This window comes from Dipteris shenzhenensis, chromosome 3, assembly GCF_047967505.1.
Source record: "Dipteris shenzhenensis isolate YYH24624 ecotype China chromosome 3, Dip_SZ_1.0, whole genome shotgun sequence".
NCBI lineage: Eukaryota > Viridiplantae > Streptophyta > Polypodiopsida > Gleicheniales > Dipteridaceae > Dipteris > Dipteris shenzhenensis.
This window is the reverse complement of record NC_141598.1, coordinates 39837482-39909570: the sequence shown is the minus strand read 5'-3', so window position 1 is coordinate 39909570 and position 72089 is coordinate 39837482. Positions and strand designations below refer to the sequence as shown.

Sequence of the window (72089 nt, the reverse complement as noted above, 5' to 3'; positions counted from 1 at the left end):
AGATACAATGGGGACAGTCTCCCCTTTATTCCTGGCAACTAAACGTTGGTTTTTCCCCCTATGCATAAACTCCAGCACTCTTTCAGGAAGAGTCAACTTCATTGCCTTGCGATGAAACCAAGGCATTCCCAAGACTACATCATGATGTTTCAGTGGAGAAATGAAGAAGTCTTCCTGATCCACATAACTCTGTACATGAAGACGGAGCTTCCCTATCAAGGGAGTGACTGGCACAGGATTCCCACAGAACATCTGATCGGCATCCAAAGCCCTGCCCAACTCCTCCGTCTTTATTTCCAACCTCAGGGCTAGGTCCTCTGATATGAAATTATTAGTAGCCCCTGGATCAAATAAAATTAGCGCTTGCTGGTCTCTGACTTTGCCCCATGATAGCAGCAATTCTCGTTCTTCTGGGTTTCAAACATGACCTAGTATGTCAGGAATTCCTCCTGCCATTGGCTTTTGCGGTCCCCGTGGCTTCTCTGCCTCTTTTCCCTTCGAAGTTGAAGGCTTTTCTAGGCACTAGGCAGCCACATGCCCCTCTTTGCCGCACTTGAAGCATTTCCCATCTCTACAGAATTCAGCTATCTGTTCAGGGGTGAATGGAGATTTGCTTTTATATGACTTTGAAAACTAAGTACCCCTCGGCTTCTAAGGCTAAAACCCTTTCTTTTCAACCTTGGGATACTCTTTCTTTTCTGATTTTGAAAAATCGATTTTCTTTCTTTCAGCACGTCCTGCATGCAAGAATAGTACTGTAGATGGATCTTGTAACGGCACAAGACTAGCTACTGAAGCTGAATTCATAAGGTCTTGAATGCTCTTTGCCCCCAAAGCATTCACTACTGCCTGGATTCTTGGACTGAGACCTGCTCTGTACTTTCTCATTTGGGTTCCTTTGGAGATCTTTTTGAAAGGTGCAACCTGCAAATAAGCATCCCAAACCTTTTGGTTGTACACATCCACTGTATCTCCTGCATCCATATGCAAACTGTCCGAATCTTGAAGAACATGGTCTCTAAATTGTTTAGGCATAAACTGCTGGTAAAAGGCTTTCTTGAAGTCCTTCCACTTCTTTGGGGTTGACCCATCTGTGGTCTGTGCACTCCACCATGCAGTAGCTGTTGCTGTCAAGTGCAAACTGACCATTCTTAACTTGGAGGATTCTAAAAACTTTTCTGTGCCAAATGTAGCATCAAACTGCCTGATGAACTGCAATGCTTTGTCTGTATGACCATACTATCCATTGTAGGTCATAAACTTGACAGATTTACCTCCCTCTTTGAATTCCTTAGTCTCTCTAGAAGACTTACTCTTCCTGGACTTCTTGTGTTTCCTTCTTCTCCTGGATGGTTTATCTGATAAAGAAGAAGATACAAAAGTCGAACTCGAGGTAGACAGTGATGGACTAGATCGGTGATGATGCCTCGATCTCTTCCTGCTATGAGACCGTCCCCTATGAGATCTCTCTTTCTCTGGCTGTACACGAGAGTGTGCTTCTGGCATTGGCACGTCATATGCTACATTAGGCATAGCTTCTGCTTGAAACAAATGCTGAGCCCTTGGATCCTTCTGAGATTTTCCATCTCTTGTATACGAGTGCGTACCATCTGCTCAAATTCTTGCTGAGTTTGTTACACACTTCTCTGTTTTGGATGCACATCCCTATCTTGTGAATCCCACTAGATAGGTGATTGAGCCATTTTCTTACAACTCGTCTGAGATCTGCAAATTTCTCACACACTGTGTATGCAACTAATGCACGCTGCCTTCACTTTTCAAAGAGAAAATTTACCTCAACAAGAGGTGTCTTGCATTCACAATCTATGCCACTACTGGCTGTCAGCTCAAGGCATAAACTTAAAGCTGTGCCTCTTTCTTGGCTACTGCAAATGGCTTCAAAAAGCATCTGTTTTTCCCTCTTCATTAGGAAAAAAGGGAGCTCATTTTGGGGCCCTGTAAGAAATTCACTGCCACATGTCAGGTGGCCAAGTCAGGGCCACGTTAGCCACCTGCATGCACTGCCACGTCACCACCGCACGTGTGGATGCCACGTCAGCTGGACCTGCTGGCTGCCACGTCAACTGTCTGTCAGGCCTGCCACATCAACACCACGTCAGCTCTGCAAACTTGCCCAAACCTTGGCAAAGATTTTCGTCAAGAGCATCGCTGCACACGTCACGGGAAAATAAAACCTGACGTAGGCTTTTCCCATCATGAATCTTCCGTCGAGCGTCTCCGTCGATATCTCCGTCCAACGATGGACCTTGTGAGTCTTCTGTCAAGATCTCTGTCGGATGACGAACACGGGCTTGCGTTGCCTCACCATGAGCGTTCAAGTGTAGGCTTTGCTCAACGAGATGATTTCATCGCTAGCTCATCACCTAGCGCAAGATTTATGCATGAAAATCGCCCAAACGCTAGAGCTCCCCGTCGCGTGTCATCGCCTCATTTCGTCACAGCCTCTATCTTCTTCCTTCAACTGACATATCACCCAAGGACTAGCATAAGGAGAATGAACTATGAAGCTTCCCGTACGCCAATCTTATGCGCAGGCTCAAATATCGTGCGCCATCATCACGCATCGGAATACTAATTCCTTGGATCGTCACTATCTAAATAGTTGTGCTCTAATACTAATGTAATCGCTAGTTCTCTCATGGATCCTCACGCTCATAATTTATTGTAGAACTACTCGCAAAGGATAGCCAAAACACTTCTCTTTTGCTCTCCCTCTCTCAACAAAGACACTAGGACCCAGGACAATCGTTGGGCTAAACCCCCCCGAAGGATTTTTTTTTCTTGAAGAGAGAATCTGTTAGAAGAGTTCAACGTAGAGCTGTCTGATACAAAATCCAACGTGAATCCATATTACAAGAGCTTCAAGCTCATTTCAAATTGACAACATGCCACTTGTCTAAAATCTAGACTAAGTCCTATTACATGCCACTCTGGAGTCTTCAAAGCACTTGGTCACGCGAATCGCCTCCTAGATGCTTGTTAGGCTCCCGTAGCGCTTAGAAAAAATAACTCTTCCTAGTACCTGCAACAATTAATGAAAGCGTACCATGGCACCCATTAATTGTTAGCACTTTGCATGCAAATAACACACTGTGGACTAATTCTAGTCACGATGGACGTCCCCACTGAACACATGTGCACACATAACAAATATTAAAAATATATGTTTATTCATTGGTTGACCGAAGTCATCGCTCTTGATCATAATTAAGGAGCTTTGACCAAGGGTCGAGGCGCCGTAATTATAACTAAGTCTCTCCAACCGAAGTTAGCACAACTCTCCAACCTAAGTTGGCACATCTTGATTAACCGTGGTTAATCCTCTTGACGCATGCCAAGTCTCAATGACCGAAGTCAACACTCTCAGACCGTAGTCAACTCTGTAGTCTCTAATTAATCGTAGTTAACCCTCTTGGTAATAAACCAAGTCTCCTTGACCGATGTCAATTTTACTTGACCAGAGTCAAAGTATCTTTGACCGTAGTCAATTCTTTGACCATTAAAAGAACTCTTTGACCATAATTAACACATAAAACTCTTTAATTATGATCAAATAAATGGTCAACTGTACTTTGACTTAGGATATTTACATTGTGGTGACAATTTTACTTAAGGAAACGAAACAGCTGCATGAATTGCCTTCCCGTGCAGAAAAACACTGTTCGAAAACAAACCATCTGCATTCAGGAATTTAAATCCGTGTAATGATTTCTGATATTTCCATACAGTGAGCCAGGACATCACCAGTGCTTCAGCCACCACTGCTGCATGGCACTTGATCTTTTGAAGAACCAGTCATTTCTCCTATTTCCTTCTAAACCTCATCTGCTGGCAGCCGAAACCCAGAGAAGAATGTAGGCCTATCAAAAAATTCAAAGCAAATCACTTTATTGCTAATGTTTTAGATATCATCTTACATGGTAAACTCTCACTTGGGTCTTGAAAGGCCGCCAATTACTTTCCCGAAGCAAGTTTCATTCTGCATATTCGTACATAGTCTAGGAGATATGTTCGAAGGATAATTGAGCAAGATATGTTTGAAGGATAATTCAGCCCATTTATTCTGTGCTTTTCCCAACAGCAAACAGCTGCCCTGATGGAAGCAGGACAGGCCAGCCAAATGACTGTAGCCTCATAAGCACCGCCCATGTATACACTGTTGGGCTACAAAATCTGTTTTAGCCCTGAAGCAGATTGTGATGGAACCATTCAAATTTAATACATTGTGCCTGATGCAAGGGGTCATATTTAATCCACAATTAAAAACTGATGACTTCACAGTGCATGACCACAGGACGCTTCTGCATTTTTTGTGAGCTCTGGATGAGATCTGACAGTTAGATAACTATTCCGCTTGGAATGACAGCATCTTTGATTACTGTCACAATTCCAGACTTTATGAAATAGCCATCAGTTTCCCTTGCTGCCTCTTGGACATCATCTCTATTAATGATCTGAACACACATTCGACAATGCTTTGATCAGAACAGAAGTACAATAGCTTGCAGAACTGACTGCAACATGCACACTTTTGCAATGTATGTTCCAGCAACACTCAAGGCAGGGGAAAAAAGAGTCAAAATATCACACCTTGACATTATCGCCAATGCGGGCATTCTTATCAATGATAGCCCGTTTAATGTGTGAACTCCTGCCAATGCCAACTGGAACACCACCCTTAGCAGTAACTGCATTTCGTTGCTCGTCCGTCTTTCCAAAACAGAATCACAAGATGGTTATGAATCTGAGACCCAGCTAGACATTTACACATCCATCTCATTCAATCCGCAATCCAAAGGAGAACACATTACATAAATCATTCTCAGCTGAATGAGGACTGGTGTACCTCATAGTAGTCAGCACCCATAAGCAAGGCATCCTCAATTATAGCTCCTTCAGCAATCCATGAGCGCAATCCAACCACCGAATGATGTATTTTACAATTCTGCAGGATAACCAATTTCATTCAGTCAATTCAAATTTAAGCCTAGATCCATTAAAGAAAATCAAAAGGATTAACAATTTATGTTATGAGTTTTGTAAACCACCAACGGCATGATACATAGTTGTGCCTCAGAAGTCGTCCAGAAGTGAGGAAAGAAAATTGGGGAATCAGGATGCCGCATATCAAGTCCAATGTAGTTGGGAAAGTCTTACCTTGATAATGCAACCTTCACCAATAACACTGTCAGTAACATCTGCATCAATCATCTTGGAAGGAGGAAGAAATCGAGCTTGTGTATAGATTGGGGCTGATCGATCATAAAAGCTGATAAAAGTGTCTTTGTTAGTAAACTAAATGACAGCAAATTAGCTCAAATGGCATACACTGCTATGGATGTTTATGCAGGACTATCACCAACCATTGGAAGTATAAGAAATCCTTTGCTCTGATACTTGTTTAGCAGCACATTCATTTTTCAAGCTTCTTATACTGAGAAAGCTATGTCCTTTCTTCTCAAACACTGTAAGATACTAAATTAAAATCCTGGAGATTTGAGTTTTAAACATATATCTACATGAATCCAGGAAGATGCCCAAACCCATCCTCTAAAAACACAACACATAGTGCAGTTTCCATCTCATGATGATCACTCATAAGGTTGAGAACGGTAAACTCCATCACGCATAGCAGTTTTAAATACCTGAAATCTGGAATGGGCTTCTTTGTGATGCCTAAATTAGCATTGTAAAAGGCTTCTATTGTTCCAATGTCTTCCCAATATTCATCAAACAAATAGGCTTGAACCTGATCGATATACAAAAGTTAATAATAATTAAATAAATTATATGAAGAGAAATTGAGAATAGCACTTTTAAAATCAAAGCTTTATCATGAGAACGCACCATTAGCAATTGGAAAAAAATAATGTACCTTCATGCCAATTGAAGTTGCACCGGGGATGACCTCACTTCCAAAGTCATTTGCTTGTGGAAAATCATCACGCAAAAGCTTAATCATTGCATCCTTGCTGATAACATATATACCCATGCTGGCAATAAAAGGTAACTCTTTTGCTCTCTCCTCATCCAGACCCAGTACTGTGGTATCTACCTGAGGTAAATAGAAATATAAAACCAAACTGTGCTGCCACTAATTCAATCGGGGCAGGGATTTCAAACATTATATAGAAAATCGTCATCAGAGCCCTCCCTAAGGTCGTTGCATTACCATTTCTTGATTGGCAAATGGTAATTTTGCATTGGCTGCACAACTAAACGAAGCAGACATCTCGCACATTCTTGACAGAGTAGCAACAACACTACGAAAACTACAGACACAACTTGATAGAGGCCTCAATTACAATTTCAAAATCAGCCATAAAACTAAGGCCGGCATTCAAATGGTGCCTCAGCAAGGCGTCAAGGGGTAGTTACCAGACCAATCTGAATCTGCTGAAGGCATGGAACGTCCTAGCGACAACTCTTACCCTCCTATTTAAGGCATCGGGAATCAGCCTGCACTTGCACTATTCTATGTTGTCCGAGCAATATGATCCAATTTTTGTAATTTTGCCAGTTGGCACAGAATCTTAGCAGCCTATTTGCTGTCTTGTCTCCTTCATTTTAGCATGCAGCTAGTTCCAGCACATACTACAATATGTTTCAGATGCTTCTATTCAAGTATTCTGTTTAGTATCCGGACCTAAGTCCTTAAACTTCACATATTTTGCCTGCAGGTTTGAAAGTGGTCAACCTTGGCAGTTTTTTGAGCACTAGGTGGTGTTGAGATCGTGAAAACTAGATTCCAAACCCACAGGTTGGCAACCACACTTCAAACAGATGTTGAAAACAACACATGTAAGGAATAATTTTGTTCGGAAGCTTACTATCGCCAACAAGTTCAGACTCTAAGGTGAAACGAATACACCATACAACTAAGAGGGAGACAATGCCAGATGCACGTCAAGTGGAGGAGTGTGGCATGTCAAGACAACCATCGGTCTTGTAAAAGATGAATCAGACAAAAGACTCATTTGCAAGTAGTAGGTTGTAATCAAGCCAGTGGACACTAAATTGCACACCAACTTTACGGCATTGGTTTGTGAGCCGTTGCTTCCCTAGTTTGCTGCACAACTAGCCTTCCAGCTCCATCTGTAAATTGGTGAGAAAGTCAATGCTACAAGATTTTTTGCTGCTTTTATTCAGCATAGGCCCATCTTTGAGGTAAAAATTTAGGATCAGAATGGAGGAGACAAATGATAAGGTGCGTAATCAAAGAAAAGAATCACAATCAGAACAGGAAAATTGATAAAGCAGTGTGATCTTGGAATAAGGCCAACTCAAAAATTGCTGCCAAGAGCTTCATATCAGTAGCACCAGAAGTCATAATATGAAAGCTCTGGAACCAGCCACGGTAAGACAGGCGATCCAGGGCATAAAGACATAACGGAGTTTCTAGGGTAAAAACATAGGACCTCCAAAGAAGGAAAGACCTTGCACATTTTCTAAGGAAAATGAGAATCAATGTGAAGTTTGTAAATCCTCTAGCTACAGCCTACAACTCAAAATTCTTCCCTTGGAAAAACGCAATCTCTATAGTGTCAACAGAACTCACCTTCATGGCCTTCAAAAATTCCCCTTTCGGTTTCTCTGCAAATTCTACAATACGTCCCTCAGAATCAATCTTCATCAAACCAAATGCGGTTGCTCTCTTCTCGTCCATAGGTAGTGCTGCTACTGTAATGTCTGCATTGGTCTCCCGGTGCACCTGAATAAACTTTTGGTAATCCATACGATACAGGTGATCTCCAGCCAAGATTAAGAACTCCATGACTTGCTGTTCCTCAAAAAGCCACAAGTACTGCCTCACGGCATCTGCAGTTCCCTGTTCAGCATCCACATTGAGCAAGCATAGACATGGCGAAACAGGCTTAAAAAGTGAAAAGAACCTTCCCATCGCAGCTGTGTCAAAAGTGCTAAGTTCCCCCCCCCAAAGAAAGTGCTAAGGTCGTGTTTCATACTGACGCGCAGTTGCGTTCATAATACGAGCAAATATAAGTCACCCTTGACAACGATCAATAAGAAAGCATGGATTCTAGCACAAACGCTTAAGTTCCATCTAACCCCTAAGCCTCCTCCTCCCTCCTACGCCCCCAGGGTCTATCCATGAATGAAAACTAGGTAAAAATCACTGAGAGTACTCTCTACCCCCCCAAAACATAAGAAATAAGTAAAAACGACAAAAACATGAGCTACCTGGAACCAGTTTGGATTTTCAGGACTCTGTTGAGCGGCAAGGACCTCAACAAAACCCTCGTATTTGTAGCCCCCCATGTTGCTTGAATACGCACGGGACAGATGGCGATTCAGTGAGGCAGAATTAAACTGAGTAAGAACATATATCTTCCGAATGTTGCTGTTGATGCAATTGCTCACAGGTATATCAATGAGACGATAGTTTGCACCCAGCGGTACTGCAGGCTTTGCTCGCTTTTTCGTAAGTGGGTATAATCTTGTCCCTGCTCCTCCTCCCAGAATGATGCTCAGCACACTCTGAAAGAAACCAGAGAATTTTGCAGACTTATCCATATAACAGTAAATATATGCATTTGATCATGTAAAAACTATCAAGACATTAACAGATATTTTTCAACCGTAGCACGAATTGTGCCCACGCATCGCAAATGCTGCGTGCGAGCGCAAGCGCTTACGAACACAAAGCTCACTTAATAAAAAGTGGAAGGCCAGAATATAAAGCGACAACGCCCACACTTGGATTTCTTATGTTGGTCCAGAGTAAGCGTAGCTAGCGGCATTGGAGTGATTAAGACAAGTCACAGATGGAACTCAAAACGAAACCGATCAGGAAGATCTCGCAAGCGCGGTCGAAAAGCGCAAGCCGAGGAAGAGAGAGCAGATATACCCGTCCGGCATCGGGGTCGAGGCAAGCCTCCTCGTTGCGGGAGTCGGAGACAGCGCGGGGGGAGACGAGGGAGTGTTTGAAGGGGGAGGGGGAGAAGGAGTGGAATTGGGGAAGGGGGAGGGAGGAGGAGAGGGACGCAGAGGAGGAGAGGGAAGGGGGGGAGGAGCCACGGAGGAAGGAGGGGCGAGGGGAAGGGAGGGAGCTAGGGAAGGAAGCTGAAGCAGAAGCAGAAGCAGAAGCAGAAGCAGAAGCAGGAGGGGAAGAAGCCATAGCCATAGGAGCTCAGAGCTCGCTAGCGAGCTATGGAGCTTCTGAAGAAGATGATGAAAATGAAGCTGATGAAGAAAATGAAGAAGATGAAGATGTAGTAGTACTTACTGGTAGTGGTCATACTAGTGGTTTTGTAAAACCGCCTTTCTAAAAACCGCCCTTCTTAGCCAAAACCGCTCTCTAATATCGCTTTTTATCAAAAAATTAATTTCCCCCTCTACTAATACTTAATAATGTAGTATCTTTTGGGGTTTATTCTGCTTTTGTATAATACTTGCACACTTGTCCTGCTCCTATTGACCCCTTTGCCTCACACACGTGTATGTCAATGGTTTCATAGGATATACATGCTTGTTTGTCTCAACTTCGCCTTTTGCCTCACACGTCTTTTTGCAAGCTTTTTATTATTACAAAAATCAACATCACATATCAGTCACTCCTCGCTCCTCCTCCTCTCCATTGTTTTTTTTTTCCCCTGAAACAAACGATTTATTTATCCGAGGAAAAGATCTCCTTGGCATTGTTGCTAGGAAGTAGTTTTTGTTAAAAAAACCCATGGGTCTTTGGTGGTTGAGGCTCTGCTTTGTGTCATGTGAGTGTGTGCGCGTCTCTAAGCTGTTCACGCAAGGCACCAACTCCAGATGGATTATATTACTACCGTCGTCGGAAAAATACATTAAAAAATATTTTCCGCGGCTTGTTATCACTTTACCTAGGAATATAGCCAACCATATGGATTCTTAGATAATTAAAAAAAAGTTTAAGTCACAAGTGGACTAAGGAGCGAGTGCATGGGTTGAGAAGGGATTAGTGGAGGTATGGAAGGATTAGTGTGCTTGGTGTGTGGGGTGATTAAAAAGAGAGTGTAAAGGGGAGATTTCATGGGGGGTACATAAAGAATAATTCATAGTTGGAGAAGTATACATGTGTGTGTGTATATGTGTGTGTGTGTGTGTGTGTGTGTGTGTGTGTGTGTGTGTGTGTGTGTGAGATGCATTTACTATCAAAATTATTGTGTGTATGTGTGTGTGTCCACACTATCCCTCTATTGTCTTTGGCATCCATATTAGTGCTCACAAGGGTCCAATAGCCAAAGCCACTTTCCACATGCCATATGCTAAATGGCCTCATCATCTCGCCTCTACAATTGCTTCAATAACCAAAGAATAAAGGTAGCCATAAGGGATTTCATAGAAGAACATCTTGAGACTCATCACATGGGCTCTCTAAGTTGAACAATAGCTTGCAAAAGACATCAGCATAACCAAGGAGAAAGAGCAACACTAAGCGAAACATTATACTTGGCTCCTTTCATGACGATGGATGAGGTTCTGCCAAGTTTTAGAAGATGTTGTAGTTGAATCGTTTACCAAAATTATAATGAGCTCAAAACGTTGCATTTATCTTTTTTGTATATTTTTTCACCCGAGTATTCTTATTGTGTAGTTAGTTGCCCAGCTTCCATGTGAAACCACTGTAAATTGTGCATCCTTATACATTGCTCTAATAAATAGACTAAGCAATCCCATCCATGTTGGTTGAAGCACATGTCATTTGAATTATTAAACTTTTGCTCCTCTCTAGATTCTATAAATATCTCGCATCTCTAATTACTATATACAAGCAAGACATCTCATATAGTTGCGTAATTAAGGAGCACTTGACATATACATAGCATCATGGAATTTAGCATCATAAAAGTCCACACACTCTTCAAGCATGATCCTAGAATATTTGTACATGCATACCACATCATAGCCATCCTAGACACTCATGTGCATCTTCAATCTTGTACTTATTACCCCCTCTTTTAATTCAAATTCCTCAAATGCCCTTGCTTTTGATGGATTCTATGTTTGTTTAGGTTAGTCTTGTTATAGGTTCACCTATAAAGCCATCAAAATTTTTCTATAATGAGGACAAAAGACATTCTCTTCTTTGTGATTGAGGCGAATATCTTTCAAATGCTACATGAGAATTTTTACAAGCATCCCACGTAAACCTTTCATGTTTGGACATGCTTCCGTCACATGTGACCTGCACAAAAATGTTGCATCCTTCCTCCACGTGGTATCTTCTTTCTAAATAATCTTGTACCTTGTGCGTTTAAATAAATATTGTGCAACCATCAAAGGCCTTCAACAAGAGTGACATATGACACACAAGTTTTGAACGTGTTTACTAAAATATATTCCTAGCATTGATGGAAACGTTTGTATTATTGTTGAAAACACTAAAAAAGATATGGTCTTTCCACATTTTTGTGACATCACAACAAAATTATGCACGAAGGGTGTGATTATTAATTTACACAGAAGTGACGCATCCTTCCTCCAAGTTATATTTCCCCTCTAAATAATTTTGTATTTTAGGCATTTTAAAATTTATTCAGCATCCATCAAAAGTCTTTTGACGTATGACATACAAAGATTTGAAGTATGCTTACTACAAATATTTTCTTGCATTGATGGTATCATCCATCTAAATAATCTTGTACCTTATGCATTTTAAATTTTATTGTGCAACCATCAAAGTCCTTGAATAAGATTGATTTATGACACACACGGTCTTGAAGCGCGCTTACTAAAAAAATATATTCCTAGCATTGATGTACACATTTTTTATTATTCTTGAAAAAAATAAAGAAGATATGGTTTCTGCAATGTGGAATGTTCCTTTCTTTCTTGAGTGATGTGTATGGTTCATTGATTGTATACAATTCTATTACAAGTCATTGTGCATTAAGGATTGGTGAAAGATGAATATTTGAGTATTCTCCTATGAGGATGTTTGATGAATATGACAATTATTAGACTTTTTCTCATTTTCTTGATGATTATGAAAAAGTGTTGTCTTTTCAAATAATTATTGGCATTGATCAATATTTATTTTCCTAATTTATTAATATGGTAAACTAGCTCTCCTTTGATTGACACTATTTTCAACAATACGCTGCCCCTTCTTATCTTATACCATCAATTTTGAGGCTTTTAAAGTGTGAGGCTGAGTACATCTTGTTCCTTTAGCATTTTTGTATCTTTGAGATGTTGGTGTCAGTCCACTCGAGTTTGTTTGTGACTTCAAGGTTAGCCTTCCCTTCTTATTGATTCTAGATTAGTTTAACTTCTAGATTAACTATTCTACCAATCTCCCCGTGTCTAGATCTCAACTTCATATCACGTCTAAAAGGTGAAAGTAGGTTCCTTTTTTAAGCTTCATATTATGGAAAGGACTTAAGGTTGAGAGGGGTTGAAGCAAGACTATTCAATGCAATATGTACCAATATTTCATTCATGTTTACTTTACTACTTAATCACATATGAAAGAGTTCTCTCTCTCTCTCTCTCTCTCTCTCTCTCTCTCTCTCTCTCGGTAGCAATATTACTTAGTATCCATCATTTTTTCCTCCAAAGCCATGTGGGATCACTACTATAGAGCCTCCTTGGGAGATTCTTGACATATGTTCTCCATCAAAGGGAAGAGAAGTGGTTGGTTTGAGAGCCACTAGATTGTCTAGGGATATCACCGATATACGTAAGTGAAGAACAACACAGCAATCCAATCAAAAACACTGAGCTCAAAAATAGAGATCCAATACTCACATAGATGTCGACATAAAACATAGCATGCAACACATAGAATGATATAAAGTCACACAAGCTAAACAATGTAAGAATGCGCCTTGTGTGCAAAAAGACTTCAGTCTCCTTCACCTTCTAAAACGTGTTCACAATACTCAAATAGCTCCCAAAAGCACAACTTAATAACACAAGTGCACACTCTTCTTTTAATGTCTTCTAGAAGAATTGATACAAAGAGGATGCATTAAGTTAAAGTACACTAACTAAGCACAACAATATTAAGATCTAGAACACACGATGTAAGGAATGAAAAAAAGTATCAACCTTCCAACTCCCAAAAAACCAAATCATAATCAAAGTCTTTCAAAACAAGAGACCACAAAGCAAAACAACAAGAGCATATTGCTTGAAAGGATAGAGGAGCCCAAATGCAAACATAACATTCAAACCATACAAAGGAATGAATGCTCGAAATCTTTAGATCATTGGCATGATAAGTACAAGAATTACGAACAAAAAACCAATTAACAAAATATAAAGCACATGTAAAAACAAAGAGACAAAATCTTAGAGAGATATCTACCTTTGTAACTTGTGGATGCTTGCATGTAGTGCAATGAAAGGATTGAATAGGGCAGCAATGCAAAGTCGTGAAGCAACACTTCATTGGTAATCAATAAAGTGCTCATGCATACACGTGCACATGTGTGTGTGTGTGTGTAGGTGTGTGTGAATTACCCCACAAAAAAAAAGTGTGTGTGTGTGTGTATTTTCACTAAAAAAATGTGTGTGTGCATGCGCGCGTGTGTGTGTGCATGTGTGTGTGTGTGTGTGTGTGTGTGTGTGTGTGTCTGTGTCAGGCTCCTTCAGAGACTGTCCCTCATTTGCTTTGGCAGTGCCCGTGTTCTAGGAACCTCCTTGGGAGAATTTCAGATCATCTTCGACTCCGTTTCCCGAGTCACAGATTTGGGAAACATTTTTGGTTATTTGGCATATTTATGAGGTCTTTGTCTCAATACTCACTATTTCTCTCATGGGTGAGATATTGGGCTCTTTGGACAATCTGGAGTGAGCATAATTTGGCATACTTGGGTCGGCAGATTCACAAGTCATATGAATCTTTCCAAGCCTCATTGCGGCAATCCTTATATGATGCCTGCCATGAGGGTGATATACATGCTTCTTGCATAGAGCTTTTCTTTTTATGTTTCTGATCTTTGGGATACTCTCCATTTTGGAGACTTCCCATCTTGTAAATTTATGAGAATATAAATACACTACACTGGATTTTACTTTAAAAAAAAGTGTGTGTGTGTGTAGGAGCTATGGTGTGCCTCCTTCTTGTTGCTTCCTAGGGTTTGATCCCTCTATAGCAACCTTTGTTAGGGGTTCCCTCAGCCCCCAACTGTCTTCTAATCTCTTTGGAGAGCGTAAAGCCTGCCACAAGTGGCTAACTTAGAGAGCTTGTATGTCAACCTTAGTGGATTGCAAGAATTTGAAGACAATTGAAAAAATCTCTTGATACAATGTTGCCAAACTATTCTTGTTTCCAAATTTGCATAAGCTTTAGATGGCTGCCCCATAATCCATATTGATGAATGATAGTCACTTGTTGATAGAATATTTAAATGAAAGATTCTCAATTGCTGATGAAATGAATCAAAATTATCAACATAATCTTGAACAAGATGGAGAGAGTGAGGGAGGAGTGCACAAGAGATGACTCACTATAGCTTACATTAAAGTGAAAGAAAATGAGAATACATACATGTTCACCCCTTAGGGTTAGGTTTAAGATTTACACTTTGTAGTCCTCTCTAGAAGGTGCAATTTACATCATTCTCAAAATCTCCTCTTATATTTCTCTAGATAAGGGAGGGTGCTTTTTTTTTTTTTTTAATCAATATAAAAAGCCACATAATGGCAACAAAAGTGATATAGAAGAAAATGAGAAGTATGTACAAAGTGTAAAGAGTACAACGAAAAATTTATGTACAACTTAACCGTCACTTCACCAACTAAGTTGAGTTGGTTCTAGAGAATACCAAGTTGTTAACAAAAGTAGCTCAATTTATCAAGGGAGAGGGGCTTGGTGAAGATATCCACAATCTGTTCTTAGATTCAAACATGAACAAGGTCAATCTCACCACCATTGAGGACTTTCTCATAGATGAAGTGATAGTGCACTCCAATATGCTTTGTTCTAGCATGAAACATTGGGTTCTTTGCCAACTTACTACTATCCATGTTGTTGAGTAGAGTGTAGTATGATCACCTGACACTATCTAGAGTAACCTCGTAAACCATACTACTTCACAGGCAACATTGGCAGATCTTTGCTACAATGGATGATATACATACTGTTGGTTGTTTCTTGATTTGCCATGATAAGGCTATTGATCCAAGATTGGAGGAGAAACCTCTTGTACACCTTCTAACATCCACACTACTAGCCCAATTTGCGTCAATAAAACGATAAATGTCTAAGGTTGTGGATCCATCTTATCTGGGTCCATAATTTGGTAGACCATGGAGATACATGAGAGCTCTTCTAGTTGCATATCTATATGAGCTTATTGGGGATTCCGCATAGACTGACTAATAATACTAATGGATTATAGAATGTCGGATCTTGTAATGGTTAAATTAATACTACTTGAATATGAAATATAGGGCCTTGTATTGGTTGCATATCTAATGAGCTTTTTTGGGATTCGGCATGGATTGATTAAGAATACTAATTGAAAATGAAATGTTATTTGTATTGTTGAGGATTTGTATCTGATGACCTATCATACGTTGAAAACTTTATGTTTGATTTTAATACAAGAGTAGGCAAATCATGCATGCAGGATTGTTTCAGAACTTCTGAGTTTAATTGTGCCTTGTGTCAGCAAAATTGCATGTATATCTCTTGAAACACATGCGTGCGCGTGCTTGCCTACTTGCCTGTGCGTGAGTGGGTGCGTGCATATGTGCATGTGTGCGTGTGTGTGCATGTGCTCATGCACACGTGTGTGTGCGTGCACGTGCATGTGTGTGTGTGCACGTGCATGCATGCGTGCCTTGCATGTGCATGTGTGTGTGCGTGTGTGCATGTGTCTGTGTCTCTGTGTGTCAGGAAAATAATGGACTTTCTCCCATCCCTTCATGTTGAACTCAAATGTGAGCACTGAAAATAGCTTGCCATTGGATCTTGTAATATGATTAAATCATCCACGTAAGCAACAAGTATAATGTCATGTGTGATTTTTTCTTGACGTACAAGGAAGGATGTGAATTAGATGGTTAAAAACTCAAACTTATAAAGTGATTATGGATTCTAGCATTCCATGCTCTTGGCGCTTACTTCTATCCATACAAGATTACAAACTTTTATTGTTGACCTTTGACAACATAACCTTCTGGTTATTGCATGTAGATTTCTTCATCTAGAAATTCATTCAAGAAGGTATTTTTCATATCCATTGGCCAATCAATGTGATACTAAGGAGGCAACTATTCTTACCGTTGTCATGTTTGCAACTGGTGCAAAAATTTCTTCATAATCTATTCCTTGTTCTTGTGCCTAACCTTAGGCAACAACTCCGGCTTTATACGTGTCAATAGTATCATTTTGATTCAATTGTGCTTTGTAAAGCTACTTGCATCTAATGGGTGTTGTCATTCAAGTACTTAAACTACTACTTTCAAAGATTCAAGTCCATCAATTTCTATACTTAAGCATGTCATATATTTGATCAATACGTACCATCACTCAATTATCAAAATCAAAGTTCTAATAGGTGGCCAAAGGCGAAGGTGATGGCGGCAAGCTTTTTGGATGGACGATGAACAATCCAAGGGACAATTTTGGTTAAAGAAGCCATGGGATATTAGAATATGGCACCATAAGATGCATTGATGCAAAGGTACAAGCCCCATAACATTGGAACCATGTCCTATGAAAGAGGCATGTTACACGTGAAGAAAGAGGCCATCTTTCTCACCTATGGTAGACAATCATCCAATGCATATTTCCCATCTCTAATGAAAAATGTCCATAACATGTAATATATTCCTTACAATCCTATGAAACGCGTTGAATGTTATATATGTCGATTTATCAAATCCACCTTGTTGTAATGATGGCAATTGATTGGAAGTCCACTAACTCCACGTATATGTGTCTCTGGTTCTCTAACATGACAAATGAAAGAGTTACCTGGTGAATAAGAGTACCCTATGCTCAACATTTCACTTGTCCAAATGAACATTTTATGCATCATCTTTACTTTGGAACTCTTTCAATTCCATTGCATATTCATGTCGGACCTTCCTAGTATACACAACAAGATTAAAGCAACTCCCAATTGCATCATTGCTTCCATTATTTGCAACAATTGCATTGTTACCACTAATCTCGTACTACTAATTGCACAACTAACATATTTTTCTGCTCTCCTTCACCACCAATTTTGGTAGAATTAGCACCTTCTTGACCATGCTAGCGGCACCACTATTTTCTTTCATTCATATCACTATTCCTACAATACAACAAAAATGCACATCAACATTACCTAAATTTCAACTTCAAATATCTCACTCCTAATATACTAATGAGCTTCATTCTACTCCTTTCTACTCTCCTCTTTTATTCTCATATTGATTTGTACAAACCGACAAGCATTTTTCAACAAGTCTTGTTCTCTAGTAGGCCAAAGATTGAACAAAGATTGTACCAAGCCATAGATCAAGATTTGTACCAAACATGGTAGATACCAAGGAATCATTGAGGAAAGGACACCACCACAAACACAAGGTAGGCATCAACAAAGCCAAACACAAGAAGACAAGCAAGTATTTATTATACCACTGACACTTACACTATGTAGAGACTTTGCCAAGCTAGGCTTGGGTCTTTGTACTTACAAAGCAAGCAATGCCGATTCATGCCTTACTTAGGACTTCTATGATCTTGTGTTATGTGAGCCAAAAAAAGCCTCATACATTTGTTGTGAGGTTCTAAGAAGATGAAGATAATCAACAGAACCATACCTTAGCATCCACAACACCTTGTAGGCTTTCTAGTAACACTCCTACATCAACCAAGGCCAACATCGGACAGTTGCAAAAGCGTAAAGTCTTATGCTTGTTGACTAATGTTTTACATTGCTTGTGATGTTTACATATAAAATCAACATGTGCTTGGATTTCCCTCTTTAAGAGGTTTTTCCCCCTAACCGCAGTTAGTTCACTAACTATGGTTAGTGACTACTAAGGTTTTGTCACTAGGACAAAACCTTATCTTTCTTTCAGTGTGTTGTACTCTTACTCTCTTCTATTGCAACTAAGCTTTCAGCTTCCAAGCTTCCAGCTCTCACACTCTCTCTTACTCTCTCACTCACTCTCTACTCACATTTGGTATCAGAGCAGGTTCAAGAGCTTCGGGCTCCCTGCTCCCTTCAAGTTCTAGCCCTTTGCCTCAAGCTTCAGCCAGCTTCAACTCGTCCGTATAGTCCATACGACTGTACGGAATCCCGACGTACTGCATCCGTACAACCTCCGTACAAGTCGCGTGCAGTCACCGTACAGCTTTCGTACCATCTCTGTACAACTCGCGTACAGTCGCCATACAGCTCGTACAGATTCGTCGTACAGCTTTCGTACAGCCTCCGTACAGCGCCGTACATATCGTCGTACCTGCGCTACAACTTTCGTACAGATTCGCCGTACAAATTGCTTCCGTACCTGCGCTGTCATTTCCATACCTACCGTACATTCCGTACTTACTGTACCAACTGTACTTTCCATAGATCTGTGTGCAGTCCTTCAGTACCACACGTGTGGCAACAATCTGTTCATCCATACAATCTGTACTTGCAGATCTGTATTTGCACATTTACACGGGTTTCCTTCAGCCACAGGTGTTCTTTGGCAGGCACATCTTGCAGAAAACCATAGTTTGGTTCAGTTGTCTGGGAGTACATTTGGGGCATTTTGTATATTGCAGACATTGCAATCATTGTGCAGTTTCGGAGCTACATCTGGAGCAAAATTGCAGATTTTGTTTAAAATTTGGGGCTTTTACAGACAGATCTGCAGATCTAATCTGAAATTTGGGGCTTTTGTTCAAAAATTGCATATTTGGGGCTTTTAGTAATTTTGCCCCTTTCTGGTTGCAATTTCAAGCCACAAATTGGGGCTTTTGTGTTGGGAGAGCATTTTTTGGAGTATTCAGTTCATACTGCCTTTGTTGGAGTGTTTGAAGCACTTTTGGCAGATTTTGGAGAGTTTTTGATGCTTGGACAGATTTCTGACAGTACTTGAGGGGGGGTGCAAATCCTCTCACTTTTCATGAGTTGATAGGACTTCTACTTCAGGAAGAGCAGACCAGGAAAATTTTGGCTTCACGTGCAGGTGAACAAGCCATGCTCTCAAAATTTAAATAAAAAACAAAGGGACAGGCAAAGACATCAGTAAATCAGCCTTCCAGTGGGTCAGGACAGCCTTCACAAAAGGCTAAAAATGATGCAAGTAAGCCCAAAAAGAAGGGTTTTTGTCACTACTGCAAAAAGCCAGGTCATCACATAGCAGAATGCAGGAAAAGGCTTGCAAAAGAAAAGAAAAACAGCTCAGGTATGGCTGTTTCAGATTCAGCCCCTCATGCATCTGACAGTGGGGATGCTGCAGCCAACTTTAATGGTCAGGATTATGCCTTTTTATCTTGCATTTCAGATTCTAGGTTGGCTGTTCCAGATGCTCGGGATAGTATAGCCTCTTGCAGTGATGATACATATGCATTTTTGACTTGCAGCTTTGACTCTTCTACAATTGCATCTGCTTTCAGTATTAATGAAACACTGAACACATGGTATTTTGACAGCGGTGCATCCAAGCACATCACTTCTAGGAAGTGTCTTTTTACGTCCTTGCATCCACCTCCCGTTGGTAAGAAAGTCACTTGTGCCAACAACTCATCATATTCAGTACGTGGCACAGGAGAGGTTGAGCTCACTGCCATTGATGGCTCAATTTTCAGACTTTCAGATGTCTTATATGTGCCTGGCATAACCAAAAATCTCCTTTCAGTGTCCACTCTTAACAGAGGGGGATTTCAGGTCATCTTTGAGGATGACAAATGTGTTGTCTGAGACAGGGAAGCTGACTATGCCTTAAGGTTATCTGGTACTCTACTGCGTGGGCTTTTTCAGCTTAATATTTTTGAGAAAAGAGCAGCCCATGCTCTGGCAGTTTCTACCCCTACAGCTGCCATGCAAAATGCAGAATTATGGCATGCCAGATATGGCCACATGCATTACAAGATGACACTTCAGAAGTTTTCAATGGTTGATGCATTGCCACCTCTTGAGATACCTCCTCCACATGCCTGTGAAGGGTGCATTTTAGGTAAGATGCATAGATTCCCCTTCAAGAAGGATGGTTCAGTTAAAGCTGTCCGCAAATTGCAGCTTATACACAGTGATGTCTGTGGTCCCATGAGGAATCCATCGTTGGGTGGTCATCTCTACTTCGTTACATTTATTGATGACTACTCCAATTTTACTTGGGTTTATGGGCTAAAAAAGAAATCTGAAGTGTTCACGGTGTTTAAACACTTTTCAGCCATGGTTGAAAATGAAACCGGACTCAAGATATGGACATTGCGCACGGATAGAGGTGGGGAATACCTATCTGCAGAATTTGATGCTTTTCTCAAGGGCAAGGGTATTATGCATCAGCTCACAGTCAGGCTGACCCCTCAGCAAAATGGCAAAGCTGAGAGGAAAAATAGAACCCTCATGGAGATGGACAGATGTATGCTGAAAAGCAAACACATGCCTCATAAATTCTGGCTATGCACATGTGCCAGTTGAATTTAGGCACAAATTGTCAGATAAAGCCATCAAATGCATATTTGTTGGATACAGTACAGAAAGCAAGGGGTACCGTCTCTACAATCTTGCTACATGCAAAATCATAGTAAGTAGAGATGTGACATTTTCTGAAAATTCAGCTCACACTCAGGTTGAATTTCAAATGCCTTCGTCTTCAGAGGATGTCTTTGAGGGGTTGCTACCCATTGCTTTGGGTTCCCCTGCTGATTTTTTTGATCCAAATCAGAATTTACAGCAACCTCCAGATGCTTCAGTTCTGCCACAGAATGTCTTGCCCCCTCCACAGGAAGTGGAACAGGTGGTGCAGCAAGAAATTGCAGACATACATGCAGCAAAAACAGTCCCAAACTGGCTGTTACAGACTCTCAGGGAGAGTAAACTTGATGCTCCGTTATCTGGCAAGACTCGCAGTGCAGCAAGGCACATGGAAGGTGCTAATTCAGTGGAATCAGCATATGCAGGTACTCTCCTTGATGAGGAGGAGCCTGCCACATTTGAAGAGGCAAAGGATAATGTGCATTGGATGAATGCCATGCACGATGAGTTGCAGTCCATTGCAAAAAATCAGACTTGGGATGTTGTGGACTTGCCACAGGGTAAACATGCCATTGGCACACGATGGGTATTCAAAGTCAAACGGAAGCCAGATGGCTCCATTGACAGATATAAGGCCAGGATGTTGCTAAGGGCTATGCTCAGAAAAAGGGCATAGATTATGAGGAGACATTCGCTCCTACATCCCGGATGACCACCATCCGATCAGTAATTGCAATGGCTGCACATTTTGAGTGGAATGTTCATCAGTTGGACATAAAAACAGCCTTCTTAAATGGGGACTTGCTGGAAGAGGTGTATGTCAAACCACCTCCAGGCTTTGAAATTACAGCAAATGCACTTCAAGTATGCAAGCTCAACAAAGCTTTATATGGGCTGAAACAGGCCCCTCGTGCATGGTATGCCAAGATACATGCCTTTTTGACCAGCAAGGGGCTACACAATAGTCCTACTGAGAGCACCCTCTACATCAAGATGGATGGGGGGGAAATATTAGTCATCCTTCTTTATGTCGATGACTTACTGCTCACAGGGTCCAATGAAGGAAAAATTGTAGATTTCAAAGCTGATTTGCAGACCAACTTTGACATGTCAGATTTGGGGCTGCTTCACTTTTATTTGGGGATCCAGTTCTCTCATGAGAGACGTGGCACTGTTATGTCTCAGTCCAAGTATGTTCAGAAACTCTTGGACAGATTTAACATGCAAGAGTGTAAGCCCATAGCCACTCCTATGGAGCCGGGGCTGAAACTCACAATGCATGATGCAGGAGAATCAGTTGATGCCACACTTTACAGTCAGGCTGTTGGATGCCTCATATATCTCTGCAACACTAGACCTGATATTCAGTTTGCAGTATCTCAGGTGAGCAGGTACATGCACAGCCCAAAAACTATGCATTGGCAGGCAGTTAAGCGCATCTTCCGTTATTTGCAGGGCACAAAGTCTTTTGGCTTGCTATTTCCCAGGGGGTTGACTTGCAGATGCATGCCTACAGTGATTCAGATTGGGCTGGTGATTATGACACTAGGCAGTCCACTAGTGGCAATTGTTTCTTTTTGGGTAAATCTTGCATTTCATGGCTGAGCAAGAAACAATCTACAGTGGCTACCTCATCATGTGAAGCTGAGTACAGGGCAGCTTTCACAGCAACAGTTGAATGTGTCTGGCTGCGACGTCTATTTGCTAATCTTCATCTGTCTTTGGAGGGTCCCTCTCCAATTCTCACTGATAGTCAGAGTGCCATTGCAGTGGCAAAGAATCCAGTGTTTCATGCTCGCACGAAACACATCGAGGTTCACTATCACTACGTCAGAGAGAAGTTGCATGCAGGAGAGATCAGTATGATCTTTGTGTCCACACATGACAACGTTGCAGATATTTTCACCAAAGCACTACCACGTGAAAAGTTTGAGGCATTTCGCAGTGCCCTGAACTTATATCCGTTTGGTGATTGATCAGCCTTGTACATGACATTGGCACTGCAGGGGGGTGTTAGAATTATAGATATAATTCAGCAGTGACCAATGTAATATAATAAGCTAGTTAGGGGCACTTTTACCTCTTTAAGAGGTTTTTCCCACTAACCGCAGTTAGTTCACTAACTATGGTTAGTGACTACTAAGGTTTTGTCACTAGGACAAAACCTTATCTTTCTTTCATTGTGTTGTACTCTTACTCTCTTCTATTGCAACTAAGCTTTCAGTTTCCAAGCTTCCAGCTCTCACACTCTCTCTTGCTCTCTCACTCACTCTCTACTCACAAGTAGTAGTATTTTTATTAACATTTGAAATGAAAATATCAACTGAACCAACAATTATTACTTATCTTTTAGAACTTGCATGTTGCTCACTCTTTGTAGTTGATTGGATGAAGAGGGTCCAACCCTCAAAACGAGAGTAACTTTATCATGATCCTTGGAGCGGATTGCCGAAGGGTCAATGATGTCTTTCTTGTGTAGAGCCTTGTCCCAAAGAGCTCATAGACGATCTTTGTGAGCATCCTCATTCTGCATACCATGTGAAGCTATAGGGACTAAAGTCCTTGAATAAGATTGATGTATGACACACACGGTCTTGAAGCGCGCTTACTAAAAAAATATATTCCTAGCATTGATGTACACATTTTTTATTATTCTTGAAAAAAATAAAGAAGATATGGTTTCTGCAATGTGGAATGTTCCTTTCTTTCTTGAGTGATGTGTATGGTTCATTGATTGTATACAATTCTATTACAAGTCATTGTGCATTAAGGATTGGTGAAAGATGAATATTTGAGTATTCTCCTATGAGGATGTTTGATGAATATGACAATTATTAGACTTTTTCTCATTTTCTTGATGATTATGAAAAAGTGTTGTCTTTTCAAATAATTATTGGCATTGATCAATATTTATTTTCCTAATTTATTAATATGGTAAACTAGCTCTCCTTTGATTGACACTATTTTCAACAATACGCATGTAAACATTTGCATTCGAATTGTGCATGAAGCTTGTATTACAATATTGCAAAAATATAGACTACAACTTTCTCGGTTACAAATATAAAGAAGGTTGGAGGGTATGCATGTCTTTATGCTAAGGTGAGCTCACCAATCCCCCTCATAAAGGGAACAATATGTTTAAAGTACCTTCCTTAAGAGGTCTTACTCTTTCATCCTAACCAATGTATCAAGGAACCTCACCAATTCACACCCTAAGAAAGGAATATATAAAACATACGCTTGAGTGGATTAGGTTACGACAATTGCATTCAATTTAGAGATCTCCAGTTGCCAAAGGTTAAAATGCTTCTATATGCCCCTTCTTATCTTATACCATCAATTTTGAGGCTTTTAAAGTGTGAGGCTGAGTACATCTTGTTCCTTTAGCATTTTTGTATCTTTGAGATGTTGGTGTCAGTCCACTCGAGTTTGTTTGTGACTTCAAGGTTAGCCTTCCCTTCTTATTGATTCTAGATTAGTTTAACTTTTAGATTAACTATTCTACCAATCTCCCCGTGTCTAGATCTCAACTTCATATCACGTCTAAAAGGTCAAAGTAGGTTCCTTTTTTAAGCTTCATATTATGGAAAGGACTTAAGGTTGAGAGGGGTTGAAGCAAGACTATTCAATGCAATATGTACCAATATTTCATTCATGTTTACTTTACTACTTAATCACATATGAAAGAGTTCTCTCTCTCTCTCTCTCTCTCTCTCTCTCTCTCTCTCTCTCTCTCTCTCTCTCTCTCGGTAGCAATATTACTTAGTATCCATCATTTTTTCCTCCAAAGCCATGTGGGATCACTACTATAGAGCCTCCTTGGGAGATTCTTGACATATGTTCTCCATCAAAGGGAAGAGAAGTGGTTGGTTTGAGAGCCACTAGTACCGATATACGTAAGTGAAGAACAACACAGCAATCCAATCAAAAACACTGAGCTCAAAAATAGAGATCCAATACTCACATAGATGTTGACATAAAACATAGCATGCAACACATAGAATGATATAAAGTCACACAAGCTAAACAATGTAAGAATGCGCCTTGTGTGCAAAAAGACTTCAGTCTCCTTCACCTTCTAAAACGTGTTCACAATACTCAAATAGCTCCCAAAAGCACAACTTAATAACACAAGTGCACACTCTTCTTTTAATGTCTTCTAGAAGAATTGATACAAAGAGGATGCATTAAGTTAAAGTACACTAACTAAGCACAACAATATTAAGATCTAGAACACACGATGTAAGGAATGAAAAAAAGTATCAACCTTCCAACTCCCAAAAAACCAAATCATAATCAAAGTCTTTCAAAATAAGAGACCACAAAGCAAAACAACAAGAGCATATTGCTTGAAAGGATAGAGGAGTCCAAATGCAAACATAACATTCAAACCATACAAAGGAATGAATGCTCGAAATCTTTAGATCATTGGCATGATAAGTACAAGAATTACGAACAAAAAACCAATTAACAAAATATAAAGCACATGTAAAAACAAAGAGACAAAATCTTAGAGAGATATCTACCTTTGTAACTTGTGGATGCTTGCATGTAGTGCAATGAAAGGATTGAATAGGGCAGCAATGCAAAGTCGTGAAGCAACACTTCATTGGTAATCAATAAAGTGCTCATGCATACACGTGCACATGTGTGTGTGTGTGTGTGTGTAGGTGTGTGTGAATTACCCCACACAAAAAAAGTGTGTGTGTAAGTAAATTTTCACTAAAAAAATGTGTGTGTGTGTGTGTGCGTGTGTGTGTGTGTGTGCATGTGTGTGTGTGTGTGTGTGTGTGTGTGTGTGTGTGTGTGTGTGTGTGTGTGTGTGTGTGTGTGTGTGTGTGTGTGTGTGTGTGTGTGTGTGTGTTTGTGTGTGTGTGTGTGTGTGTGTGTGTGTGTGTGTCAGGCTCCTTCAGAGCCTGTCCCTCATTTGCTTTGGCACTGCCCGTGTTCGAGGAACCTCCTTGGGAGAATTTCAGATCATCTTCGGCTCCGTTTCCCGAGTCACAGTTTTGGGAAACATTTTTTGTTGTTTGGTAGATTTATGAGGTCTTTGTCTCAATACTCACTATTTCTCTCATGGGTGAGATATTGGGCTCTTTGGACAATCTGGAGTGAGCATAATTTGGCATACTTGGGTCGGCAGATTCACAAGTCATATGAATCTTTCCAAGCCTCATTGTGGCAATCCTTATATGATGCGTACCATGAGGGTGATATACATGCTTCTTGCATAGAGTTTTTCTTTTTATGTTTTTGATCTTTGGGATACTCTCCATTTTGGAGACTTCCCATCTTGTAAATTTATGAGAATATAAATACACTACACTGGATTTTACTTTAAAAAAAAGTGTGTGTGTGTGTAGGAGCTATGGCATGCCTCCTTCTTGTTGCTTCCTAGGGTTTGATCCCTCTATAGCAACCTTTGTTAGGGGTTCCCTCAGCCCCCAACTGTCTTCTAATCTCTTTGGAGAGCGTAAAGCCCACCACGAGTGGCTAACTTAGAGAGCTTGTATGTCAACCTTAGTGGATTGCAAGAATTTGAAGACAATTAATTGAAGAAATCTCTTCATACAATGTTGCCAAACTATTCTTGTTTCCAAATTTGCATAAGCTTTAGATGGCTGCCCCATAATCCATATTGATAAATGATAGTCACTTGTTGATAAAATATTTTAATGAAAGATTCTCAATTGCTGATGAAATGGATCAAAATTATCAACATAATCTTGAACAAGATGGAAAGAGTGAGAGGGAGGAGTGCACAAGAGATGATTAACTATCCCTTACATTAAAGTGAAAGAAAATGAGAATACATACATGTTCACCCCTTAGGGTTAGGTTTAAGATTTACACTTTGTAGTCCTCTCTAGAAGGTGCAATTTACATCATTCTCAAAATCCCCTCTTATATTTCTCTAGATAAGGGACGGTGCTTTTTTTTTTAATTTTATGAATATAAAAAGCCACATAATGGCAACAAAAGTGATATAGAAGAAAATGAGAAGTATGTACAAAGTGTAAAGAGTACAACGAAAAAATTATGTACAACAACTTAACCGTCACTTCACCAACTAAGTTGAGTTGGTTCTAGAGAATACCAAGTTGTTAACAAAAGTAGCTCAATTTATCAAGGGAGAGGGGCTTGGTGAAGATATCCACAATCTGTTCTTAGATTCAAACATGAACAAGGTCAATCTCACCACCATTGAGGACTTTCTCATAGATGAAGTGATAGTGCACTCCAATATGCTTTGTTCTAGCATGAAACATTGGGTTCTTTGCCAACTTACTACTATCCATGTTGTTGAGTAGAGTGTAGTATGATCACCTGACACTATCTAGAGTAACCTTGTAAACCATACTACTTCATAGGCAACATTGGCAGACCTTTGCTACAATGGATGATATACATACTATTGGTTGTTTCTTGATTTGCCATGATAAGGCTATTGATCCAAGATTGGAGGAGAAACCTCTTGTACACCTTCTAACATCCACACTACTAGCCCAATTTGCGTCAATAAAATGATAAATGTCTAAGGTTGTGGATCCATCTTATCTGGGTCCATAATCTGTTATACCATGGAGATACATGAGAGTTCTTCTAGTTGCATATCTATATGAGCTTATTGGGGATTCCGCATAGACTGACTAATAATACTAATGGATTATAGAATGTCGGATCTTGTAATGGTTAAATTAATACTACTTGAATATGAAATATAGGGCCTTGTATTGGTTGCATATCTAATGAGCTTTTTTGGGATTCGGCATGGATTGATTAAGAATACTAATTGAAAATGAAATGTTATTTGTATTGTTGAGGATTTGTATCTGATGACCTATCATACGTTGAAAACTTTATGTTTGATTTTAATACAAGAGTAGGCAAATCATGCATGCAGGATTGTTTCAGAACTTCTGAGTTTAATTGTGCCTTGTGTCAGCAAAATTGCATGTATATCTCTTGAAACACATGCGCGCGTGCTTGCCTAACTTGCCTGTGCGTGCGTGGGTGTGTGCATATGTGCATGCATGCGTGTGTGTGTGTGTGTGTGTGTGTGTGTGCATGTGCTCGTGCACACATGTCTGTGCGTGCACGTGCATGTGTGTGTGTGTGTGTGTGTGCACGTGCATGCATGCGTGCCTTGCATGTGCATGTGTGTGCATGCGTGCATGTGTCTATGTGTCTATGTGTCAAGAAAATAATGGACTTTCTCCCATCCCTTCATGTTGAACTCAAATGTGAGCACTGAAATGAGCTTGCCATTGGATCTTGTAATATGATTAAATCATCCATGTAAGCAACAAGTATAATGTCATGTGTGATTTTTTCTTGACGTACAAGGAAGGATGTGAATTAGATGGTTAAAAACTCAAACTTATAAAGTGATTATGGATTCTAGCATTCCATGCTCTTGGCGCTTACTTCTATCCATACAAGATTACAAACTTTTATTGTTGACCTTTGACAACATAACCTTCTGGCTATTGCATGTAGATTTCTTCATCTAGAAATTCATTCAAGAAGGTATTTTTCATATCCATTGGCCAATCAATGTGATACTAAGGAGGCAACTATTCTTACCGTTTACCGTTTTCATGTTTGCAACTGGTGCAAAAATTTATTCATAGTCTATTCCTTGTTCTTGTGCCTAACCTTAGGCAACAACTCCGGCTTTATACGTGTCAATAGTATCATTTTGATTCAATTGTGCTCTGTAAACCTACTTGCATCTAATGGGCTATTTCTCTATAAGGAGATCTGATAAAGACCAAGTTTCGTTCTTGATAAGACCATAGTATGCTTCATCCATGGCATGTTGTCATTCAAGTACTTAAACTACTACTTTCAAAGATTCAAGTCCATCAATTTCTATACTTAAGCATGTCATATATTTGATCAATACGTACCATCTACTCAATTATCAAAATCAAAGTTCTAATAGGTGGCCAAAGGCAAAGGTGATGGCGGCAAGCTTTTTGGATGGACGATGAACAATCCAAGGGACAATTTTGGTTAAAGAAGCCATGGGATATTAGAATATGGAACCATAAGATGCATTGATGCAAAGGTACAAGCCCCGTAACATTGGAACCATGTCCTATGAAAGAGGCATGTTACACGTGAAGAAAGAGGCCATCTTTCTCACCTATGGTAGACAATCATCCAATGCATATTTCCCATCTCTAATGAAAAATGTCCATAACATGTAATATATTCCTTACAATCCTATGAAGCGCGTTGAATGTTATATATGTCGATTTATCAAATCCACCTTGTTGTAATGATGGCAATTGATTGGAAGTCCACTAACTCCACGTATATGTGTCTGGTTCTCTAACATGACAAATGAAAGAGTTACCTAGTGAAAAAGAGTACCCTATGCTCAACATTTCACTTGTCCAAATGAACATTTTATGCATCATCTTTACTTTGGAACTCTTTCAATTCCATTGCATATTCATGTCAGACCTTCCTAGTATACACAACAAGATTAAAGCAACTCCCAATTGCATCATTGCTTCCATTATTTGCAACAATTGCATTGTTACCACTAATCTCGTACTACTAATTGCACAGCTAACATATTTTTCCGCTCTCCTTCACCACCAATTTTGGTAGAATTAGCACCTTCTTTACCATGCTAGCGGCACTACTATTTTCTTTCATTTATATCACTATTCCTACAATACAACAAAAATGCACATCAAAATTACCTAAATTTCAACTTCAAATATCTCACTCCTAATATACTAATGAGTTTCATTCTACTCCTTTCTACTCTCCTCTTTTATTCTCGTATTGATTTGTACAAACCGACAAGCGTTTTTCAACAAGTCTTGTTCTCTAGTAGGCCAAAGATTGAACAAAGATTGTACCAAGCCATAGATCAAGATTTGTAGAAAACATGGTAGATACCAAGAAATCATTGAGGAAAGGACACCACCACAAACACAAGGTAGGCATCAAGATTATGTGTCAGCAAAGCCAAACACAAGAAGACAAGCAAGTCTTTATTATACCACTGACACTTACACTATGTAGAGACTTTGCCAAGCTAGGCTTGCATCTTTGAACTTACAAAGCAAGCAATGCCTATTCATGCCTTACTTAGGACTTCTATGATCTTGTGTTATGTGAGCCAAAAAAAGCCTCGTACATTTGTTGTGAGGTTCTAGGAAGATGAAGATAATCAACAAAACCATACCTTAGCATCCACAACACCTTGTAGGCTTTCTAGTAACACTCCTACATCAACCAAGGCCAACATGGGATAGTTGCAAAAGCGTAAAGTCTTATGCTTGTTGACTAATGTTTTACATTGCTTGTGATGTTTACATATAAAATCAACATGTGCTTGGATTTCCTTTTGTACCCAAATATTACAAGGGTACTCTTGATACATATTGAACCGCTTTAAAAGCAACACACAATTTTCAATACATCACCTCAATGCCCTTGTCCATCCCCAAGCATCCTAAACCATTCATATACATTTGGCCAACCCATGCCTCTACATTAATTCTCCATCAAAAGAAGCATGCAACTACAATAGTTGTGAAAGGGATTTTGTGGCCCAAATCTAGTAAAGTTCAAGATGCTTTCAATCGGGTTTGTCAAACTACTTTCAAGGTTGTGACAATAAGAACTGCCTCATGCAAACACTATGCAAAAGCTACCTACCAAATGCTTCGCCATGAATTGAAATAAACAAATTTGTCATTAGTCTATATTACTCACAAAGAGATATGATGCTATTTTACCCAACTTTCGCAATATTGCAAGAGTGACCACGGTTTTGAGGTAGGGAATTTAACAATAGAGAATGATGTAGAATGCCAAGTGATCTATTAATAAGGCATCTTCATTAGCCGTTCTTTTTCCATTTGAGAATGGATGTCCTAAAAGCTGCCATTAAATGTACTAGGCAATAGCCAATTAATCCTGGTGACAAAAAGTTTACAAAAGAAGAGCACAAATATGCTCATTCCAAAAAAGGGCTGTAGCAAACTTTCCGGTTGCAATGCAACTCATTTTCTGCATGGAGCTCCTATGTGTCACTAAGCTTTTCATGAAAGATTTTTTTAATTAGTTTGACTTTCAACTTTAGATCCACAAAGCATGTCTACATGTCATTATTTTGGCTGTCATTTAAATTCCATGAGAAAAAAGAAAATATGTTTCGTTTCCTAGCAACTAATTGTTTTTGGCCGACTGAAAGCACATTCATGCAAAGGCAGCAGCCCCATAGAGAGAATTTTCAGCTTGTAAGACAGGAATCCATCAGACTGTAAAATACAGCTGGTATGTTGAGCCAGTAGCACAAAACAAACAATCACCAACTGGTCTTTTCTTGTACAGGCATCCTAACCCACTCAGCTTACACAAGTGGACACAAGCCAAAGCACTCACCACCTCACCGGAGACACATGTACAGCCTGCCTACATGATAGCTAGGGAAAATTGTCGATGGTTTTGTATCATGTGACAAAATTCAGTATCAGGAAGAGTATGGGGATTGAAGCCTCAAATAATCTCTGGCAAGACCCAAATTCACAGAAATTGGAACCCAACCAGACTAAATTGGATTATTACTCAGTAACTTTCCCCGGCCCACACTAAAACCTCGGGTTCCATCAGGCATGCGGGGTCCTGGAGGTGGCTTTGTTTCATTATTAATAAAGCTGTTGGCATGTGGAGGAGTACCCACAGGATGACTGCGACCACCATTTGGATGGAACTGCCCACGTCCCCTACCTCGCCCACGTCCCCGACCTCTTCCTCTTTTGGATCCTCCATCCTTTTCGTTGTAGAAAGTTTCATGTCCCTGTTAAAAGCCAAGCATCAGATACCTCGTCTCCATCATGTAACACAAGTTGTAGAATGAAAAAATCGAATCAGAAATCCTCTTCAGCCAGGAGCCTCAACATTTAATCTGCTCTAAAAGACTATTCCATGGTCCAAGACTGAAAAGGAATATAAAGGTCCCCAACGCTTCAACAACCAGCATGGCACGAGAGTTGTTTATTATCTATACAATTCACATCTTTAATTTTCAGAAAAAAGTTGCGCTTTCCAGCTCCAACAAAGTTGGGATATAACATGCCCTTGAAAAAAAATCAACACCACCAAAATGACGCAATGATGTTGCATCTCTGTCAGTACAATCGCCTGCGGAGTTCATTGTGCTTGAACATGTCGACTGCCAAGCATACTGATATGCCAAATACCAGACATTATTTATCCCCTTGAAACTCCCTTCTTTCCTTTCAACCCTTTCCAATTCAAGCACCTTCTGAAGCCCCTCTAAGCCTCCCAAAGGAGTTACAAGTTCTAAAGTCTTAACCCTGGGCACACAGAGACAAGGTCTTCCATAAAAAGGCCTACATGAAGTTCCTCATCATATGGAAGGGTGTAACAACTGACGCATGGAAACTATTAATCAACATCAGGACATTCTGTCTTTTACCAGCTGAAGGACTGCACCCTTAATTGCACAAGCTCCTCTTGAGAAAGTAACCTCGTAAATTTTAAGGGAAAAAAAGTGTAGTGAAGGGATAGCTGACATAACGACAGCTTAAGTTATTGCAGGTTACACTTAATAGTACTCAGGGTCAAAATGGAATGAGACCAACACATACGGATCCTCTACTCAAAATCGTATGTTTGCTCGTTACGTGAGATGCTGATCTATCCCTCTCCAACAGCTCCCTGCTGTCTAGATTCCGTCACTACACTTACTTACCCCTTTATCTAGCCCATTACAGTCACCTATTGCGAGGCTGTATCCTAGTCAATCTGCCCTATCTCCTGGGCTATTCGTAGCCCTGATCCAGGGCCTGTCACAGTATCACATTCTGGACATACTGCCAGTCATACAGTCCGTACTTGCTACCCCACATGGCAGCCTGCATGCTACCCGTGAGGGCGACCGCACAGTGGATCGACCAGCAGGTAAATCAACCTGACGTTAAGATCGAGTGGTTGGATGGAATAGGTGGTCACGAGTAACCCTAGCCCATATGATGTATGGCATGGCCAAACTATATCACATAATGCACTTTTCTCAAAATTCAAGTGTGCATTTTCATAAGCTTTCCTAGCCAGTCATAAACCTCATAAGAACTTGGGTGCCAAATTGTATATTTATTTCCAGTCTTTGACAGCTCCTGTCCAACATGTTTGAAAAGAATATCTAATGTACAGCAATCATCATATATATCCCAACCCTGCAAAGTATTGCTTGCTTGTGTTGCACTAGACTGAAAGGGGAAGTATAGCAAGAATTGGAAACCACATCTGACGTTTGAGGCACGACAATCTTTTCAGCAAGCCCATAAGGGATTTCACTAGATGCAACATTTCTCTGTAAGGGGCTACAGATTATGGATGGTAATTGCAAAATTCAACTAGGACCTACTTCAGAATGGCATGAACTGCCATCTGCTGTGTAACCTGCTGAAATGCCTCTGACTATGCATGGGTAATCTGCAGACAATCTGCAGACATTGCTGACATGGATGACACAATAGCAAATCACAGCTGGAAGTGCTTCATGCTACAGAAGCCCACACTGAATTTGGTTGGGCCAGTGGCAGATGGAGAATAGCTGCAACAAGTGCTGCAAGCATCAATGAACAGGGGAAGCAACCTCGGCTGTTTGCTGCTTGAAGCAACCGAATGGATTGCTTTTTATATATATATGCTTGGCTGCTTACACCTGTTTCGCTAGTAATATGACCCTTTATAGGTTTGTTGTGCTGCCTTGAAGCTGATGGCACAGTGGTGACCAAGGCCAGGAAAACTGGTACTGAGCTCCAAATTACCGATGTGAGAAAGATGTAAGAGAAAATTTGGAGAGAAGATGGAGGATAGAAAAAGATGGAAGATGGAAGAGAGAGGGGAGGCTCAGAGAGGAAGAATGGGGGGAGAGAGGAGATAGAGAAGAGGGGGGGGGAGAGAGAGAGAGGAGGGGGCGGGAGATGGAAGCAAAGAGCTAGATGTGGACTTACATAGTCTTCTCCACTACACACTTTTTCACACTGCCTAGACCCGACCAAACCCCTAGGCAAATTAGCCTAATACCCACTGGTCCAATTTTTGGCCTTTATACACTCATCTACTATAAAAGGAGGCCTTGGGCCTCATTGTACCCATCCACCACAAGCCACAACAGCCCATTAAGGCACACAGGTAGTAGGAGCCCGTGGTGCTCAGTTTTGCTCATATTTTTTGCAGTAATAGGTCAACCCCTTGCCTGTGGAGTGAATTGTGAGGTCATATGAAAACACTTTTGTATCCACCCTTGTCGGAGAAAGGTTATGAAGATGTTTTGCTGCCTATATCGCTGGGCTTCATCATGTGTATACCTAGATGAATCCAGGAACAATCCCAAACTCATCCTCTAAAAACACAACATAGTGCAGTTTCAATCTCACGATAGTCACTCATAAGACTGAAAACCATAAACTCCATCACGCATAGTAGGGACTAGCTACTATGACATCCCCACTGACGTCATCAACGCCCAACAGTGGGTGTACACCATAGTATAAAAGTATGCTCTCACACATACAAATCCACACACCCACACATACTTGAGCATCCATTTATACAAAGTCTTCGTACTGAGTTTCTTTTGGCACTCCGAAGGTGAAGGGCAAACTCAGCGTGTGCTTGATATAAAGGTGTGCAAATACTTGTGAGGGAGATCTGAGAGCACTGTAGCCCATGTGAACATTGCACTGCAAGGGTTTGGCTACAGCAAGCATTCCGTTCTTAGTTTAAAACAATGATTTCAAGCAAGTAGCAACCACAGAAATATGAAGGAAATATTTTAAATAGTGATGACTACTATTCAGACTAAAGCATACTAAGGGAAAAGTGTGTCGTATGGTTAATAGCTATGGAGTAGATCGATAGTTGATGTGTGCCAGGGAGAGTGAGCATGCACGCGCACGAGAGAGAGAGAGAGAGAGAGAATCGATAGTTGATGTGTGGGAGGGAGAGCGAGAGAGAATCGATAGTTGATGTGTGGGGGGGAGAGCGAGCGAGCGCGAGAGAGAGAGAGAGAGAGAGAAGCTGAGAAAACTTCTAAAACAAAAAACTGGAAATAAAACTGCATGGTTAGCCAAGCAATGCTTCTGATCTCATTTGGACCCCTGCCTTAGGTTGCTCTTTAAGCTTACCAATTCATTAGACCTGCATGAAAGTTTGTATGTTTGCAAAAACATTCAAGAAAACCAAGAAAATTTTCCTGCATTAGAAAGAAGGCAGGGCAAACCAAGCTCACCACAAGTTCCTCAGACCTCTCGACACCATCAGAGCCTTCCTCCCCGATCTTTTCAGACACATCATTTACTGAAGAGACAGGATCTTCTTCACCTCCGCTCCCATCACCTCCCTCGTTTGGTTTGCGAGCTCTAATACTATTAAGTTGCTGATGGCTGTGTTTATTCTGAAACTGCCAAGATCAAACACACAAGGTTCAACCAAAATGGTTTTCTTTCTTGAAACACAAATATATCCAAGATGGAACCAGTACTCCCACCCCCACCCCCCACCCCCAAAAAAAAAAAAAAACTTGCCTTCCTCCCAACAAAAAACTTATCATCAATTTTAAATCTCAGCAATTCTTGACCATAAGATGTTTCAAAAACTCTGAAACGCCTGCAATATTCAAAACATTAAAAATCAACACAAAGCCATACCGTCCTCCTGAGCAGTAGCCTGACATGAAGTCCACTTCTCCAATTCCGATGATCTGTGAGCTCAGAAACCTGATCAAAAGGTCCAATTTCAGCACAATGCTCCAAGGTTCCTATTACATACTCTAGAATGTCAATGCTTCAATGTCCCTAGTACTATCCATTGTCAATACACTGCTGAAATGTCCTAGTAACTACTCTCGATATTTCTAGAATATTGAATATTCTCAATATGAGTGTTACATAAGCTCTTCATCCAGCTAGAACTGAGACTAGTGAGATTATTATTTCAAGCATTAGTTTTAAGTACTCACAGCTCGTTCTGCTTGCTCCACAGAATCGTATTCTATCAAAGCATGCAGCTGCAATTCCACAACATCCTATTGCAGTCAGTACATAGAGGGGTTTCAAATCAAGACGTGCGATAATTACACTGCTACTATTTGTATAATTGCACTACTGAGCTTATGCACACATCAGAGAGAACTACGGAGACGACTGCTTGTATATCAGCAGATAAAAAAAGAAACCTCCCCAATTGGAGAAAGAAGCCTCCCCAAATACAGTACAGTAAGAGACTGAACATCACATCCAGTTACAGTCAGTACATGGAGGGCTTTCAAACCAAGACGTGCGATAATTGCACTGCTACTATTTGTATATCAGCAGATGGAAAAAGAAACCTCCCCAAATACAGTAGAGAAAGAGACTAAAAAATGAGTTTTTCAAATAGCGTGCCCTCTATGAGGGGAACTTGTATCTGACCTTACAGCAGCATATATCTAGATGAATCCAGGAACATGCCCAAACTCATCCTCCAAAATTACAACACAACCGCAGTTTCAATCTCACGATAGTCACTCAACTCCATCACGCATAGCAGGGACTAGCTACTATGACATCCCCACTGACGCATCAGCGCCCAACAGTGGGTGTAGACCGTAGTATAAACATATGCTCACACATACAAATCCACACATGCACATATACTTGAGCATCCATTTATACAAAGGTCTTCGTACCAAGTTTCTGTCAGCACTCCGGAGGTGAAGGGCAGACTCAGCTGTGACAAAGGCTGGCACTAAAGGAGAAGGCTAATAAAAAAGTAGTCCACATTCTCTTCATTCAAGCTACAACTGCTTGTGAAGACTATGATTTCATTTTAGCCTCTCCCAAACGAGCATCCAAGCAAAAAAGTGCTTGGACCATCCAGCTGACGGGGCAACGCACTACTTATCACAATATCAGCAACTGATAAGCATGGTAGCTAGAAGTGCAATAATTACACCAGTACTAATTGTATGTGAGGAAGGTTTAGATTCTCTCAAGCAAATGGAAAAAGAACCCTCATAATACAGCCTCCCCAAATACAGCACAGTAAGAGAGAAAAGATCACATCCACTTGAGCTTTGAAAACAACTTGCACTCTATGAGGGAAACTTGTATCTGTTCTTACACCAACAACTGATACCTTGTTGCTAAAAACCATGTCTGTTTTTATGAACTTGGCAGATGCTTGATTGGCACCATTGACTGCCTCTGGCTGACATATCCGCACCATCTTCACACTGAAGAAAAGACAGTAAGAAATGGGTAACCACACAAACACACAGGTTGAAGAATGAATTTATATCCACAAATGCAAAATCCCAATGACGTGAAACCGTAGTAAGGATGTAGAAACATACTTGCCAACACTTCCGAAACGTCTCTCCATAGAGGAGATAGAATGGTCCTCAGGAAGATTTTCGACTACCACTGTGCGCGACTGTGTTAGCAGTATAAAAACAGCAAAAAACCAGCTGTGTTAGCAGTATAACAAGTTTTGCAAAAGGAAACCTTCACCTTACACAGATGCATACAAAAACCTCATATCATCTCCTAACACAATCTTTGAACTAACTTATGAAGCTCAAGTAGGCAAACCTGGACTTCTTCAAGATCTATATCTGGCAGAGGGTAAAGCCGCCGAACTTTCTTGCCATCTTCACTTACCACCTGGTAGAGATAACCAGTTTTCCCAGATGAGACATATAGAGAGGGATCATTCATGTGGTTAACATGGCATTAAATCACAAAATTACCAGCTGTTTTGAGCTTCGGAGAGCAGTGGCCACAAGCGCATGACTTTTAACCAGGTTTTTAATTTTTCGAAAAGATGCCACAACTGGGATAGGAACTGCAGAGAAACCAGTGCCAAGTTCTCCTTAGACGCTCTTGAATGAATCATCAGACAAATTAATCCAACACGGGATAGAAATTAAGACCCAAAAGAAGAGCACATAATGGTTGGTAAAAATCAGGGCTTACCAAAACCTTCAGGGTCCTTTCTAACAAACTTCATCAAATAGTTATCAGTTGGAAGATTGGTATCACTGAAATAGAACTCTACCTGTCGGAATAAAATCGCACATCTGTAAATCAGATATAAGCCACACCTTACAAGAAAGGACCCCAAATCAAGAACCATACCAAAAAATCGGAGTAAGTGCACGTACGAAATTGTCGTGAAAATGTGTATAATAAAACATTTACCTGTTTCACTATCTTTGTCTTTAATTCTTCTGTCAAAACAGGCTTGGAAGTCCCAGCTGGAGTTGAGCCAGAGTCCAACTCCTGAGGCTGATCCCGGCCTTGAGTAGTGTGGACATCGATACCCATGGATTGCATAGCAACGCAATCAGATATATGATCAGAGTGAGGATGTCCTGGCACATTCATGGGATGAGAGGGCGTCATATAAGCTTGTGCTGGTATTGGCAGTGGTGGGGGAGGTCCAGGCAATTGCATGCCTAATAGCCCCGGAGGAGGAGGGCCTAGCATTGGCATAGGACCCATCATAGAGCCTGGTATAGGTGGAGGAGGCGGACCTGCCATGGGTGGGGAATAACCTGTTCGTGGCACAGGAGGGGATGGAGGATACAAGGGAAGCACCCCGGGTGATGACCCAGGTGGCACTATCAACGGTGGAAGGGCAGGGGAGGTGGAGCTTTTAGGTCTAAACTCGGGTGCCTGTGCATTCAACGACGAAGTCCTGCTAAGAGAACGAGGCTGAGGTTGAGGCGGTTGCTGTTGTTGCTGTTCCTGTTGCTGCTGTTCCAGCTGCTGTTCTCGCTCCTGTTGCTGCTCCTGCTCCTGCTGCCGCAGCCGTTGTTGTTCCTGCTCGCGCTGCTGCTGTTCCTCTTCGTTTTCCTGCTGATTAGACGAAGGTGGTTCTTTGAATGCATCATCGAGAGGATCAGAGCAGCGCAGCCAATGCTCCTGGGCATCGCGATGCTCCAGGACATCTGCGTGCGGACGATCGCCATCAGAGCTGTCGAGGGGCACAATGCGAGGCGATCGGGGGGGAGCAGAGCTGCAATCGGGAAGTTCCTGCAGCTGAGATTCGCTGCAAGGCAAGCAAGGGCGAGGTGGGAAACAGGGAGGGGGCGATTCCAGCGGTGGCGATTGATTGCTGGAAGGCAAGAGGACAGGATGGGAGGCGGAAACGGAAGATGGGGGGGAGGAAACTGCCGAATTGGTGGTGGAAATCGGCGATGGAAAAGTGGGGAGAACCGATTCTTGGCTGGGGGAAGCCAAATCGCTGCGTGAGGGGGACGAAGAATCGGAGGAGGGAGGCGCAGCTTCCATGGCTTTTGGAGCTTGTTTCGTTTTCTGCTCCGCCCTCACCCTTCTTTGCCTTCCTCCTTCCCCTTTTATATCCCTTGCCTACACTCGTGTGCCCCCCCCCCCTCACACGAGCCACCTCCCTTTTGACCTAAGCTCATCACACTCACCCTCTTGACCTTCCCTCCTCCTCCCCATACCAACACCTTATCGGAGAGTTTCCCCCTGGTTTGCAACTTTGCAGTGTGCACACTAGGAATTTCAATTCGGTTTCAACGTGGCGGTTCTGGAGGGAAACCGTGGTTGCTCCTTGACCCCCCCCCCTCCCCGCTCTCTAGTAGGGCCCTGCCAGCAAAAAAACCAGTTTTCGCCATCACCCAGCTTGGTTGTTTGCAAACCTGAGCTCCCACGTGAACAGGCTCTAAGAGCAGTTTGTGTGGTGTCACACCAACAGTCACACAAATATACCTAGGAAGTACTTCCTTGCACCTATCGAACTATCACCCCTCCTCCAAAGCAGAGCCGCCACCTAAGAAGCAACTTCAACCATTTATTACCTTCCGTTTTCACAATATGCAAGTGCGAAAATGGATTCCATTGCCAAATGGCGGCTTTTTTTTTGCTCCAAATATGGTCTACCATCAGCTCACATCTCCACACGCAATCCACAAAAGAAATCTCGCGTTGGCCTCTCTCTCCTAAACAACGTTGCATCATGGGGAAGTTACTTGTCGAAGCTATGCACTAGCATGATTGTGCTCCAACATGGAACTAAGAAAAGAGACAATATAACTCCCCTAGGGTGACCTCTACGGGCTTGTTTCCACGTTGGTCAGGTGCAAGGCCAATCTAGGCACCCACAAAGGTAGGTGTCACATGTTCCAGTTATCCTGGGACCTAGTGCCGGACACATGATGTGGCATGTGTGGAAGACACGTGGGAAGGAACGTTCCCCTAACTAGCGACCCCATGCTACGTGCATTACATTCAATACATGCAACACACCAAGATGGCTAAAGGAGTGTTTCAAAAATCATTGAATTCAACCTTGGACTGGACATGCTAAAGGCCACCGCCTCTCCCTCTATTCTCACACACATGAACCAAACCAACCAAACCAATACGCACCCACATGCGCACACTCGAGTCCTAGCTCAAGGTGGTAACACAATTAAAAAATGACCTAGCCATGGCGTTCACTAACATGCAACAACGTGCTTCCCCTCGCCATGATTCACTCTGCATGCCTTTAAGTAAGCCCAACTGAATGCACACAGATCTCCTTGTTCTACCTTCAAACCTCTTGACAAGAAGAAGGCCTCTACTAGGGAGACATCGGTTCCAGAGTTGTGGATGACCTATGCGATACTCTCCTTAAGTAGATGCTAGACAAGGAGATAACTAACTATAGCCTAATAAATGCCTTGCAAAATTGATGCAAAGCAGACACTAGACAAGGAGATAACTAACGAGAGCCTAATAAATGCCTTGCAAATTGAAGGATCACTACGAAAGGTTGCTAAAGTATGCCATGGCCAAGTAAGCCCTTGCCTAAAATCTCAATAGTTGCCAATGGCATAAGTCCCATCAGATCTATCTCAAATACCCATTAGGTCTATCAATTGTTTCACATTCATACATCTGACACCATAATGTCATTATCTTTGGTAGTGCTCACTTGGTAGAGTAATCTTTGTCTTTTGGCTATAGGACAAGTGCACTTTTTTGCACTTCACATGTTACCCTTGTAAAGTCATTGTATTGGCTATATTTACCATTGCTTCCTACACATATCAACCTTGTAAAGCCCCTTGGCTATTTTCGGCACATTGTTACCATCATCTTATTATAGGTTTTGATCTTCTACATTCGCATGTCCATGAGATTGAGCAAGTTGAGCAAAAGCCCCACAAAGGCACCTTAGATTTCTTAGCTTTCAACCCATGCATGGATTTATGAATGCACACTTCTGCATTCTCTTTCAATAGCCTTCACATCTCAGTGTATCATGGGTAAATACTCTTGACACAAGATGGGCAAGCATCTACCACTAAGCCCCAAATAGTCTCTCTAGCATGGAGCCATATACATTCTAGTTATAGTAATGATATTCTAGTCATAGCTCCGAATGAAATCTCATAGTGGAAATATTAACTACTTTGTCCTTTTTATGCCAAAGGTATGACAATTTTGATTCAAAACTCGTAGGCCTTGAAAGAAAGGAAACAAGTCCTTCTATGTCATATGAAACTAGTTCAAATGCATCAAATTCATCACATGGTTGCCTGGATCTGACTCCACTTTCTAATCATGTAGATTTGCAAGTAAGCCCTTAGTAGCATAAGGCTGTTCCGTACACATCACCATAATCCTATTTTGGTGACACTTTCTAATCATGCAGATTTGCACAGAAGCCCTCAACGTGAGGCCCTTCGATCTACATCTAAACAATTTGATTCTTGTATGGATGTATAGCCATCACATGCTTGCATTGGTCAAACTCCACTTTTTGATCATGCGATTTGGCAAATAAGCCTCTGAATGAGGTCTTTCCATCTCTTGTGTTTGAAGATCAATCCTCAACATAAATACATTTCCACATCAGTTTAATCCTACCATAGTACGACTGATATTACTAGATTTTGCCATTAGGAAAAGTAGGGAATGACAATGTTCCAACAAGAAGACATCCCTTCCCCACTAGATGTTCTACTTCCACCCTTATGCATAGAGTAGTCATCTAGCCACAATACATCCTTGAATCAACATCGATGCTCCCAATAGTATATCCATGAAATTAAAGGCCTAATACTCTAGTGAAATTTTTTGTCAACTTAAGTGGGACATTTGGTCAAATCTAGAAACCCTAATTTTAGACTTGATTAATTTATTTTGTGATTTATTTGCACCATAGTTTTGTGATGATATTCCAGACTTGAAAGAGGGCTATAACTATGAAATCTGGAAGAGTGCGTAGGGGACTACTCTTTTCCAAAATGTGCCTTATAGTCGCACCGTTATGGATTTCATAGTTATCGGCATCTTTAGTCGCACAGTTATGGATTTCAAAGCAAAATGTGCCTTGTAGTTGCACCGTTATGGATTTCATAGTTATAGGCCTCTTTTAGGTTTGAATTTCATCAACAAGATTGGATCAACTCAAGCAACACTTTACTACAAATAAAACAAAATAATCAAGTCCAAAATTAGGGTTTTTAGGTTTGACCAAATGTTAAAACTATTTGGTACTTTTGTACCATATTGAGCTCTTAGTGAGTGTCTATTGTGGGTGAAATGATCTAAGGTGAGTGTATATTATGGAACTTGGTGCTCAAAATAACATTGTAAAGTTATGAATTGTTTGTGGCTGTAAAATTTATAACATTAGACTTTAGATTGCAAGCCCCAAAAAAGGTGAAAACGACTGCAAACACAACCTTTTTTTAACATGATTTTTAGGAAAGTGGAGTGTTGGTCAATCAACATGTGACTAGAGCATATTTTTTGCAAAAAAGTACCTTCTAGTTGCACCATTGTATTTTTTGAAGGGTTAGAGGCGTCTTTTTTTTTGTTGAATTTCACCCATTGTATGCACTCAACTCAGAGCATATTCTAAAATAAAATATACCAAATTCACTGGGACATATGGTCAAATCTAGAAACTCTAATTTTTTACTTGATTTTTTATTTTTGGATTTACTTGCACCAGAATGTTCTTTGAGTTGATCTTATGTTGCTAATGAATTCTAGACCTGAAAGAGGCCTATAACTATGAAATGTAGAATGGTACGATTGGGGAGTACTTTTTTCAAAAAAATACCCTCTAGCTACATCGTTCTAGATTTCATGGTGGTAGGCCTCTTTAAGGTCAGAAATTTAAGCAACAACATAAGGTCAACTCAAAGAACACTTTGGGGCAAGCTTTGATAAATTTATTTGGGGCATGTCCTTAAGTATAGAAATCCTAATTCTGATATCGATTTTTTGGTTCTAGTCAAAGAGCCTACAATAATTTTTCTCTATAAAATAAGACCTATATAATTATGGATTGTAGAGAGGATATGGATAAAAATAATGGGAAAATATGATATAAACTATAAACCCTAAGCTAGTAGAGGTACATATGTTTCATGCTTTGTTGCAAAGGACATCAATTGCAATGCCTAACTAAATACCATTTACTGTTGGGGCTTGTAGTGCATGATGCGTTGATGTGCGAGCTTCTTCATCCTCGTCACCAAAAAATAGTCTCTATTAATCTAGGAATTCTTACCCATATATAGTGTACTCTAATGTAGATCGCCTCTATGTCATCAAGGCTGGTGTCATCAAAGCGTGCAATCTCTAACTATTGGACAAATGGGAGCTTCGAAGTCAATGACATCCACATAGATGTCATTGGAGAGTTGGCATCGTGCCTTCTCCTCTTGTACATCAGTTTCTTCCAACCCTAAATAGTGATTGATCTAATGATGCCTTGATGCATCATCATGATCATAGGTTGAGGAAGAACTTGGATATACTGAAAGGATAACTTGGCTCTCATTCTTTTCATCTTGTAGGTTTAGGAAATAATCTTGAGGTTCTGTTTCCAGGTTCATGTGGGCTGCTCCACGACTTATGGATGAGCATGGACCCTCGGCTTCTGTCTAAGCTCCTCCCCTTGTACATCGGTTTCTTCCAACACTAAATAGTGATTGATCTAATAATGCTTTGATGCATCATCAAGATCATACATGCCGATAGGATGAAATTTTCTCATCTTGTAGGTTTAGGATATATTCGCAAGGTTCCATTTCCAGGTTGACCTAGTATGCTCTACGACTTGTGGATGAGGATGGACCCTCGAGCTTCTATGCAGCATCCTCCTCACACTTACTTCCTATGGGAGAAAATAGAAAGGGACACATCTCTCTCTCTCTCTATCACATACAAAGGGCAAGAGAATGCGTCCTAGAGGGGAATATAATATTCTTTAGGGGGGGGGGGGGGGGAGAGAGAGAGAGAGAGATTGTCCAAGGTCCTTTTGGGAGTCCTTAAAGGATTGGCTAGGGTCAAGAGAGAGTTCAAAATGTCCAAGGGAGCGAGGGGCGCTAAAACTATATATGGATAAGAATTAGAGAGAGGGATCATTAGCAAGAAGAAGGATCTTGTTAACGGTCTTTTTCCCTCCCCCCTCGTTGACCCGTGTGCTCAATGCTCGGAGGAAACTGTGCCATGCTTGTGAAGACGCCCTCTCTTGCACCTAAATGCTTGGTGCACATGCCTACTTGGTGCAAAGGGTGAAGTTGTACGAGAACTAATGTGGGGGTTTCGTGCTGAATGGGTAAATTTGTATAGAGATGGGTGGAAGAGCAGAACCCGAATGACAAGAAAACAACATTAATTGTATATAACCCAATGCACCATGTTGTATTACATAAAAAAAGGTACCTTGATCCATTACAATAATCGTAGCTATAAAAGGGTGCTCATGCAACAACAGTGCAAGTGCTCGCCTCAACGTAGGCACAGATCTTTCTTTCTTAGCAACAAGATCCAACCCCACAACTAGAACAAAGACTAGTATAAGCAGAGTGTTGAGAGAGTGCTCCTCCACTCTCAAACTTCTCTCTAAATTACCTATGACTCCCTATCTTACTCATAGGGTGGTAAGCCAGTCTCCTACATTCTTTCCCAAATTCTCTAGCCCCATCGATTCTTACTGGACCATTTGCTATATACTTGTTGAGCCACCTTGCTACTCAGATGCCCACCACACCACTTGTTCCTTGTGTACTTTACCTTGGTGCTTGATGTTGGGTACTTGTTGACCCGAGGTCAACATCTCGCCTCAACTCGTTCTCATTCGTGTCCACTCTAATGATCATGGGCTAGCTGGGACTAGTCACGCTATTCAAAACTTGGTGGCTAGATTTGCTTTGGATCACTATCTACACATAGAGGTACGGGTAGGTTGATTTGTAGACCATTGGCACCGAGAAGGTGGCCGACAAGGTGGAGGACCTGCTAACCAAGATCGACACCGTCGAGGAGATATGGGATCAGCAGGTCCACAGTGGCTTGAGTTGTTTAGGACATAAGGCATTAATAACTATTGAGACTTAATCCACATAGATCCGCCACACTTCTTTAATTGCTTGATCACTTGGACTATGTCTAGATCCATAATTCCCAAGTGCGCAAACTTGTATTTATACCTCTTGTGTTGCATTTGTGGATATGTCCATTTGGTGATGGGGCTCTTGCAAACATCCAACAAATTAAGCCACATTTGGGTGGCTTCTGTAGCTACTACTCCCAAGAGTCATTCTATCAATCAAAGCAGCTCTACAAAGTATTCTAGTAGTGTTTGAGTAGTTGGGCGGGATAGTTTGTGGACTTGAGTCATCAATGCTTGCTGCTCTACTTTGTAAGTTTCTTGTTTCTCTACTTTGGCCTTGGCTAGTATCAAATCAAACTATAAAATGAAACCTCTACAAGAAGATAGTCGAGAGGTGTGACTTGTACTGGGGATTGATACCTAATAGACTAGAAAGAAGATGCAACGTTTGCATTATGCGCCAAAGCTGTATTCATGGTGCAATAAGTGACTCTGAAGTCTTGTCTACTCATAATGGTGCATAAGATATTCTTTTGCATAAATAGTAGTAGTAGGTATTGGCTCAATAAAGGGAAGGTAGGGCCGTGTATACCCCCAGATGGCGGTTGCTCAATTTCCAACATTGTAGAGCACCCCAGCATGGAAATGTCATTTAAACCTGGTGCTAGGGCTAGGTGCCTACTTGCTTAGATCCTTAGCCAGCCATTGTCTTTGAGCTAGTCATATTAAGAGTTTGAGTACGTATAATTGAGGGGTTTTGTGTGGTGAATCTATGGCCCCCTTGACTAGTAGGGTCATCTTCATCGTCAGGGCCCTATTAGTGTGGCCTCCTATTGGGTGCTCCTCTAGTGTTGGGCACGTTTGCATAAGTCACTCGATTTATCCCAGATTGCACAACCGACCCTTGAGCACCTTGTTCTTGGCCTTTAGCTTGGAATTCTTGACCTAAAGCCAAGTCACTTCTTTTGAAGGGACAACATCCTAGGGTTGATTTGATGGTGGCTACTTGAGTGATCATTTCTCGAATTGTGTATTGCCTATGAGCAATCTGAGAAGGGACCTAGTGCTTCACAATATGACGAAGTGTCTTAAGAGCATTACCACCTTCTGTGCATAAGCTACGTCAAATTTCTTGTAGCTCAACCATAACCATAGAGAGACCACCTTCCTCAAAGAAGAATGCCTCTGGCACTCCCACATGCTCGAGATTTCTTGTAGCTCAACCATAGAGAGACCACCTTCCTCAAAGAAGAATGCCTCTGGGACTCCCACATGCTCAAGAGCGCCAGGTAGCGAGACCAATGCTTGATTCAAGGGAGACTATCGAGGTTGAAGCTCGTCCATGAGGATTGACCACCCATGGGCTATTGGGTTGATGTTTCTTGCTTGGAAATAGCTCCTCACGACCATCGTGACCCTTGATTGTGGTAGTTGTATTCCTGGCTCAATTCTTCTTCTGAACCCTAATCATGATCTTGGTCTAGTTTTTGCTCCACCTCTATCTTGTGGGTAGATCTTTTTTACTATTCTTGGTCCGAGACACGTCTTGCTTTTGAATCAGATGCTTGCCTACTAGGTCAACGTCTGTGCTCATGGCTTGGCTCGTAGATGAGCTCAATGGATTCAAATTCTTGGCTCTCGATTCACGAATGCTTCGAATCAATGTGCCACCACCTCGAGGACTGTGCTACATGTGGTACTTCAGGTCGTCTTCAACATGTCTCTAGAACCAGTTCACTTTGAGTTAGTAGTGTAGTAGTCAGATGCCAAGTAGTCAGATGCCATATCCCCATGCAAGGGGCAAGGACATCACCATCCTTTAGCTCTCCATTTCCAAGGTCCCTCTGCTACTCGCAACTATACACATCAGTTGTCCATTCTCGATTTATAAACCATCCTAGATGTTCATCGTTCCATGTTCTACCAATTTTTGACACCTTGGCATAGGTGTTCTTCTCTCTTGGCCATGTACTTATGGTGTTGTTCCAAGCATGCACCAAAAATCCTTGAGCATGGAGACCTTGTTCAGAGACACACTCAATGCGATAACCTACCCCTCCTAGAAGAAAATCTAGTTTTTGAGTGATGATATCACAAAATATCTATAGTAGAATCAGTATGTATACATTCAACAAATTGATTATCAAGTGCGTCATCAAATCTTGTACTTTAACAAACCTATTAATTAGCAGGTGCATTGTTAGATCCTTGGGTCCAAGTGGAGCTAAAAACAAACCTTTGTGTAATAAAGTCGAGCCATGATGGTTCTAATATCTCAATTACAATGTTCTACGCAAAGCCAAAAATAGAACTTATTTCTTTGGAAATCACATCTTCACTTAAGCCTTCCCCCTAGGGTAGGCCAAAAATGGTTTTGAGTACACTTTGTTGATGCTATCATTAAAATGCGATTACACCCCCCCCCAAAAAACGGGTTTGTATACTAGCCCATTTTTGCTACCATCAATGAAGTGCCAAAATAGCACTAAAAGACCATATTTTTTGTTTGTTCATGCCTCTTTCTTATTTTTTAAGGTGTTGTTTCTTATATGGTTTGGTAATGTGATAATAACATCACCCAAAAGACTACAACCCATTGTATATGCTTTTATACATACAAATAACCCATACTAATATTCCTACTTCTCAATGAAGATCATATAGTACATGTAAAATTATTGTAGGCATAATAATTCTAAGTGGAGGTAATAATATAGTTTCTTAAGCATAATACAAAGGATACCATAAACATGGATGCAATAGTTTTAATTGAGAGAATGATAGAAAGGAAGCTATAGAAAAGGGAGCACATATTAATTTCTTCTTAATTTGAATGCAATTTTAGAGAAATGTACTTAGGAAAATGACTAAATTAAAAAGTCTCTACAAGTACATTTGATATTGTTGGTGGTAAAGAGAGAAATTATGGTAATTTTGGGAGATGTAGGGATGATCCATTATAGTTAAGAGATGGAATGATGATCTTTTATGGTTAAGAGAAGAATTTACATATTCCTTGTAAATAATGGGAAATTGTCCAAGACAAGAACATGGTTTTATCAAATGGGCATTCCAAAGGGTGTTTGAAGTAAATGAAAGTATTAGTCATGCAAAGAAACTCAAAATACAAGATTATCCAATTAAAAGAGAGAATAGGCTCAGACTAGCATATTGATTATACTCATTTTGTAATACATATCTTGAACATTCATAGGATATTGTGTTTTGTAGATGTACAATCAGTCATGTTTTCTCACAAACTTGACCTTATTTCTATGCTTAGAAAATTGATGTCTACCACACAAGGGTGTGGGCCCGGTTAGGGAAGGCACCACTGGGATGAGATCCCTATAAGGATAGTCCTTTAAAAAGTGTGGCCCTTGGCATTTAAAGCATGACACGGGAGTTTTTTCGTTGCAGCTCCCTTGTATGGGCATTTGCTTGCCATGTGTGGTCGATGACATGTATAGCATTAGATCGGGGGCCTTTGTGCTAAGGAATTCATGTCCCTTGCTCTCTAGGGTACGAGGGTTGTCTGATATACTGAGACATGTTGATCCTCATGTAAAACGTAGTGGCTTATGATGCCACTTCCTTCCTTGTAAAGATGATAGTCGGGGTGGCCGTGATCATGCTTAGGCTCTTCCCAATCATTAGGTTATTCCTCCACCAATACATGATTGACCTAAGTAATGTGAGGTGGGGGTGGTTGTGGGCCTAGTACAAGTGGCGATAACAGAGCATGTTATGCCCTAACTTGCTCTCAATTGGCAAGAGGGGCTCCTTGTGCATTCATCAGGTTGTGGGGCCGTTAAGGCTAGTTGGGGCCTTGGTTGGTACTAGGTAGATTGGTTGGGGGAGGACCTTTGGAAACCGACACTAGAAGGTCTCGTGGTTCCCCCATCTATTGCAATTCACACAATAGAGTGCTGGCCTTTGCCCTGAGGCCAGGGCAATCATTTGAGGCATGATTGCCAGTGCATGCCCCGCACCAAACATTGTCTCTTCTAGGGAATAGGTGGGGGTTGCTTGGTGCTTTCTTGGATGTTCCTACCCTCCATTTCTGGCCCAGCTGATTCATTGGGTTAGAGGCCAACTCTCCCATATCTAAGCCCTTAGGCCCCTTATCCTCTTCCTTGGTAGACTCCGTATTAGAAGAACTTACCATGTGTGATACTTCACACAAGGTTGTAGATTTGTCCTTGGGTTTCTTATCCATCATGTTGTTGCTTACGTAGATGGCTACCTTGCTTACAAAGTTTGAAAGAAGCTGGTCTCATAACCATTAAATGGTCATGTAGCTTGGGATTAGCCAATCCGATGAGGAAGCGTGGCAACAAACACTCGTCGCTCATCCTCCCATGTGGTTTGCAGCAGTAAAAATTGAGGTATTTGATCCTAGCAATGTAGTTCTGAAGGGACTCATTCTATTCTGTTTCACCTCATACAATTGGTTAATCGGGCTCCACTTGTGGCAATTGGGAGCAAACCCTATGATGAAGGCTTTTTGCAACATCTCCCAGTTGACTTTCTCCTCAAGGTTGAGGGCCCTATACCATTGGCCTACCTTACCATCGAGGTTGAGGCTGAAGGCATCATTTTACAAATCTCTGAGAGCACCAAATGCTTTGCATATTTGCTCAATCCGCTCCACATGGGAGACTGGATCTCCTTCTCTTAGGATTTTAGCTATCATCTTGGAGACTCCTAGAGGGATTCATCTTTCTTGTTGGAAATACGGGTATAGCGTGGCCCCCCTTCCTATACATGTAAGCATCACCTCATTTGATAGCACTGTTTAGGATGCTGGAGGAGGTTGCATTGTTGTGGGCCTAATAGGATGTATAGGCGGCCTTATGCCCTACCTAGGTATAGGGGTCCATTGGTTTGTTGAAACCGACACTCGGGCTAAAGCCTACCCCCCCCAAACATTGGGGTTGTAACTGTGGGGTGAAATTGTCATATTCCCTGAGGAATGGGTCACTACACATCTGCATGGACACTCCTTGCATTGGTATGTAGGTTGGGACCTAAAAAGGCGCATAGCCCATGGCTTGTGACCTAGGGACGAATGTTGGCCGCACTTGGAAGTTCCATGAGTTTCCAAGCCCAAAGTTTTGTCTGGCATAGTCCCCCATCCATGGGTCCTCGTCTTCCATGTGCTTTGGGTCAAGGTACACAGTGAAGACCATGGGTCCTGAGTCCACAAAAATGGCCTCAGTCCCGGCCTGTGGTGTAGAGGCTAGTTGTCACATGCCTTCCCTTTCCATTGGCATAATGGCAAAAGGGTTCTCCATCTTTGCTGAATCCATTCATCCTAATCATCCAAACATGTTGTAAATTGCTTCCCTTAGTCGAAAGGCTACAGAGGGAGTAGGAGAGTGAGGTAGATTTGCACTTATGTGGGGCTTTGGAGGCTCTCGAGCTGGTTGGTTCCTGCATTTCCTCGTTCAAGCTCTCGGTCTCGTCTAAACTGGAGGGCTCACTACCTCAGGGGCCTAATATGGAATGAGAACTAAGAATTGAACTCCCTATTGAAGCTACCAAAAATATACTTTTTGTTAGGAAATTTGTTCCGAGAGCTATCCCTTCAGTCGGAGGGTTAGCTATATGCCTTCGGGTCGAAGGGTTAACCTTATGGCACCAATTGGCAGGATAGTAGAGGACATGTGTCGGCAGGATGGACTGGATTGGTCTACCACCAAGTCGATAGGATATATGAATGGCACTGATTGGTGGGTTGAGAGCATGTGGGATAGCTTACCTTGGAGGGATACCAAGAAGGCACCAGTCATCAATGGGGTACACGGTTATGCCTCTAAGTTAGCGGGTTAGCCTTATGGCACCACGTCAATGCCTGTCAAACCGGCGAGATAGCTAGCTGACTAACCCTTGACAAATATTTAATCAAGGCAGCAGGTTAGGTTGTTGACATGTGTAGCTGGGGGTTAAGGGCCTATGGCATTGGCTGGCAGGATAGTTGGACTAAGGCGCCGAGTCGATGGGATAAGAGCTATTTGGGAACACAAAGTGTCGATGACTCTTTTCTGATGACTCCTTAGTGGATTTTCAAGTTCTGTTCCAAGTATTTGTGTATAGGGATGTTACAAGCTACCTATAGCAAAGAAAAAACACTAAAAAACAATAACTTTCTCTACTCAACTGAGTGATTTTCACAAGTTCGACTATCACACACAAAAAACTTCAAAATTTTGCTCAACTCTTCATTTTTGGGTGTTTTTAGTTGGACTTAACAATGCAACAAGCTTAGCAATCACAGTAACTACCTTCTTGTATAAACGAACATTAAAGAACAACTAAAAACAAGCTCAAATGCACAAAAATGGCTTTATGGATAGAAATGAAAAAGCAAGCTTTTTCTACTCTAAACTCACAGTTTCTCCATTCTTTTCCACTCAAAACTCACTCCTAATCTCCACAACCCTAAAGTGTTGTGTGCAATAGGTGGTTTGAAGAAGGAAGCAAATGCATCACAAGAGCATATCTTTATCTCACCAGCAATGATGCTAAAAAGTGTGGTCCAATAGTAACACACATGTTGTGGGGATCTTGGAGGAATGCCACCAGAGTCTCCACTCCCGAGCTACTCCTTGTGGGAGCCTTGGGATGCAAAAAGCTACACTTGTGTCATGCAAAAACCTACACTTGTGTCATGCAAGTGCCTACCAGATCGTGTACAAGTAATTCCACAAGAGGAAGAGGGAGGGAGGGAGCATGGAAGGGAAGAGAGGGGAGGGGGTGGGAGAGAAGAAGGGAAGTTTAAGGGCATGAGTGGCAATCACAAGGCAACATGCTAGGAAAGCAAGCAACCATACTCATCAACAAAGAGTTGAGAGAATGAGAGCTTGTATTCCAAATGTTGCAACTACACAATGAAGACCAAAGTCAAACATTTGGCATTTTATACAAGTCACCTTTTGAAGGGAGGGCCAACCGTATTCCTTGTACCTCCCTCTCTCTCTCTCTTTCTCTCTCTCCCTCCCTCTAAGACATTACAAAGATATGGTGTTGTAGGCATAAAGTCAACCTTATGGTTGACCAATAGCACTTGAGTGAAGGCCTAAATCATGATGTTTATCTTGAGGGAAGGTGTTGAGAAACCATGCTTAACATCATGTGATCATATGTGCATGCTCCACTCTCATGTAACTACATGGGAACCAACTAATTCTACTTGTAAGGTCCCCATATGAGGAGAAGGCATTTGAGTAGCTCGGTTATCCGGTAGGTCCTGGTTTGGACACTAGATGGGGGCCATGTGTGGCTTGATGGCTGGACGGAGTTGGCACACTGCCAACTAGGCTACATGCAAGTGCGGGAAGGCATCCCATAAATGACTGCATTGAGGTAGATGGAGCATTTCCCGGGGCAGCCCACTCTCGGGTTGCAAGGCCCGTTTGGAGTCCCAAATGATCCCAGATGGCTGTGGGCCAAACAAAGACCGTAGGTTAGTTGCTCTATTTTGCGCACCGGTTCTATCGTGTGGTCGGTGGCCTATTTCGACCCCCAATCAACTATATATACCAAGTACTTGTATTGTTTCATTTGAACATTTGTATTGGAGCTTTCTTGTGTGTGCACTCTTGCTCACTTGTGTTCACAACCTGTCTCCACTTTGTTTCTACATTTACCTCTTGAGGTCCAATTTCGATGTTTTTTCGAAATTTTTGAGCTACCCATACACAAACAAACCTGTCCCGCACCATTTCAGGCAAATTTTTTTTTAAATTTTCTTTGTCCGCACATCCGTACAAATATGCATGTACAGTTGTGCGATAGTGTCAGAAGGTTAACTCTTCATTTTTGGGTGTTTTTTGTTGGACTTGACAATGCAACAAGCTTAGCAATCACACTAACTACCTTCTTGTATAAATGAACATCAAAGAACAACTAAAAACAAGCTCAAATGCACAAAAATGGCTTTATGGATAGAAATGAAAAAGCAAGCTTTTTCTACTCTAAACTCACACTTTCTCCATTCTTTTCCACTCAAAACTCACTCCTAATCTCCACAAGCCTAAAGTGTTGTGTGTAATAGGTGGTTTGCAGAAGGAACCAAATGCATCACAAGAGCATATCTTTATCTCACTAGCAACGATGCTAAAAAGTGTGGTCCAATAGTAACACACGTGTTGTGGGGATCTTGGAGGAATGCCACCAGAGTCTCCACTCCCGAGCTACTCCTTATGGGAGCCTTGAGATGCAAAAAGCTACACTTGCGTCATGCAAACACCTACACTTGCGTCATGCAAGTGCCTACCAAATCGTGTGTAAGTGATTCCATAAGAGGAAGAGGGAGGGAGGGAGCAGGGAAGGGAAGAGAGAGGAGGGGGTGGGAGAGAAGAAGGGAAGTTTAAGGGCATGAGTGGCAATCACAAGGCAACATGCTAGGAAAGCAAGCAACCATACTCATTATTCCAAATGTTGCAACTACACAATGAAGACCAAAGTCAAACATTTGGCATTTTGTACAAGTCACCTTTTGAAGGGAGGGCCAACCATATTCCTTGTACTTCTTTCTCTCTCTCTAAGACATTACAAAGATATAGTGTTGTAGGCATAAAGTCAACCTTATGGTTGACCAATAGTACTTGGGTACTATATATACCAGGTACTTGTATTGTTTCATTTGAACATTTGTATTGGAGCTTTCTTGTGTGTGCACTCTTGCTCACTTGTGTTCATAACTTGTTTCCACTTTGTTCCTACATTTGGTATCAGAGCGCTTCTATCTCTGAAGCCCATTCCCGCGCTTGCTTCCAGACTCCCGCAAGCTTGGTGCTCTGATGCGCGTTCTTGCTTCTCACATTGCTTTTTTTTACCTCTCAAGGTCCGATTTCAATGTTTTTCAAAATTTTTGAGCTACCCGCACATAAACAGACCTGTCTCGCACCATTTTAGGCAATTTTTTATCCGTATAGTTGTACGGACGTTTGTACATCTGTACAAATCTACCCGTATAGTGCGGGACAGTGTTGGGAGTCCGTGCGACTTGTCAGAAGGTTAACTCTTCATTTTTGGGTGTTTTTAGTTGGACTTGACAACGCAGCAAGCTTAGCAATCACATTAACTACCTTCTTATATAAACGAACATCAAAGAACAACTAAAAACAAGCTCAAATGCACAAAAATGGCTTTATGGATAGAAATGAAAAAGCAAGCTTTTTCTACTCTAAACTCACATTTTCTCCATTCTTTTCCACTCAGAACTCACTCCTAATCTCCACAACCCTAAAGTGTTATGTGCAATAGGTGGTTTGAAGAAGGAAGCAAATGCATCACAAGAACATATCTTTATCTCACCAGCAATGATGCTAAAAAGTGTGCTCCAATAGTAACACACATGTTGTGGGGATCTTGGAGGAATGCCACCGGAGTCTCCACTCTCGAGCTACTCCTTGTGGGAGCCTTGGGATGCAAAAAGCTACACTTGTGTCATGCAAAAACCTACACTTGTGTCATGCAAGTGCCTACCAGATCATGTACAAGTGATTCCACAAGAGGAAGAGGGAGGGAGGGAGCATGGAAGGGAAGAGAGGGGAGGGGGTGGGAGAGAAGAAGGGAAGTTTAAGGGCATGAGTGGCAATCACAAGGCAACATGCTAGGAAAGCAAGCAACCATACTCATCAACAAAGAGTTGAGAGAATGAGAGCTTGTATTCCAAATGTTACAACTACACAATGAAGACCAAAGTCAAACATTTGGCATTTTATACAAGTCACCTTTTGAAGGGAGGGCCAACCGTATTCCTTGTACCTCCCTCTCTCTCTCTCTCTTTCTCTCGATATGGTATTGTAGGCATAAAGTCAACCATATGGTTGACCAATAGTACTTGGGGTACTATATATACCAAGTACTTGTATTGTTTCATTTGAACATTTCTATTGGAGCTTTCTTGTGTGTGCACTCTTGCTCACTTCTGTTCACAACATATCTCCACTTTGCTCCTACATTTGGTATGAGAACGCTTCCATCTCTAAAGCCCATTCCTACGCTTGCTTCTAAACTCCTACAAGCTTGGTGCTCCAGTGTGCGTTTTTGGTTCTCACATTGCTATTTTTTGACCTTTTGAGGTCCGATTTCGATGTTTTTCAAAAAATTTTGAGCTACCTGCACATAAACAAACCTGTTTCACACCATTTCAAGTGATTTGAATTTTTTTTGTCCGTACAATTGTACGTAGATCCGTACGTCCATACGCATCTGTACGTACAATTGCGCAACAATGTTGGGAGTCTGTGCGACTTGTCGAAAGGTGATTTCGAGTAGTTTTCACCTATTTTTTGGCGTGTTTGCTCAGATCTGGACCCTTTTTAGTGCTAGCCTCTCTAGAGTGTGTTCCAATAGCTCCAAGCATCTCCATACTTCTCCAAGCTCTTCCCTACACGCGTATTGTGTTTAGAAGTACTCCCAATAGCTTCATTGAGCTCCAAACAGCTCACTTCAGCTCCTTTGTTATCTCCAGCTGGCCCACACAGTCAATGGACTATTTTGCAGGTGGTTCTAGCTAAGGTGCATTTTCAGTAAGTGTTTTGAGCTGTGTATTTTGCTTTGGGACTATTTTTGCAGCCCATACTCTTGCACTCTCAGGTGCATTTGCAGATACTCTACATTGTTGGGTGTAATTGCAGTTACTTTATAGTTGTGGATACCTTTGAGCTTTGTTGGATGCATTTGAGCACTCATGGGTGCGTTATTTTAGATTTGGGTTATGCATTTTCAGTTTGGGATTGCACTTCAGATTGCAGAAGAGTGCAGTGATTGGTTGATGCCATTTTTGTAGTGATTGCATTGCGGAATCAGTGGCATTTCAGAGCAGCTAATCGTACTTTGCATTTGTAGCCAATATTAGTTTGGGATTTGCAAGCACATTTGCAGCCAGCTGCACTTTTGGGACTTGTAGTTCTTTTTGCAGGTACATTTGTAGCTTGTGGGTATCCCATTTCGCATCATGTTGACTCTTTCATACAGTTTTGGCTGGATGGACCAAAATATGCCTTGTGGTCATTCATGCTTAAGAACATCTTGGTTGGTAAGGGCTTGTGCAATATTGTCAGTGGGGATGAGGTGAGGCTAGCAGGCTCATCTACATCCAACACAGCTTCTTCAGGTCAGACTACAGAGGCAGATAGCAGACTGCTACAGCCCCTCCTGCTAGTCCCATAGCATCAATGAAGGAGAGAAAGAAGTTTGACTGCCGCAGTGCCCAAGCCATGTTTTTGATTGCCACAAATGTGAAGAGGCACATTATGACAACTATAAAGTCGTGCAAGGATGCAAAGGCAACATGGGAAAGATTGGCAAACATATATCATGTTAAGAATGAGGCAAGGGCCATTGCCTTGACAAATCAGCTCAAGGATCTCAAGATGCAGGAAGGCCAGGCCATCACTGATCATATTGCCAGGATCACTGATCTACGTGATCAGCTCGCAAGTATTGATGAGGAAATAGAAGACAAGAAGCTCATCTCTATTACTCTCAATAGCTTAGCGCCCTCATATGGCACATCCATCACTTCATTGACCATTGTTCTCAGGGCAGCCTTACTCTCATTCGATGAGTTAGTTGGGCTTTTGTTGCAAAAAGAGGAGAGATGCTCAAATTTTGCCAAAGCCTCTCGTCAAGGTGAGCAAGCGCTTGCCATGGGTGGAAAGGGCAAATTTGAGAAAAAGTTTGAGCCAAAACACAGCCATACAACTTAGCCCAAGGAGGGGAATGCAAACACTTCAAGCAAAAATTTAAAAAAGGGCAAATGTAACTATTGCAAGAAGCCAAGACATTACATCGTAGAGTGTCAGAAAGGGATTGCCAATGAAAAGAAAAGGCAAAGGGACAACTCTAGCAATAATTTTGTTGCCCCCACTAAAACTCGTGCTTCAGATGCACATGGTAAAGCTCATCTTGCCCAAGGTGATAGAGATTTTGTGTTTGCTACATTTAGTGAGAAGATGGATGCTAGGAGGGATTTGAATGCTGAAAATCAATCAAGGGATGCTTCCCTTGTTGCAAGTGATACATGGTATATCGATAGTGGTGCTACTAAGCACATGACTCCTTGCTAAGAGTGGTTTGAGGGCATCACACTTGTTCATGGCAGACAGGCTACATGTGCCAATGATGCTTCTCAAGACATCATCAGAGTTGGGCACATTCCCATTCAGCTTGATAATGGGAAAGTTAAGTATATCTGAGATGTTTGGTATGTTCCAAATTTAAGATAAATTTTTTTTTCAGTTTCAAACATTAACCATGATCAACATATGTTGGTCGAATTTCAGGACAACCAATGCAGCATCAAGGATCCAAAGAAAGGGTATGAGGTTGTAGCAATGGGCACATATGATAGAGGCTTATACAAGCTTGATGCTCAGCCTTATGATCAGAAGGTATTGGCTGTAGCAAACACTTCCCATGCTAATTTATGGCATGCCAGGTTTGGACATGTCCATCACAGGGCATTGTCCTACTTGTACAACAATAATATGACTCAGGGAATGCCAAAATTGCAGCAACCAGCAAATGAAGTGTGTGAGGGGTGGAGAGCCATCCTCAACATGTGGCCAGCCATATGAACTATGAGAAGTAGAAGGGGAAGCATCAAGAGACTCCATCTAATCATCCTCAAATTGGATGATGTCCAAAGGGGTGTCATCGTATGGTGGCAAGTCTGCACTAGTGGGCTACATGCACTCATTCTCAGCAAAGAGAACATCTATGCTAATTATTACCTTCCTGGTAGCGGGATTATAAAGCCTAAATCCCCTGCTTTTAGTGCTATACCCCACGAAAATGCATTTGACACTCTTGTCATCAAGCTTTGTCCGATGTGCATCTGGAACCAAAGCATATGCCACTGAGCCAAAAACTCTGAAATGACTAACCTTTGGCTTAAAGCCATACAAAGCCTCAAATGGAGTCATATTGACCAAAGCTTTGGTAGGGAATTTGTTCTGAATATAAGTGGCTATCACAACTGCTTCTCCCCAAAAAGCCTTTGAGACTCTCATGAATTTCAGCATGCATCTCGTCATCTCCATGAGAGTACGATTCTTCCTCTCAAAGAGTGGATTATGCTATGGTGCATAAGGGCATGTCAAGTGATGTTTAATCTCATGTTGCTTCAAAAATCCTTGGAATGCATATGAGATGTACTCTCCCCCTCTATTGGAGTTGAGTGTTCCAATTCTAGAATTGGTTTGGTTCTCAGCCATAGCTTTAAACTCCTGAAACCAATAGAACACCTCAAATTTTTCCTTCATGAGAAAAAGCCATGTGAACCTGGAGAAGTCATCTATAAAGGTCACAAAGTACCTTGCTCCTCTATGCGTGGGAATAGTCATGGGGCCACATACATCACTATGTACTATCTGCAACACTCTAGTTGCCTTGACCCAATTCTTGCCTTGTTTACTGAATGGCAAGTGATGCAATTCTCCAAGTGTGCTTGTGCACGCATGTGTATGCATGTATGTGTGTACGTGTGTGCAATGCATCCGAATGTGCGTGTTTGTGTTTGTGTATGTGTGCATGAATGTATTTGTGTGCACGTGTGTTTGTACACATGCATGTGCATGTGCATTTGTACACGTGCATGTAAGTGTGCATGCATGAGTATGCACACATGCGTGCCTCTATGTGTGTCTATGCATGCATGCATGCATGTGCACGTGTGTGTGTGTGTGTTTAGATTAAAAAGTCCCATCAATAATTGAGCCATAATAACCAAAGTTTGCGAAAAATTTCACAAAAATTAAGAATTTTCAATAATATTGAGTTTGACAAACGCGATATTGAAAAAAGATGTCGAATCCTCAAGCAGTCCACGTTCCGAGGTCAAGGTCCACTTACTTGCCACCATCCAAACAAACTAGATGTTAGAACATCATAGTTACGACTGGGTAGATAGGTAATGCTTGTTTTTCCCAACTTGTTATCACTTTACCTAGGAATATAGACAACCATATGGATTCTTAGATTTTATGTATATATAAATTTTAAGTCACAAGTGGACTAAGGAGTGAATGAGTGCATGGGTTGAGAAGGGATGAGTGAAGGTATGGGAGGATTAGTGTGCTTGGTGTGTGGGTTGATTAAAAAGATAGTGTAAAGGAGAGATTTCACGGGGGGTTACTTAAAAGAATAATCATGGTTGGGGAAGTATACATGTGTGTGTGTGTGTGTGTGTGTGTAAAGAAATAAGCATTTCTATGAGATCCATTTACTAATCAAAATTTGTGTGTGTGTGTGTGTGTGTGTGTGTGTGTGTGTGTGGCCCACCTCCCACCCAGAGGGTAAGACCACATGGTGGGGAGTAAGCCCATCATGTGGAACTTACTCCCCACCTACTGATAATAAGTGAATAAAAGTGGATCTGTATGATAAGTGTCAAAATAAAAAAATGATTCCAATAGTAAATGCATAAACCACTTCTACAAAATAGATATAAAGGTTAGTAAAAACTAAGGCAGATTAAAAAATAACTAGGGATTTTCCACGCTAAAGAATTATCAAATGGATGTGAATTAATTCTATGGCACTGCTGGGAAATTAAAAGTGTGTTTAGATTAAAAAGTCCCATCAATAATTGAGCCATACAATTATTTCCATCAATTGGAAAAAAATTTTTTTTAAAAGGGAAACATATAAGAAAAAAATGTTTAAGATTTCTAAGTTGAAAAATGCAATAACCAAAGTTTGCAAAAAATTTCACCAAAATTAAGAATTTTCAATAATATTGAGTTTGACAAACACGATATTGAAAAAAGATGTCGAATCCTCAAGCAGTCCACATTCCGAGGTCAGGGTCCACTTACCTGCCACCATCCAAACAAACTAGATGTTAGAACATCATAGTTATGATTGGGTAGATAGGTAATGCTTGTTATTGCTTTACCTAGGAATATAGACAATCATATGGATTCTTATATATTTTATATATATATAAAGTTTAAGAAGGGATTATTGAAGGTATGGGAGGATTAGTGTGCTTGGTGCATGGGTTGATTAAAAAGATAGTGTAAAGGAGAGTTTTCATGGGGGGTTACTTAAAAGAATAATTCATAGTTGGGGAAGTATACATGTGTCTGTGTGTGTGTAAAGAAATAAGTGTTTCTGTGAGATACATTTACTAATCAAAATTTATGTGTGTGTGTGTAGAAGACATTTACAACACCCCTTTCCATATTGAAGAGAACACAATTTAGAGTAGAAATGAGAAATGTTTTATTGATAAACTTTAAAATAAACATCCACTAAGAATGAAGTAGCATCACTAGAGGGTGAATGATTCTTTTAAGAAAAAGGGAAATGTGAGCAGTTGAGCTTTGATAAGTCATTGGCAGCATCATTTTTATTGAAGAGGGGAATCTGCCTACCTCCCACCATCCAACAAGCAAAACAGTAAGAACTAGTTTTAACTTTAGTTGGGAAGATAGGTGTCATACACACCCCTCCCTTGTTATCGGAGTCACAATAAAAATTAACACTTGGCCATACACTTATCAAGCTTAATGTAAAAACAAGATTGTTTGGGTAGAAAAATAAGTTTAAAGGTTATAGGGAGAGGAATGTTTGAACCTTTGTAAAGGCGGGTAGGTGAGAAGAGTGTGGAAGGGGAGGGGGAGGGGAGGGGTTTCTGGAAGAAGTCTGGAGGAGGAATAGTGATGCTAGAAGGTATAGTTATTAAACATCCAAGCAACTAAAGAGGGAAATTTAAAACAAATGAATAGAAAGAAAAAAGGGGGGAGGGAAATGATTAAAAAGAAATGATTTGACTAAAGGTAAGCCAAAAATAAAGAGATTTGGATGTGGAAGCCAATCCACAAGACGAGATTAAGGGGAGGTGGGGGTTTTGAAAAGTGTGAAGAAATTAATGAAAGTTAAAGGACCATAGATTAAAGGGGGGAAAATAATGCAAGGAGTTAATAAGAGAGTAAATAAAGGACCATAGATTAAAGAAAAGTAAAGGAATAATGCAAGGAGTTGATAAATCTAACTATGAAGAGAAAATAATATATATAGAGAAGGGGGGGAAAATATAGAGAGAATGAAAATAATGCATATAGAGAAGGGGGAGGGAATAAGAAAAAATAGGGGGAAAAAAGGGGGGGGGTACAGTAGAGTGAATGTAAAAGGAATAGGAGTGATATAAGAAAATAAGGGAGCCTAGTAGAAAAAATAAAGAAAATAAAAAATTACAAAGGATTAGGGAGGAAAAAGTAAGAAAAGATAGAGACAAATAAAAGGAAAAACTAAGGTAAGAAAGGGGGAGGGGGGATTAAATGGGAAAATAAATTTGGGGGGGGGGAGGAAAATAGGGTAAAGTGAATGTAAAGGGGGAAAGGAATAGGAACTGTGTGTTTGTTATGTATGTGTGTACCTGCCTTTGCCCTAGTAGAGTAAATCACACAAGGTGAGACAATAGGTCATCATTGAGTGTGATGAGCTACTGTCTACCCGAAAAGGGAAAGAAGTATGTGTGAATTTAATTTAAGATGTGGAAAGGAGTTCGAGGCAATCTAATTGTGAATAATTTTCCTGATTCTGTGGGGGAGGAAGCCATTGTCTTTACAAATGTCAATAAGTAATGAGATATGAAAAAAGGCTTCAAATTCATCTAAACATGAGTAAAGGATAGGGAGAATGAAGGTTAGGCAGACTTTGTAAGAGGAGGAAAAAGGTCGGTTGTTAAAGCAGCAGATAAGGGAGATGATGGGAAAGATGAGGAGTTTTTTCTTCCAAACAAATGTAGAAAAAAAACTCCAAGAAAAGGGAAGCTTAATGTAAAAACAAGATTGCTTGGGTAGAAGAATGAGTTTAGAGGTTATAGGGAGAGGAATATTTGAACCTTTGTAGAAGGGGGGTAGGTGAGAAGAGTATGGAAGGGAAGGGGGAGGGGAGGGGTTTATGGAAGAAGTGTGGAGGAGGAGGAGAGAGAGAGAGAGAGAGAGAGCTCTTGGAAGGCAAGTTTTTTATTGTGACTTTGATAACAAGGGAGGGGTGTTTATGACACCTATCTTCCCAACTAAAGTTAAAACTAGTTCTTACTGTTTTGCTTGTTGGATGGTGGCAAGTAGCCAGAATCCCCTCTTCAATAAAAATGATGCTGCCAATGACTTATCAAAGCTCAATTGCTCACATTTTCTTTTTTCTTAAAAAAATTGTTCACCCTCTAGTGATGTTACTTCATTCTTAGTGGATGTTTATTTTAAAGTTTATCAATAAAACATTTCTCATTCCTACTCTAAATTGTCTTCTCTTCACTATGGAAAGGGGTGTTGTAAATGTCTTCTATACAAACACGCTTTCCCCTGCAACTTTGGATGGTTGCACATAGGACTTTTAAGTCATCAAGGCCTTTCTTTGGCTTTTTGACTCCTTGATCTAACTTGGTTCTCCTTTTCTCCCTTCTTTTCAAAAACATTTTTGGGATGTCTCCCTCCAATCAAAGACCCTCAACAACCCACTTCCTACTCCCTCTCCCGCCTCTCAAGTGGTACTCTCCTATTTCCAGGTTTTTGAGTTCTTTTCTTTTATTAGGACTCACGATCTCCACGCTCTTGCAAAAAACTCTCCCTTACTCATCAAAACCCTCTCCTTCAATGATTGGGTTAAACTTCTAAAATTCTCTCGTATTGAAACGGACGGCGCTCTTGCAAGACTTCAAAGAGTTGCTTCTAATCTTTCCGCAATTGACCTCAATGATACTACTGCTTTTAATAAGTATCACTCCATTATCCCCGGCCTCGCCAATGACATACTCATCCTCAACAGTGCTTTCCCCTTTCACATTCCCTACTAGCCTTGCCCCTCCCAACAACACTTTTCACTCCTTCATCAACCTTGACCTCCTCTCCTCTGAGGACAAAGCTTCCTTCGAGACCCTCTCCCAGCCTCCTCAACCCCTCGATGGCAAGGAACTTACGAACTTCGCTTCATGTGTACCACGTCTCCTTTCTAGACACATCGCGAAATGAAGGCCCCCTTGCTTGATCACAAAATCTGGTGCCTTGATTATCTCAGCTTCCTTGCCCCTTTCTCCATTCAGTCTCTCGCCTTCATTTGTAACCTCTCTTCCAAAGAGGTGGAGCAATGCAAAAATGACACCTACCATGGTCGTTAGCATCTGAATTCCACTTACTTCCTCAACATTCCCTTCTTTCTAAAAACCGTTGATCATTCCAAGTGTGGTCTCACTAAGGAAATATTTTTTCGCTCCAAAGGCTCCAATCGACAGGACTCTGTCTTTTTAAACAAAGATGATAATTACTATGTCAAAAATTGTTGGAACATTTTTCGTCCTTACATTAAATGTACCTGCCTTATCAAGAAGACCAATCTCTCCTACAAATCCTCCATTCTCTGGCTTGACCATGTCTTATGGTATATGCTAAATCACCTAGATATCTTTTTCCCTCTCGGCTCCCTTTAAGCTAAGTTCTTCGCCTTTCTTAATTGGATTCTCAGTTACCAAAGGAAGTCATTTTCTCCCTTATTACCTTTTATCATTTCAGAGTGATACTTATTGAAACAACCAAGTCTCTCGCACCCTCCATTGACTTTACCTTCCCCTCTTCCTTCCAAAACCTTCCCAGACCCTCTCTTACTCTCAGCATTCTCTCCCTTCCCTCCTCTTCTAAAACCAACCCCCCTGTCAAACGCAGACATAGCTCCCCTCCCAAGTATAGCCCTAAAATTCAGAAGACATCCCCTCTTGCTCTTGATATTAATCTTTCACAAGCCTCCCTTGTTAAAAAGTTCCCTGCCGAGCTCTTCCTCTGCTTCAGTTCCAAAAGTAAAAGCACTTGATACGATGATGTGCACTACTCCATCGATTGGGATAAACACTTATCTACTTCGGCTCTTCGATTTTGTAGATTGCCCCTTTTGATTCACCTGAGGTACGCACTACTACTCTTCTCAATAATGGTTTACTTTATTTACATTTGTTTCCTAATCAAAAGAACCTAAAATACTTTCATGTTGTTTATGCTAACAAAATTTTAACTAAAATCCCCCCCAAATCCCTTTATAGAAATACTCTTCTTTTACATTACAATTCCCTTTCAAACACTGTTCATACTTTTGACTCTTTCTCCTTTAGTCGTAAATATACACCTCCTCTTAGATCCCTTCTCTACAAGCCTAAACTTACCTTCTTAGCTGAAAACTTCACCTCTTCCTGTGCACATCACTCAAGAGATTTAAACCCTTCCTCAAATTCTTTGATAACAAACTCCATGTTTGTACCTTTGACCCCAACTTCTTTCATCATCCCTTCCTCCTCTCTCACATTCATTATGGCCTCAATCACATTCCTATCACACCCTTAGACCCACATCTCGCTCTTTAGGCACTTATCCAAATGTTCCATGATGTCTGTCTCTCCCTAAATTTGGACCCTACTCCTCTATTAAAAAGCCTCTCCCATCTCTTCTGGAAAGAATTCTGTTCTCTTTTTCCCCTCCTTAAAATCCAAAAGTCTCCTCTAGAAGAAAAAACTCTTCTTAACGAAGTTAACTGGCTTCTTGGCCATGTATTCATCACCGGCTTAGATAAGGCCTCCCAAACTCCCATCATCCTTTGTAAATTTTTAGCACATACCCTAACCCTTGAAAGATTAAACTCCCCTAAATTCCTACCCTCATCCAACCCCCCTTCCGCTACTCTTTTATCCCTTTCTAATACCATTGACTCTCTTAATCTTGCTTTTAATTTCAATTCTCTCCCCTATCTCATGTGTACCTGTATAATACACAAGCATAGCTTTTGTTGGCTTACCAATGCTCACAATTGCATCTTCTCCTCACTTACTGATCTCTTAGCTTCAGGTCTCAAAGAGTTAAAAAGCGTCATCTCCCTAGAGGGTGAAAAACGACATTCCACTTATAAAACTTTCCTCAATGTATCCACAAACATGTTTTGGGGTATCGATTCTAACTTACAGTTCCTCATCAATTTACCCATTGAGATTCACTCCTTATATTCTGCTGACATAGCAAACTGCTATGAAGCTATTCCCCACTTTAGCCCTTTCAGCCTTATGGAATCCCTCACTTACTTCTGCGAACTTGCTTCTAAAGTAGGCTACAAAGGCTTCTTCCTCAAATTTGGTATTTTCTACCTCACTAAAAAGGATCATGTAAAATCCCTTTACCACTTTGATACTTTTCTTAGTTACAACCACCTTCTACTTGATTCATGTGTTATTCAAGCTGGCTCTCATCGCTGGACCCAATCCAAAGGTATCCCCATGGGCTTCTCTTGTTCACCTCTTTGGGGCCACCTTTACCTCACTTCATTCGAATTCAAGTTCATAAAGAAAATAGAAGGTATAATTATTAAACATCCAAGCAACTAGAGAGGGAAATTTAAAACAAATGAATAGAAAGAAAAAAGGGGGGGGGGAATGATTAAAAAGAAATAATATGACTAAAGGTAAGCCAAAAATAAAGAGATTTGGATATGGAAGCCAATCCACAAGACAAGAGATTAAGGGGAGGTGGGGATTTTGAGAAGTGTGAAGAAATTAATGAAAATTAAAGGACCATAGATTAAAGGGGGAAAAATAATGCAAGGAGTTAATAAGAGAGTTAATAAAGGACCATAGATTAAAGAAAAGTAAAGAAATTAATGAAAATTAAAGGACCATATATTAAAGAAAAGTAAAGGAATAATGCAAGGAGTTAATAAATCTAACTACGAGGGGAAAATAATATAAATAGAGAAGGGGGAAAAAATATAGAGAGAATGAAAATAATGCATATAGAGAAGGGGGAGGGAAAAAGAAAAAATTGGGAAAAAAAGGGGGGGGGGGGGTAGGGTAGAGTGAATGTAAAAAGGAATAGGAGTGATATAAGAAAATAAGGGAGCCTGGTAGAAAAAATAAAGAAAATAAAAATTAGAAAGGATTAGGGAGGAAAACGTAAGAAAAGATAGAGAGAAATAAAAGGAAAAACTACAGTAAGAAAGGGGGAGGGGGGATTAAATGGGAAAATAGTAAAGTGAATGTAAAGGGGGAAAGAAATAGGATGTATGTATGTGTGTGTTTGTGCCTCTCTCTCTCTCTCTCTCTTATGTGTGCGTGTACACACACACACACACACACTTTTTTGTGAGAAGAAAGCTTTTATTTCTATATAATAATTACATTCATAGCTGCTTCTAAAAAACGAAGTAGCTACTACTCAAGAAAAGATCTCAATATAGGCTGTATACACATCCTGATCAATCAAACGAGTCTGAAAACAATCGTAGAATGATTGCTACAGAGATCGTTTGAAAAAAAGAAAGGATGAAAATAGTGGATCACCAAAGACTCTATGATTTCTATCCATCCATAAAGTCCATAGGGTCCAATATCGCACCCATATAAAAAATAAATCAAAACCCTGTCTCTCGGGATGAAATCCAAACAACCAGAAAAATCTGCCAAAAGTAACAGTAGGAAATTGCTGTCGAAGCCTCTGTCTGATGAGAGCAATGAAATCAGAAGTATTTGGACAGGACCAAAAGATGTGGAGCACTGATTCAGTAGAGTGCGAGCATCTATGACAAACAGCTGAAGCAATATGTCTGTGTGCGAGTAACTATCCAGACGGAAAAATGCCAAGGAGAACTCGCCATAGAAAAAGCTGTTGTCAAAGAGGGACTTTGTAATGCCAAAGGAGACGCAGCCTTTTTCTCCACCACTTCATTGGACGATCCATATGCCAAACAATATTTGCTCTGTTAGAAATCCAAGGTGGAGGTAATAACACTCTATACAATGATGACACTATGATATGTGAAAGCTTCAAAGGACGGACATATGAGGAAGGAAAGTGTAAAATCCAATCCTCAAGCTGATGCTGTATTTCTAAATGAGGTATCGGCAAGTACGGTTGGAGCATTGCTGAAATTTTATGCCATAAAGGACGATAATGAGCTCCCAAGCCGTATTTGCAAGCAGCCAAAGAAAAAGATAGAATTGTGCCATCATCGTGAAGTACATCCGCCACAGATGAAATGCCTTTAAAGGAGAGAAAATAAGAACGTCGAGGTTCTTGTATGGCCAAAGGTGGGTGGAATACTTTAGACCAAAAGAGATTCTCTACCCTCAAAGAGTTGCCCAAGAGAGAGTCCCTGCCTTTCCATTCCAAGTGGGATAAAATGTGTTTCCAATCAAGAAGCAGAGAAGAAACAAATGGGCATCCTCTGATCTTGCCTTGGATAGAGCCAAATAAAAAATCCCACTGAGTAGGCTGCCAATTTCCAAAAGCAGATGTATGAAGATGTAATAAGAGAGAGCGAATCATAAAAGCCCAAGGCTAATCTCCTTGTAGAAATTGCATCATCATTTTCCCCCTGTGAGCAAGTAAATGCATTTGAATATTGAGAATGTTCAGACCCCCGTGCATCTTTGGAGAACAGAGACGATGCATGGAGAGTAATCTGAGACTTTTCTTGCCATGTTTTGAATGCCAAAAAATTTCCATGATAGCTGACATAAATGAAACCAAATCTGCCTTAGTAAACATAGTGAGAGGTAGATAAAATTGTATGTATGCTATCAAAATGGATTATGTAATTCGCAGACGAACATGTAATGGCCAAGTTGCAAGCTTCCAATATTCAAGTTTTGCCCTCAACTTTACTAGCACCCAATCAGTTTGTTGTGAATGGGTGAGTCCCCATCCTAAAGGATAACCAAGATGTCGAATGAATTGAGAAGCAGGAACAATTTCCCCAGGCCACAAAAGGTTGTGCCAGTCCTGTGAATGTAAGGGCAACAATTTTGATTTTTGAAAATTTACCCGAAGGCCAGCAGCCAATCCATATGTAGAAAGAGCATGCATAATCATGGACAGATCAGCCCGAGTATTTTTTGGAGTAAAGAAAGAATCATCGGCATATGCTTGAGCAATCATGCTGTGACTGCCATGGATCTCCAAACCGTGCAGCTAGTCCGTGTCCAAGAGGTGATCCAGATATTGAAGCAGTGGATGAGTGGCTATGGCAAAAAGTAAAGCACTCAGTGGGCATCCTTGTCTGACAGAGCAAGCAAGAGTCCAGGATGGAGAAATATCTCCTGAAAGTATGCAAACAGCTTCACTATCTTGATAGAGCCAATTGATGAGTTGCTCCATTTTTGTGCCAAAACCCAAAGCCTGCATAGTCGATGAAATGAAATCCCATTGAACTGTATCAAAAGCTTTGGCAATATCAACTTGCAATAACAGAACATCCTGCTGTGTGTATTTGGCATATTCAATTCCAATGTAGGCATTAGCAATGTTATCAGTGATATGCCTACGCGGGACAAAGCCATATTGCGCAGGATGCAACCCATCATGTAAAAACCCCTTTAGCCGAGCAACAATCATTTTGGTAGTGACTTTGTATATTACAAGCATAAGAGTGATAGGTCTCCAGTCTGCCAAAGACTCACAAATTTGTTTTTTAGGAAGGAGTTTAACAAGACCTCTCTTCCATGTGTTTGGCATTTTTTGATGTTGCCATGCAGCATTCACCATAGATAGTAATGGATGCTTCAAAATGGGCCAGTATGCTAGAAAAAACTCGATTGTCAAACCATCCCATCTAGGGGATTTCCATCTGCCACATGATTTGATGGCATCTGACAGTTCCCTCTCAGTAAATGGTTCTTCCAATTCCAAAGCTTGAGTAGGGGAAATGATTGGAGAAACATTTTTCAACAGTAAATTTCGTGCAAGCAAAACCTGTTGCGAGGGAGGAGCTACAGAGCCAAATTGCTGAGAGAAGTGATGCACACAAACAGAGGCAAGCTGTGACCGTGAAGTAGTCCATGATCCATCAGGCATAAGCACTCTGCAAATTTCTGTTTTGATTCTCCTCTGATGCAAACTCTTGAAAAATTCTTTGGAAGAGCAACCTTTATCTGTGAAGGCTCTTTGTCTTGCTCTAGTCTCCCATTTTGCCAGTTTCCTGTGATCATTTAGTTTAAGACAAAGTCTTGCCTGACATAATGTGGTTTGCTCATGCATGGACAGCAAACGATGATGACTGAGTTCAGTGAGGTCTTGACAAGTAGACTTGGCCTGAGCAATGGTTTCCCTCAGAGTCTTCATGTAAGACTTGCCATAAACTCTAATCACCATTTGCATTTTAGAAATAAAAGAAGCCCAGGCATCATCAGCATGAAGATGGCTGCTTGATGACAGACAATGAGCTGCTTCAGTGACCATTGTCTTAAATTCAGCATGTTGCAAATAACTGTTGTTGATGATTAAATGTCGCCTTTGTGGCAATCTATCATCTGGCATCTTATGAAAAGATAACCACAGCCATAGTGGTGCATGGTCTGAATGCACAAAGGCATAGTCAATCCACATTTTCCATGCGAAATCCCCATTTTGTTGGGGAGCAACACTGTACCAGCGATCCAGTCGTGCCTTATAAGTGGAAAGAGCATGATGTTGAAAAGTATAGCCCGGTGACAAAGGCTGTAATTCCTTCCAAAGGTCCACTAGATCCAAATGTAAGAGTAGTTGAGACCAGGCATGCGTTTCAGGAGCTAACATATGATCGTGGCTGGAAGTGTTGTCTCCCTGTTGTGGAGCATTATTGAAATCCCCACATATGTAGGCATGAGATCTCCACGGGTATTGTTGCATAGAATGCCAAATTACAGTTCTGTCTCGAGATGACTGAGGTGCATAAATTGAAGCAAATTCAAACACCTCTCCTCTAATAATGCATTGGAGAACAAGCCATCTGCCTTTGTTGTCATTTAATGCAATGACTGGTTGAAGCTCATGTTTGATCAGAAGGAGAACCCCTGAGAAAGAGTGCTCCCCAGCATAGAAAATGTCATACCCACAATAGTGTCCTGTCTTGCCTGCATAAATATGTTGGTTGTGCTCTTGTAATGCCACTATGTCAGGTTGAAATCTGTTGATGTACAACCACACAGATTTCCATTTCCTACTGTCACACATGCCCTGGACATTGAGTGTAAAACAGGTGATGTGAGCAGTCATATATACAGATATTTATAGTAATGTAACAACTATGTACAGCAGCAAAATGCATGAGGTCAACCTTGCATTTCTATCTCAGGGTCGAGGCCTCGCCCCTGAGAAGAAGTAGTCGCCTGAGAAGAAGACAGCAAAGCAGCAACCTCTTCTTCAAGAAAGAGTGTTCTGCTGGCTGTTACTGCAGCCCATGTAATCCCAATTCCTGTATTGATCTCTGGGGTGTTTCTGCTAGAAGAGGCACCATTCCAAGTGCGAGGGGGTGGGATTCTTCGAGCAGAAATAACCTTTCTTGGGCTCTGCTAGCCATCAGTTGAAGGTTGCTTTCCTCTGGACAAGGATTGAGTAGCAGGAGGTGAATGTGAAGTGAGATTCGCATTGGTAGCTACTGAATCTTTGCCTTTATCCTGACTCCCAGAATGCTGTCTACTGCTTTTGTTTTTGTTTGCAACTGGAGTAGGAGCATCTTTAGTGGGCATGTGGACTGGCAAGGTGACATGAGGCATTTTATGTAGGTTCAGTGGACACTATGAAGCCATGTGTCCAAACTTTTTGCATTCAAAACAGGCCCCTGCAAATAAACCCCATTTGAGTTTATAAAAAGCACTGCCCATGTTCACATTATTCACCGTGACCGAATAAGAGTCCGGTGTGGGATTATCAGTATCCCAAAGAATGCAAAATCTGTTTGAGTTGCCATTGGGCCGTGGTGGGCAGACCACTTTACCTAAAGATGCTGCAATTTTAGGCAAAAGTGAGGCCATACATTGTGGGAAGTCAACAACTTCAACCCAAACCAGGCATCTGTGTCAGATTAAAGCCTGAAAGTCCCGTGTGGGAGACCATGGCAAAACATGCACCATTTGCTGCCTAAAAAAGAGAGGCGAGTGTTCCAAAAGCATTTGTCTGTGGATCTCATCCACCATGATCACCTCAAAAAAGCCCCTGGCTGCATAATGTACTTTACGAACAAAAGAGCCAGCCAATGTGCGTGTCAGCCAGTTGCCTATCTCTGCAGCAGGTGGCATCCGGCCTGGAAAAAATAATATGACTGCATTCTTAGCATATTCTCTGACTGGATCCACAATTTCATCAACCTCAACCATGATGCCAACTGAGGGAACTGAGTCTTTCCATTCTTTTCTCGTATCTGCAAATCCTTCATGCATGACATCATATACTAGTTGAGCCTCAAGATGTCATGCACCGGGTCATGCTGACCCTCAACCTGCTTTTGCTTCTTGCAGGGAGCCGAGCGCTCCTTTTGAAACGTTTTTTCATATGAGTATTCTGCCATAACTTTGTATGAGGGGGAGCTTGGGAATAAAATATCTATAAAGGGGTAGTGAAAACCACAGGAGTATCCACAGGAAGCCCACAAGGGAGGGGGAGGAGAGTATAGCTAGTGAGGGGAAAAATAGAGGGAAAGGTAAGATTTTGGTGAAAAAAATAGGGCTGTTCGGGAAGACAACGAAGCAAAGAAACCCCGAAAGCTTATACGACAAGAGGTGCTGGGCTGTACGGACTACGATGAGCTATATTGAAATATGCACAGGCTGCACGGGGGGAGGCTAACTATACGAAAATACAATGCAGGTACATAATCGTATGGTCGTACGGACACCGTACGGCAATCGTACAACGTACGGATGAATCTGCGAAGGGTACTTGGCAAGGACGAAATACCAACACCTGGCTAAAATACCGTGGACTATACACACACTCCAAGGGGCTGTACGAAAGGTTACGGAAGAGCAGCAGCAAAGGCACGCCTATATAGAGCAGCTGAAGCGGTGCTGGGATCTGTACAGAAACTGCCGTACGATGGCTGGAGGGCATCGGACGCTGACGGGCAACGAGCTCTCACCGCTTCATTCTACAAATCCACACACACACTCCAAAGACCTCTCTCACTCACACACACACACACACCACACACACACACACACACACACACACACGTACATACACTTTGTACATCATCATAATGTTGGAG

The 72089-nt window shown here is 41.1% G+C and overlaps 2 protein-coding genes across 2 annotated transcripts; both read right to left on the bottom strand.

The window, feature by feature from the left end:
* Positions 1 to 3889: 3889 nt before the first annotated feature.
* Positions 3890 to 9237, bottom strand: ADG1 (ADP glucose pyrophosphorylase 1). The gene is made up of 9 exons (XM_087401359.1): positions 8888 to 9237; positions 8221 to 8517; positions 7580 to 7849; positions 5897 to 6076; positions 5667 to 5770; positions 5179 to 5290; positions 4868 to 4966; positions 4612 to 4731; positions 3890 to 4475 (listed from the first exon to the last, which is right to left on the bottom strand). Exons 1-9 carry the CDS (start codon positions 9161 to 9163, stop codon positions 4359 to 4361), a joined length of 1575 nt encoding a protein of 524 aa, XP_087257485.1. The 5' UTR covers positions 9164 to 9237; the 3' UTR covers positions 3890 to 4358.
* Positions 9238 to 30944: 21707 nt separating this feature from the next.
* On the bottom strand, positions 30945 to 39026 carry LOC147903795 (la-related protein 6B-like). The gene is made up of 10 exons (XM_087401342.1): positions 37901 to 39026; positions 37676 to 37757; positions 37450 to 37544; positions 37292 to 37363; positions 37054 to 37133; positions 36837 to 36933; positions 35680 to 35727; positions 35369 to 35437; positions 34951 to 35121; positions 30945 to 31485 (listed from the first exon to the last, which is right to left on the bottom strand). Exons 1-10 carry the CDS (start codon positions 38993 to 38995, stop codon positions 31237 to 31239), a joined length of 2058 nt encoding a protein of 685 aa, XP_087257468.1. The 5' UTR covers positions 38996 to 39026; the 3' UTR covers positions 30945 to 31236.
* Between the last annotated feature and the right edge of the window lie 33063 nt (positions 39027 to 72089).

Bases quoted from the DNA above. Each gene is read 5' to 3' on its own strand.
- ADG1 (XM_087401359.1), bottom strand. From the start codon at position 9,163: ATGGCTATGGCTTCTTCCCCTCCTGCTTCTGCTTCTGCTTCTGCTTCT. The intron at 6,077-7,579 runs GTGAGTTCTGTT...TATTTACCTCAG, and splicing joins AATTTTTGAAGGCCATGAAG to GTAGATACCACAGTACTGGG. The intron at 5,291-5,666 runs GTATTTAAAACT...CACTTTTATCAG, and splicing joins AAGCCCATTCCAGATTTCAG to CTTTTATGATCGATCAGCCC.
- LOC147903795 (XM_087401342.1), bottom strand. From the start codon at position 38,995: ATGGAAGCTGCGCCTCCCTCCTCCGATTCTTCGTCCCCCTCACGCAGC. The intron at 37,364-37,449 runs GTAATTTTGTGA...TATCTCTACCAG, and splicing joins TCCGAAGCTCAAAACAGCTG to GTGGTAAGTGAAGATGGCAA. The intron at 35,438-35,679 runs GTGAGTACTTAA...CCTTTTGATCAG, and splicing joins TGGAGCAAGCAGAACGAGCT to GTTTCTGAGCTCACAGATCA.